The sequence below is a fragment of the Dendropsophus ebraccatus genome, chromosome 8, assembly GCF_027789765.1.
Source record: "Dendropsophus ebraccatus isolate aDenEbr1 chromosome 8, aDenEbr1.pat, whole genome shotgun sequence".
NCBI lineage: Eukaryota > Metazoa > Chordata > Amphibia > Anura > Hylidae > Dendropsophus > Dendropsophus ebraccatus.
This window is the reverse complement of record NC_091461.1, coordinates 123729023-123801111: the sequence shown is the minus strand read 5'-3', so window position 1 is coordinate 123801111 and position 72089 is coordinate 123729023. Positions and strand designations below refer to the sequence as shown.

Sequence of the window (72089 nt, the reverse complement as noted above, 5' to 3'; positions counted from 1 at the left end):
CCCATCCCCAGTGACGCTGCACCATCTCTTCTGAACCTGCCAGACAAACATCTTAAGCTCCATACTTTTATAACAACTTCCTTTCACTTTTTTGTGTCATGTGCATATAGTAATAATGCCCCCGGTGTAGTGCCCCTATAGTAATAATGCCCCATGTGATGTGCCCCCATAGTAATAATGTCTCCCTTTTGTTCTGTCCCTATAGTAATAAGGTCCCCTGTGCTGTGTCCTCCATAGTAATAATGTCCCCCTGTGCTCTGTCCCCATTGTAATAATGTCCCCGGTGCTCTGTCCCCACAGTAATAATGTCCTCCTATACTCTGTCCCCATAGTAATAATGTCCCCCTGTGTAGTGCCCCCATAGTAATAATGCTCCATGTGATGTGCCCCCATAGCAATAATGTCCTCTGTGCTGTGTCCTCCATAGTAATTATGTCCCGTGCTGTGTCCTCCATAGTAATAGTGTCCCCCTGTGCTCTCTCCCAATAGTAATAATGCACTGTGTGCTGTGTCCCCATAGTAATAAAGCCCCCTGTGCTCTGTTCCCTTAGTAATAATGTCCCCCTGTGCTGTGTCCCCATAGTAATAATGCCCCCTGTGTAGAGCCCCCATAGTAATAATGTCCCCTGTGTTCTGTCCCCATAGTAAAAATTTCCCCCTGTGCTCTGTCCCCATAGTAATAATGCCCCCTGTGTAGAGCGCCCATAGTAATAATGCCCCATGTGATGTGCCCCCATAGTAATAAAGTTCTCCATGCTGTGTCCTCCATAGTAATAATGTCCCCCTTTTGCTCTCTCCCCATAGTAATAATGTCCCCATGTTGTGTCCTCCATAGTAATAATGTCCCCCTGTGCTCTGTCCTCATACTAATAATGTCTCCCTGTGCTCTGTCCCCATAGTTATAATGCCCCGTGTGCTGTGTCCCCATAGTAATAATGTCCCCCTGTGCTCTGTCCCCATTGTAATAATGTCTCCTGTCCTCTGTCCCTTTAGTAATAATGCCCCCTGTGCTGTCCCCATAGTAATAATGCCCCCTTCTGTGCTCGGTTCCCTTAGTAATAATGTCCCCCTGTGCTCTGTCCCTTTAGTAATAATGCCTCGTGTGCTCTGTCCCCATAGTAATAATGCCCCCTGTGCTGTGTCCTCATACTAATAATTCCCCCTGTGTTCTGTCCGCATAGTAATAATGTCCCCCTCTGTCCCCTTAGTAATAATGCCCCCTTTGCTCTGTCCCCATAGTAATATCCCCCTGTGCTCTGTCCCCATTGTACTAATGTCCCCCAGTGTCCCCATAGTGATAATGCCCCCTGTGCTCTGTCCCCATAGTAATAATGTCCCCCTGTGCTGTGTCCTCCATAGTTATAATGCCCCTTCTGCTCTGTCCCCATAATAATAATGTCCCCTGTGCTCTGTCTCCATAGTAATATTGTCCCCCTGTGTCCCCATAGTAATAATTTCTATACCCTTGTGCTCTGCTCCCCTAGTAATAATGTCCCCCTGCATTGCCAAACACAAAAAAATACATTATACTCACCTAATCATGGCATGGAGCGGGTACCTCTATCGTCTGATCTTCACTCTTAGTAGCAATGACATTATACCACTGCGCCTGTTGAAGGGAGAAGATGCGTGTGGTGGCCTGGGCAGGGTATAAGTGGGCTCCCAGAGGGCTCCCAGGGGGAGGGGTGATTGGCGGGCAGCGGCCCATCTAATAGGACCCTAACTCTAGTCATTTCTCCAAAATCCTAAATTCTTGATGTGTGAACATGGGCTGATAGCGGATTCTCTATGTGCCGCCACGTGTTGCTGTCACCGCATTATTTGCTCCTGTGAAGCACCGGGGGTTGGCGGAGTCATTTGTACATTAGGGCGTCGTGTTAATGACAGGAGAAATTTGCTTTTATGCAGAAATGTAACAATAAAAATAAATATTTGACTGTGGGATTTAGCGGACACCGGTTTCCCCATAAAATTTTACAAGCTCAATTATCCCGGCTGAAGAATAAATGTTATTTCTTCCTGCGTCGCCTCTGCATATAAAGTCCCTTCATCCTCCCAGAGATCCCGGCTCCTCCGCCGACGTCTCATCACCCAGAACAAATATTCTCGCTTCCTTGTATCACAAACTTTGGATATAAAGTTAAACAATTTCAGTTTTTTTTCTGTGTTTTTACATTTTTTGGAGCATATGATATTTATTCGGCATAATCAGGGTTTGGGCGTAGATGTTACACGGGAAAACTAACGTAAAGAAGGTGACGGCGCCCGGACGGCTACGCATAGGTTTTTTTAGTTTAGGACAATTTGCTAATACTTAAAGGGTTTTCAGATTTTTCAGCAAATAACAGTAAAATATTGATCATAGTGCCGCGTCCCGGAGCCCGTGTGCTGCTGCTCTGTATACATGGATGTAGTGCGGCACTGATATTGTGGCTCAGATATGGCTGGATCCATATTTTCGAAGAGGTCCCCGGGTGGTCTCCACCCTCTGCATGGAGCCGGCAGACTGAGGGAGATGAGCGCAGACCTAATTGAATCTGATTCGCTTATAATTAGTTTTGCTACTTGGTGTCCCAATCTTGCTTGGTCTTTGTGCAAAGGAGGAAAAAGGGTTAACTTGGTTTGTTCCACTGTTTTGTGATAATCAATGACTAGCTCGGGTGCCTCGCACTCTCATCTCCTATCACGCTCTTACACCTCACCCCTTCTAGCACTTTCCCCACCAATAGGAGGTTAGTCCCGATCACCCCTAATTAGGAGAGTGAGTTCCTGGTGGGAGGGTCTTCTTTAGTGGAGAGACACAGCGACGGAGAGTTCCTGCTGAAGCCTATAACTGGGCCTGGCCCAGGGCCAGGACCCTTGTCAGGAGCCGCAGCTTATAGATTTCCTTTATGCAGTGTTAAACCCAAAGGTGGGGTAGGTGTCACTTGGGTTCAGCCTTGTCTACACCAGGGATCAGAAACAAGTCAGGACAAGCCAAAGCCGGGGTTAGCCTGCAGTGGAGCAAAACGCATAAGCTGAAGCACTCCATTGGGTCTTGCTCGGCCTTCTTGCCCAGTTGTTCAAACCTGGGACTCGTACTACCAAACCTGACACTTACTGGACATTGTTTAGCACAGGGCGTACTTCTTCTCCTATCTTCTTATCCTAACTGTGAGTATGAGAGTCTCTTCACTTACATAAAGTGACTACAAGGCATCTGGGCAGAGTACTCTACTACTTAGGCAAGGTCCCCAAAATGCACCCTTAACCTACTTACCTAGCTATGCTTCTTAACCTCCTATCTACACCGCCAGCACCCAAGCTTAACGTTCTGTATTGTCCAGCAAGAGATAGGACATAACAAGTGCCCCAATAAAACACCACAGAGCCCATAGCAGCCCTGGGCACTTGCAGGTTGCTGTAGCACTTTCCTGGTTATGTCTGATGACATGTGAAAAGTTATTTTTGATGACAAGTACTACTTAGGATATTCATGTGTCTGACCGAGGAGAACATCCTTCTTTAGTTGTATGTTCTCTACATGGTTGCTGGGCCAGAACAAGGAGTAGGTGGGTAGAAAGGCAGGAAAAACACAGGATTATCCACTGGGGAGTAAATAACTACTGGGGACATTAGGAGGTAGCAAAATACCTACCTATGGGGGATCACCTGAATACCTTAAGGGGGCAACTACCTACTGGGGGGTAGATACCTAACTACCTACTGGGGGCAGATACCTAACTACCTACTGGGGGCAGATACCTAACTAACTACTGGGGGCAGATACCTAACTACTTACTATTGGTAGTGCCTATCTATGTACTGTGGGCAGATACCTAACTACCTACTGGGGGGCAGATACCTAACTAACTGCTAGGGGGACAGATACCTAACTATCTACTATTGGCAGTGCCTAACTAGTACTGGGTGCAGATACCTAACTATCTACAGGGGGCAGATACCTAACTACCTACTGGGGGCAGATACCTAACTACCTACTGGGGGCAGATACCTAACTACCTACTGGGGGCAGATACCTAACTACCTACTGGGGGCAGATACCTAACTACCTACTGGGGGCAAGTACCTAACTACCTACGTACCTGCTTAAGGATAAGGTGGAGATGATGTTACAGAACCTCAAATGTCTTTTCAGCAGATTCTGCAGAAGAGTCATGGATGGAAAAAGTCGTCATGGTGGTCTGGGCCAGATGGAGAAAAAAAAATGAGACAACGCCCCCTATAGGTGCAAAACTAGTAAAACGACTATTGTTTCTTTTATTTCTTCTACCAAAATATAAAGAAATAAATAAAAGTCAATTAAGACATTTTTTGAATCCCAAAATTAAAAATCACAACTTTCTCTGCTTAAAATAAAAGTTATTGTGCAGGTAAGTGGGTGAGTATAGTAAAAATTAAATCCTGTACCCTAAAAGTCAGAATTATCCATGTCCTTCCAGGGTTGGGTGATGTAGAGGTCAGGACTGTGGGGATGCGTCAGGTCGGAGTCCTTCCATAGGTTTTCCTGCCATTGGGCACAATCCTGATGATTGGCACCGGGCGGCTCTTCAGCATATTCGCTATTGTTTGGCAGAAAGAAGCCGCGGGCCCCGCACAATACGTTTCCCAGGACTCCGGCGCTGTAAATGACATTTTCCCAGAAACTTCCCCTCCGCTCATAGAAAATCCTCATTTCTGCTATAAACAAACAGAAATGGTTTATTAGCGGAAACCAGAAAAGGGAAGAATAACGGCCGATAAAGAGAGGAACGTGACCAGGTTATGGCTGGAGGAGGAGGAGGAGGAGAAGATTACACAGAAAATAACTAATAAAAATAATCATAATAATCATAATAATAACAATAATAATAATAATAATAATATAAATACTACTACTACTAATAATAATAATAATAATAATTATAAAATAAAGGTGAAGATGGAAATGAAAGTAAATAATTCACGGAAGGAATTAATAGGAAAACAAATACATAGGAGGTAAATGAAAAGGCAGCAACGACTATTAGAGACAGCGGGCAGCAATGACTATTAGAGACAGCGGGCAGCAATGACTATTAGAGACAGCGGGCAGCAATGACTATTAGAGACAGCGGGCAGCAATGACTATCAGAGACTGTGGGCAGCAATGACTATTAGAGACTGCGGGCAGCAATGACGGTTAGAGACTGCGGGTAGCAATGACTATTAGAGACTGCGGGCAGCAATGACCATTAGAGACTGTAGGCAGCAATGATTATTAGAGACTGCGGGTAGCAATGACTATTAGAGACTGTAGGCAGCAATGACTATTAGAGACTGTAGGCATCAATGACTATTAGAGACTGCAGGCAGCAATGACTACTAGAGACTGTAGGCAGCAATGATTATTAGAGACTGCAGGCAGCAATGACTACTAGAGACTGCGGGCAGCAATGACTATTAGAGACTGCGGGCAGCAATGACTATTAGAGACTGTAGGCAGCAATGACTATTAGAGACTGCGGGCAGCAATGACTATTAGAGACTGCGGGCAGCAATGACTATTAGAGACTGCGAGCAGCAATGACTATTAGAGACAGCGGGCAGCAATGACTATTAGAGACAGCGGGCAGCAATGACTATCAGAGACTGTGGGCAGCAATGACTATTAGAGACTGCGGGCAGCAATGACTGTTAGAGACTGCGGGTAGCAATGACTATTAGAGACTGCGGACAGCAATGACTATTAGAGACTGCGGGCAGCAATGACCATTAGAGACTGTAGGCAGCAATGATTATTAGAGACTGCGGGTAGCAATGACTATTAGAGACTGTAGGCATCAATGACTATTAGAGACTGCAGGCAGCAATGACTACTAGAGACTGCGGGCAGCAATGACTATTAGAGACTGCGGGCAGCAATGACTATTAGAGACTGTGGGTAGCAATGACTATTAGAGACTGTAGGCAGCAATGACTATTAGAGACTGCGGGCAGCAATGACTATTAGAGACTGCGGGCAGCAATAACTATTAGAGACTGCGAGCAGCAATGACTATTAGAGACTGCGGGCAGCAATGACTATTAGAGACTGTGGGCAGCAATGACTATTAGAGACTGCGGGCAGCAATGACTATTAGAGACTGTAGGCAGCAATGACTATTAGAGACTGCGAGCAGCAATGACTATTAGAGACTGTGGGCAGCAATGACTATTAGAGACTGTAGGCAGCAATGACTATTAGAGACTGCGAGCAGCAATGACTATTAGAGACTGTAGGCAGCAATGACTATTAGAGACTGCGAGCAGCAATGACTATTAGAGACTGTGGGCAGCAATGACTATTAGAGACTGTAGGCAGCAATGACTATTAGAGACTGCGAGCAGCAATGACTACTAGAGACTGCGGGCAGCAATGACTATTAGAGACTGTAGGCAGCAATGACTATTAGAGACTGCGAGCAGCAATGACTATTAGAGACTGTGGGCAGCAATGACTATTAGAGACTGCGGGCAGCAATGACTATTAGAGACTGTGGGTAGCAATGACTATTAGAGACTGTGGGTAGCAATGACTATTAGAGACTGTGGGTAGCAATGACTATTAGAGACTGCGGGCAGCAATGACTATTAGAGACTGCGGGCAGCAATGACTATTAGAGACTGTGGGTAGCAATGACTATTAGAGACTGCGGGCAGCAATGACTATTAGAGACTGCGGGCAGCAATGACTATTAGAGACTGCGGGCAGCAATGACTATTAGAGACTGTGGGTAGCAATGACTACAGCTGATACGTCCCAGATGGGTGGATTTTGCTCGCTTAGCCAATCGGTGACTGCAGTGGTGTCCCACCTCAAACACTGACTGGCTGAGCGGGACACCTGTCCGCCGGGTCATGACGTAGTCGGAGGGCAGCTGAGAGGACAGCCGGCAGAGACCAGGAGTGGGATGGGGCGCTGTGCAGGTACCAGGACAGGTGAATACAACCTCTTTTTATCTTCCCCCACCTCCGGCCTGGAATAAATTTTGCCTCCCCCCCCCCCCCCCAGACTTCTCCTTTAAGTTCATTTTTATGGATTTTTTTTATATTAAAATAAATCCTAAAATATCGGAGATTTCATGCCGGAGACCTGATGGAGCCACCTGTGCCGCTACTATCCGCTCGTCCTGGGGGGCAGCAGATAACCCAGGATGCAGCTCTCTCTATAGACACCTGGACATGGCGACCATATAACTGCTGGCCAGTGAATCTCGGACGGAAATTGTACGATTCCTCCTAGAAATGAGTGAATAAATTGACAACTGGGTGTTACCAATTAGGTGGGTGCTGACCGGCCTGTCTGTGTAGGGACACGCCCATTTGACCTGGACACTGGTAACGCCCCGTTGTATATGTCTTTCTAGTAGCCGGATCCATGTCAGAGCTGTGTAGGATTTTCTTGTCTATTTTTGGTCAGTGCGGAGACGACGGCCGCGTTTCCTTCTCTTAGTCCGAGCGCTGATGCCAATGTTTATACGTGTGGGCAGGGTGAAGGGGGGAAACATCCCGACAGGACTTGGCGTTCAGTACAAGGAGAGTTTATACATCGGAGAGCAGAGAGCAGCGTGGAGGTGAAGCCGCCAGTGACGCGTCCCACAGAACGTCCCGGCTGGGAACGTCCCCGACCACGATGGGAAATGACAGGATTATTTACACTCCGCGTATTCCGTTATCTTCCCAATGTAACCAATCGCTCCTCTAGATGCTTCAGCAGCTTTTTAACCCCTTCCCGTCCCAGGGATTTGAGGCTTCGCTTTTATAGCCGTGTCGTCCGGCAGGAAATCCTTATCGCCCTTTGTGGGACGTGGAAGAGTTTATACTTTTATATCATATAATTTACTGAGACACAAATAAATAAAATTTACAGATCAGAAATCATATTTTTAGCCGTTTGATCGAGATGGCGGAAATTCATCTAAGTGATCGGCCTGGTTCTCTCTGTCCAGTGACGTCTCCTCCTAAAGTCTATCGGATGGGCCCCAGACACCGTATACTTTGTGGAGCGTACCAGCTGCCCACAGGGGGTCCGTCCATCGGTATAAGGTATATGGGGGTCGACAGTGGCAGTCTTTGGCACCAAGCACCCCAAGCGACCGCTTGGGGCCCCCAACATCCAGGGGGGCCCCCACGCCCCGCTCTTGTGCTCAAGACCTCTGGACAGGGCCGCTGCCTCGCTCGCTGCTGCCATCTGAACTGTAACTATGAGCACTCGTAATGAGCGCTCATAGTTACATGCAGCAGCACTGACAGGGCGGGAGACATTGGCTCCCTTCCTGTCAGTCACTCTTGTGGCCGCAGGAAGTGTTTTCCCTGCGGTCACAAGTGGCAGCTTTGTCCTTGTGGTGGCGGCGCTCGAGTGACATCACTGGATGGGCGCCAGGACAAGGGAGTGCGGCCTCTTGTGATCGCAGGGAAAACCCTTCCTGTGGCCACAAGAGTGAAGAGAAGAGAAGAGAAGACGCCCAGACCCAGGTGAGTATAAGTGTTTGTTTTATTGTGTTATATACTATATGGGAGGGGGAGCACACAGGGGTCTGTTTAACTGGGGGAGCGCACATCGGGGGTCTATATAAATGGGGGGAGCACACAGGTGGGCTATATAACAGGGGGAGCACACAGGGGGGCTATAGACTACTGGGGCTTCACAGAGGGGTCTATATACTACTGGGGCAGCACACAGGGGGTCTATATACTACTTGGGGCAGCAGAATGGGGTCTATATACTACTTGGAGAGCACACAGGAGGTCTATATCCAAGTGGGAGAGCACACAGGGGTCTATATACTACCAGTGGGGCACACAGGGGGTCTATATACTACTGGGGGAACATATAGGGGTCTATATACTACTTGTGAGGCACACAGGTGGTCTATATATAGCTGGGGGAGCACACAGGGGTCTGTATACAACTGGGGCAGCAAACAAGGGGTCTATATAATACTGGTGGGGCACACAGGGGGTCTATATACTACTGGGGGAACCACATAGGGGGTTTATATACTACGGGAGGAGCACACAGGGGTCTATATCCAAGTGGGGGAGCACACAGGAGGTCTATATCTAAGTGGGGGAGCACACAGTGGGGCTTAATACCCCTGAGTGAGCACACAGGGGGTCTATATACAGTGGGGGAGCACACAGGGGGTATATACAACTGAGGGCAGCACACAGGGGGTCTATATACAACTGGGGGCAGCACACAGGGGGTCTATATACAACTGGGGCAGCACACAAGAGGTCTATATACTTCTGGGGGAGCACACGGGGGGGCTATATATAACTGGGGGAACACACAGGGGTCTATATACTACTGGGGGAAGCAAACAAGGGGTATATACTACTGAGGGCAGGACACAAGGGGTATATACTATTGGGCAGCACACAAGGAGTATATATTACTGGCGGTAGCGCACAAGGGGTATATACTACTGGGGCAACACACAGCGGTCTATTGTTTTGGAATGTGTGTCGAGGGGGGCCCCAGACATAACTTGGCTTGGGGCCCCAGAAATGCCAAGACCGCCCCTGGGGCCTACTGAATGGCAATCTGGGCGGCCCACCGGGCATTGGTCCACTAGATTGTCAGTCCGGGCCTGTGTGTGGGGATAAGCTACCTAAGTAACTAAAATAACTTCTAAGAGCCAAATAATCGGATGGTGACCCCCGCCCGTAATTATTACACATCTGCTTGACATATACCAGCAGATATATATATGTATACATCATCCATCACTTACATTTCTTCTTCTTCTGATAATCCTCATGTCTGTGATGTGTTGCAGTTCATAAGTATCAGGACGGGAGGGGGGTCCCATATCTCATACATCTCGGCCACTGTCTCGCCGTCATCCTCATGTCTGTGATGTGTCTATGTACAGATATATCGGGGGGGCATACATCTCGGCCGCTGTGCTCCTCGCTGTCATCCTCATGTCTGTGATGTGTCTATGTACAGATATATCGGGGGGGGGGTCCTATATCTCATCCATCTCAGCCACCGTGCTCCTCGCCGTCATCCTCATGTATGTGATGTGTCTATGTACAGATATATCGGGGGGGGGGGGTCCTATATCTCATCCATCTCAGCCACCGTGCTCCTCGCCGTCATCCTCATGTATGTGATGTGTCTATGTACAGATATATCGGGGGGGGGTCCTATATCTCATCCATCTCAGCCACCGTGCTCCTCGCCGTCATCCTCATGTATGTGATGTGTCTATGTACAGATATATCGGGGGGGGGGGGGGGGGGGGGGGGGGTCCTATATCTCATCCATCTCGGCCGCCGTGCTCCTCGCCGTCATCCTCATAGACTTATAATTATCTTCTTACCAATCTCTTCCCTTGACCGCCTACAAATTGGAATAATTGGTCTGTCGGGCGGCATTGATTTCCAGTACGTCTCGGTGATTTCGAGTGGCTCTTACTATTTTTTAGTGTCAGCACTTTGGAGGGTTCAGCGGCCGTTGACGCTTAAGACAATCTTCTCCATTTCCATCAAGTTCTCATTTTTCTTGGGGATTATTTGGATTTCGTTCATTTCTCCTCAGCGCTGATCACGTTGCGGCCGTCGCATCGGGATGAATAATAAGACGTCTATGGGGAGGAGGAGTCACGTTCATCTCCTATAACTTATTCCAGTCCTGCAGATGTAGCAGAGCTGAGCTGGTTGTAGAGCTGTTCATTCTGCACAATGTGAATGTGGTTTATTGTGGTAACGTAATATCGGGTGACAAACTCCCCAGATACTCATCTTACTCTATACTGCCCTGATCTTCTATACACGAGGATTTCATGGCTGTCAGGTTGTATTTCCTCTTCCTGTCCCCATCTCAGCTATGAGTGACAGCTCTGGTCTGCTGATTGGGCTCTACACCTGTCACTCACAGCTGAGAGGAGGAGCTGGGCACCTAACAACAAGACCCCGCCTTCTGGGCACTCTGGCCACCAGCCATGATTGACAGATTTGACATGTTTGACAGCTGCATTTAACTTTCCTAATTAGCGGCACAGCAATCCGACCGTGCCCGCCAACTTCCACCATCCATGGCTAATGATAGCAGCTGGGATTGCGGCGGATTAGGGCCGGGTTGCGGGGAGGCCCCTCACTGACATAAATATAGGTCATGGGTCATTAAGGGGTTAAGCGATAGCACAGCCGCCATCAGGACGACAGCAGCAGCGGGGAATCAGGGCAGAGTGAGTACATTTACACCCATAAAGGCGTCCCTGGACAACCCCATGAGTTTATAAGGGCCGGAGACGGACGTGAATCCTGTGGAATATGTCCGTACTATATAAATAACACGATGGGACGTGTCCGCGATGTATGCAGCTGGGGGCTCATTAACCCCGCGGACTCTTACCGTCTGTCAATTATTCCAGATTAGAATGTTCTACTTTATATATGAAAAACAGAGCAAAAAGTAATGTTCCTGCCTGCAGTAAATGAGGAGTAAATAGGTCTACATAAGCAGGTGAGCAGGTCTGCATAAGACTTATTGGAACAAGCGTGTGGCGTGCCACAACCAATCACATTTAGATGGAGCATTAGCTCAGACGCCGACGCCGCACCTGCTGCTTTCCTTTATTTTAAAACGGGATTTTAACAATTCACAGCACAAACTTCTATTCTGAGAGTTTTCTGAGGAGCGAGCGTGCGGGAATGGGGACATCTTGTGGCAGATTTGTGTATTACAATTCTCTATTTATTACAAAACTGCATTTATTTTATACACTCTAGAGCTGAAGGTTCCCCATCCCGGCTCTGCAGTACCAGACTTTAGATTTCCATCGTTTAAGGTTTTTTTTCATCATTATTTTATACATTGTAGATTTTTAGTGAAGACTATGAAGGGAAACAAGTGGAATTGAAAGGGTTCTCTGGGTTTATAACATTGATGGCCTATCCAGAGAAAAGTCCATCAATGTCTGATGATTTGGCGAGGTGCCAACACCAGGGACCCCTGACTATGAGCTGTTTGGTGGAGTTGTTGCTCCGGCACCCATACACCTCAAACAGTGCCGCAAGCCCTGCGCCATGTAAGACGCATGAGAGGTGAACGTTTTAACTCCTGGCATACTTTGCTCTTGTTTGTATTCTAACCTATAAGCCAAGTGCCACTATTTGTTGGTGTATTATTTCCCATCATTTATACAATACTGATACATAGTACACATATAATACTGAGGTTTATTTCATGTGAAGATTATTACACAAAAAGTTGAAATACCTGTAGAAAACGGCTCCAAGTAGGAAGGGCAAATGGCAGATGTTCATCCACCCCCTTCCCTTCATCCATCCTTTCCCTTGATGGAACTTTATGGGCTTTTCAACCCTTCCAATCATGTAACTAAGTAACTGTATGTGTTTTTGCACCTGGTTGATACAAGATCCAACTCTACTATAAGTCCTGGGGGTATCTGAGCGCTGGGATTTACATCTAGGTTGATCTATAGGGGTGACTAGTCATATGTGTTTTTCAATAGTAGTGAAAGGTTTTACATCCAAATCGTGAAGAATTGTCTTTCTGACAAAACTTTGAGGCCGTTGTGCGGCAGATATGCAGCAAATGTGTTGTCTGGATCATAAATAATGCATCTTGTTCCATCAGAGCGGAGCCTCAGGTAATAATGAGAACATCAGATTATAGACATTTAAATAACCATTAGACGGCGCTGAGCTAATGGGATCCGCAGCCTCCAACGGCCATTAGCAAAGATTAATAAACAAAATTGATAAATGGACGATTTTGCCTCGTTTTACAGATATTTTCACATTCGGGGCTCGTAATGACTTCACTGTGTTAGTTCACTTAATGTAGGTGCGAACGTGTCCGTGTTATAACTGCAGGAGGCCCGAATATCATCACAGCAATTTGTTACAGTGATTACTGGGCGACATGTTTGTCTTTGCCGTCTTGTTTTTATGTTTCTTTATTTAGTTATATGTATTTGTTTCTTTATTTGTTTATTGATCTACATGTGTTTATTTATTTTATTTTATTTTTTTATGTGTATGCATTGATTTAACTACATTTTTTATGTATTTATTTATCTACATTTTATTAATATATTTATTTTTATTGATTTATTTAATTTATTTGTATATGTATTAATTTATTTATTTTTTATGTATTTATTTATTTTTATTTATTTATTTCTTTTTGGTGGGATCGTTCTTTTCCCTTTTTGTCGCCCCGTTTCACAGCTGTGGCCAGAAAAGTCACCATGAGAGTTTCTGCTTTTTGGCCGCGTGACGATCTCGCCCACCCTGTCAGCTCCACGTCTTTTCACCTGACCATACGGGAATATGTCCGTAATACAGATATGAAGCCGTATTATGCGTGAGCTGCCGTTAGTATTCTGTCTGTATGTCTGTCTACTTAGGAAATTGAATGACAGTGTCAAAAAAGGACGCAAAATAGATGAAATACGGATACATTTATGATCAGTGACGGGTTTGGCTGACTCTCTAATGTGTATAGGGACCTCCTGACTCTCTAATGTGTATAGGGACCTCCTGACTCTCTAATGTGTATAGGGACCTCCTGACTCTCTAATGTGTATAGGGACCTCCTGACTCTCTAATGTGTATAGGGACCTCCTTACTCTCTAATGTGTATAGGGACCTCCTGACTCTCTAATGTGTATAGGGACCTCCTGACTCTCTAATGTGTATAGGGACCTCCTGACTCTCTAATGTGTATAGGGACCTCCTGACTCTCTAATGTGTATAGGGACCTCCTTACTCTCTAATGTGTATAGGGACCTCCTGACTCTCTAATGTGTATAGGGACCTCTTTACTCTCTAATGTGTATAGGGACCGCCTTACTCTCTTATGTGTATAGGGACCTCCTGACTCTCTAATGTGTATAGGGACCTCTTGACTCTCTAATGTGTATAGGGACTGCCTTACTCTCTAATGTGTATAGGGACCTCCTGACTCTCTAATGTGTATAGGGACCTCCTGACTCTCTAATGTGTATAGGGACCTCCTTACTCTCTAATGTGTATGGGGAGATCAGGAGAGAAAGCTGTCAGGAACTGAAGGAACTTTCAGCCAACAGCAATTGGAAGTGGTGCCCAGATAATAGAACAAACCCAGCTGCTTCTTGTTCCTTAATCAGATGCATGGCTACAAGGACGTAACTACAGGAGGACTTACCTGGGACCGACCTACAGAGGAAGACTACATAGTGGGACAACGTAACCTATTGGGGACATGATGTAAACCTTTATATATGTTACAGGAGGAAGAAGGGAAAGGAGGACATGGTGGAAACCTTTATATATGTTACAGGAGGAGGAAGGGAAAGGGGGACATGATGGAAACCTTTATATATGTTACAGGAGGAAGAAGGGAAAGGGAGGACATGATGGAAACCTTTCAAGCAAATGTACTATTAAGTACATTTGCTTTAAAGGAGAAGTCCGGTGAAATTTTTTATTGAAGTATTGTGTTGCCCCTCTAAAAATTACAAAAATCCCCAATATACACTTATTACGGGAAGAACACATAAAGTGCTTTTTCCCTGCACTTACTACTGCTTCAAGGCTTCACTTCCTGGATAACATGGTGATGTCACTTCCTGGATAACATGGTGATGTCACTACTCCCAGAGCTGTGTGGGCTGTGGCTGCTGGAGAGGATGATGGCAGGGGGATGCTCAGTGTCCCTCCAGTGCCCAGTGTCCCTCAGTGTCCCCCTGCCATCATCCTCTCCAGCAGCCACAGCCCACACAGCTCTGGGAGTCATGACATAACCATGTTATCCAGGAAGTGACATCACCATTTAATCCAGGAAGTGACATCACCATGTTATCCAGGAATGTGACGTCACCGTGTTCTCCAGGAAGTGACATCACCATGTTATCCAGGAAGTGACGTCACCGTGTTCTCCAGGAAGTGACATCACCGTGTTATCCAGGAAGTAACATCACCATGTTATCCAGGAAGTGACATCACCATGCTATCCAGGAAGTGACGTCACCGTGTTCTCCAGGAAGTAACATCACCATGTTATCCAGGAAGTGACATCACCATGCTATCCAGGAAGTGATGTCACCGTGTTCTCCAGGAAGTAACATCACCATGTTATCCAGGAAGTGACGTCACCGTGTTATCCAGGAAGTGACGTCACCGTGTTCACCAGGAAGTGACATCACCATATTATCCAGGAAGTGACGTCACAGTGTTCTCCAGGAAGTGACATCACCATGTTTATCCAGGAAGTGATGTCACCACGATATCCAGGAAGTGACATCACCATGTTATCCAGGAAGTGACGTCACCGTGTTATCCGGGAAGTAACGTCACCGTGTTCACCAGGAAGTGACATCACCATGTTATCCAGGAAGTGACGTCACCATGTTCTCCAGGAAGTGACATCACCATGTTATCCAGGAAGTGACATCACCACGATATCCAGGAAGTGACATCACCATGTTATCCAGGAAGTGACGTCACCGTGTTCTCCAGGAAGTGACATCACCATGTTATCCAGGAAGTGATGTCACCACGATATCCAGGAAGTGACATCACCATGTTATCCAAGAAGTGACGTCACCATGTTATCCAGGAAGTGACGTCACCGTGTTCTCCAGGAAGTGACATCACCATGTTATCCAGGAAGGGACATCACCACGTTATCCAGGAAGTGACGTCACCGTGTTCTCCAGGAAGTGACATCACCATGTTATCCAGGAAGTGACGTCACCATGTTATCCAGACAGTGAAGCCTTGATGCAGTAGTAAGTGCAAGGAAAAAAGCAGTTTATAAGAATTTCCCGTAATAAGTGTATATTGGGGATTTGTATAACTTTTGGGCTGCAATAAAATAGTTTAATAAAAAAATTTGCCGGAATTTCTCCTTTAAGTGTAGCATATAGTGAATGATGCTGATGCCGCAGACTTTTTTTTTGAACTGCGTCCGGTTTCCCGCACACAGCACTCGTGTATTACTGGGCACTGGCCAGGGCTGAAGCACTGGGGGTGGGCCGCCTGCCCCCAGTGTGAGGAAACCCCTGCCCCTGTGTGACACGACTCCATTGATTCTAATTCCATGCGCCGTTCTATTGATATGCTACACTTAAAGTGAATATTGCGGATGGTACATTCGCCTTAAATGTGTTACAGGAATAAATTAGGCTTAAGTTAAACTCAAGAAGAAGAGGAGACAATGAGAGGTTACAGGGGCGATATAAAAAAAATATAACTCTACTGAAAGAGGAGTAGATGCTTGGAACAAACTTCCAGCAGATGTGGTAGGTAAATGTTTGTCTTAAAAAACAGCTTCACTCCGGTATCCTGTGAACGTCTTTATTTTTCTATCTCAGTACAGCTGTAGTCTGTAGTGCCGTATACAACTATATACATTTGTACGGATGACAGGGAGGAGTTAGCTCGCCAGCAAGAGACATTGTAGAAATAGACTATTTACATATCCTGCCGCTTCTAGGGGGGATCGCTCGGTCCCACCCGCTCTCTGGATTTAGGCACAAAACCAGCAACAATCCTCACTGCGTGGAGTCCTGCGGCATGGCGGCGGCAGCGGCTGCGGCATTAAATAAACATGAAAAACATCCATCAGGTTAAATACTAACAAAGTACAAAGTATAAAAGAAAGGATGGAAGTTTCCGGAGCTGCAGGAGTCGCTGGGAGCGTCTGAGCCCAAGTGACATAAATAGAACAAAAGTCACAACTAAAGAGAAAGGTTCAGCTGCCCGGCCTCCTCGGGGGAGATTCACAAGACGTTAAGGGGTCCCTCAGCCTTAGGATATCGATGGCCGATCCTCAGTGTATAAGAGTGGGGGGCGACTCCTGACATACCCCCCAAAGAGCTTATGAGATCGCTGCAGAGCAGAACATACCAGCAGCACCCGGAGGATCGGGCATCCATTACATAAGTCTGGAGGATCAGGGATCCATTACATAAGGCTGGAGGATCAGGGATCTATTACATAAGTCTGGAGGATCTGGGATCCATTACATAAGTCTGGAGGATCAGGGATCCATTACATAAGGCTGGAGGATCGGGGATTTATTACACAAGGCGGGAGGATCTGGCGTCCATTACATAAAGCTGGAGGATCGGGGATCCATTGCATAAAGCTAGAGGATCGGGGATCCATTACATAAGGCTGGAGGATCAGGGATCCATTACATAAGGCTGGTGGATCAGGGATCCATTACATAAGGCTGAGGATCGGGGATCCTTTACATAAGGCTGGAGGAGCAGGGATCCTTTACATAAGGCTGGAGGATTGGTGATCCATTACATAAGGGTGGAGGATCAGGGATCCATTACATAAGGCTGGAGAATCGGGGATCTATTACATAAGGCTGGAGGATCGGAGATCCATTACATAAGGCTGGAGGATCAGGGATCCATTACATAAGGTGGGAGGATCGGGGATCCATTACATTAGGCTGGAGGATAGAGGATCCATTACAAAAGGCTGGATGATCAGGGATCCATTACATAAGGCTGGAGGATCAGGGATCCATTACATAAGGCTGGAGAATCGTGGATCCATTACATTAGGCTGGAGGATAGGGGATCCATTACATAAGGCTGGGGGATCGGGGATTTATTACACAAGGCGGGAGGATCTGGCGTCCATTACATAAAGCTGGAGGATCGGGGATCCATTGCATAAAGCTAGAGGATCGGGGATCCATTACATAAGGCTGGAGGATCAGGGATCCATTACATAAGGCTGGTGGATCAGGGATCCATTACATAAGGCTGAGGATCGGGGATCCTTTACATAAGGCTGGAGGATCAGGGATCCTTTACATAAGGCTGGAGGATTGGTGATCCATTACATAAGGCTGGAGGATCAGGGATCCATTACATAAGGCTGGAGAATCGGGGATCTATTACATAAGGCTGGAGGATCGGAGATCCATTACATAAGGCTGGAGGATCAGGGATCCATTACATAAGGTGGGAGGATCGGGGATCCATTACATTAGGCTGGAGGATAGAGGATCCATTACAAAAGGCTGGATGATCAGGGATCCATTACATAAGGCTGGAGGATCAGGGATCCATTACATAAGGCTGGAGAATCGTGGATCCATTACATTAGGCTGGAGGATAGGGAATCCATTACATAAGGCTGGGGGACCCCTTTAACGAGGATTTTCAGCTGTTCATCAATCTCAATCACTATATAAAGTTTTACCACATTCTGGATATTTTACCTTTCAGTCCCGATCTTAATCTTCAGAATATTTGCTGTCAGTGAATGGAAATATTTTTTTTTGCTGAAAACTGATCTACAGGTAGTGCTGCAGCCAATACAGCCGGGGCAATGCTCTGTGTGCTAGATCTGAGAGTTGTATACAATGTTACAGGTTCAGGATCCATAGCGCAGAGCATTGTCTGACATGGATACAATGCTTCACTATGTACAATGTATCAGTCTGGAGCTCACAGAGCATTGTCTGGATACAGTTGTATCACTCCACCGTATCCTTCGTTGTGGAGTGTGACCCCGGCCTCCCACACAGCGACCTCTTCTCCATCACTGATAGCAAACATCTGACCAATGACCGGTACTGAATGGTAACGCATATCAGACGTCGTGGAAGTTTTCATTCATTCAGCAATTACACTTTATTTATTAAAAAAAAATGGAAAATCCCTTTAAATGGATTGGATGAGATTAAAGATGGCTGCTGTTACACAGCGCTCCCTTGTCCATGGTGGATGGGATTAAAGCCACAATCTGCTCCGACCCCTTCAGAGATGGGATTTTATATTTATTCCCTTTAATCCTTCATCTTGCCGCTACAAGAGGTCTCATCTTCATCTCTATGAACGGAATGGAGAATTCGTGGCCCTTCCAAGGCTCCCAGTTAACTCCCTGGAAAAGAGAAGAGAATATTTAGGAAACCAGAACATGTACGAAAGGATGAACACTGGGAAATATTCGGTCACTTAAAGGGGAACTCCAGGGGAACAAATATGGATTAAATCAACTGGTGTCAGAAAGTTATACAAATTTGTAAATTACTTCTAGTACTTATCAGCTGCTGTATGCCCTGCAGGAAGTAGTGTATTCTCTCCAGTCTGACACAGTGCTCTCTGCTGCCACCTCTGTCTATGTCAGGAACTGTCCAGAGCAGCAGCAAATCCCCATAGAAAACCTCTCCTGCTTATGACTGAGGGAGGGGGGGGGGGTGACTTCCACTCACAAGGTCTGTGGGACCATCTTTTTTGGCATCTGTGTAGGCTGTTGCATTTCTTACATATGCAGGGTTTTTTTTTGGGGGGGGGGGGGGGGGGTGCCAGATTATTGTGTGTGGCTGCAAAGAGATGGAATGGTCATGTTGTTCTTGAGGAGATAAACCACAATATACAATTGGAAGTGCTGCCCCCTGCTGGTTGGCAGAATAAACTCATTGGATATGAACTGTCTGGGTATCCGTGGGTTAAGGTCCCATGTACACGTCAATGTCAGGTATTATGGTCAGGAAATACTGATCACAAAGTCTCTCAGGCGGCTTCAGGAAACCAAAGATCAAAAAACTATAGATAATAAAAAAGCCATACTCACCTGCAGGAGCACTTCCGCCAGCTTCTTCCCCTCCCTTCCTGCTATGTGAGTGCAGGAGTGACGAATAGGCCGCTTGTGGCTAGAGACAAAATGCTGCCTCTGGCCACAAGCGATTTTGACAGGACAGGGAGCCAATGGCTCCTTGCCCTGTCAGATATAGCATCCTAGCTGGGGGGGGGGGGGGGTCACTGTTCACATGGGTGGGGTTCCATCTATTACAGTACAGGAGGTATCACAGGCCAGTATGATGCAGGACTCGTAGTAACACTTCTGCTTTTGGGGACTACAATATTCTATTATCTCATTCCTCTCCATAAATTGTGGAGCAGACGGCAGCATGGCGGAGAGTGGAAGCTTCCCGATTCCTACGTCTATTCTGTTAATGTGGCTGGCGGAGAGCCATAAATAGCAGCCGAATTATGTAAATGTCTCATTTGCCATCAGTCTTCTCTACAGCCGCCTGGGATCAGCAGCACATCTATTGTCTCCAATGGAGATCAGACCCAACCACGACCGTTCCTGACGCCGTACGAGGTGCGAGAAGTGACAGCAAATCTATTCTCAGCCATTTTCTGGAGTGAAATAGTGTCCCGTAACAAGGAGCCGCGAGTCTTCCCGGGGATGAATATCTTAAACAAAAGAGAATATTTCTAGAGAGGCCGTAAAAATGGAGATAAAGCCGAAATTTATGGGGAAAACCCTGTTGGGCAAATAGTTTATGTAACCTGTAAACTCACCTGAATACATATCCAGCGACTGATACAAGGAAGCCGGATACAGGCCGAGTAATAGCTGAGTGTGCTGGGGGCTTCTACTGAACGCCATACACACAGCTCCTGGGCCCCTGCACTAAATGGGGCTCCACCTACCCTGTAATATCCATTATGTGACAGAGAGACCCGAGTCAGTACAACCCATGCCGCTACAATAGGCAACTCAAAATGCCCCCCGCACCCTCTGTGCCGCTGGTTCTCTCCCTCACACCCTGAATTCTTGTAGGACACAAAGCAGTTCTTAAAGGGGGTTTCCACTTTAAACTTACTTGTCCCCTATCTACAGGATAAGGGAGAAGTATGAGATGGTGGAGGGGGGACCTCCATGCCCCCAGGGATCTTAACATTGGTGCTCTGTCTCTTTTATTTTAAATAGAGCCACAAGTCGGGACGGGATCAGCAGCTCTGTTCATTCTCTATGTATATTAAATGGGCACTTAAAAAACTTTCACTATACTCATAGAGACATAAAGTTCTAATTGGTCCAGGTCCTGGGAGCATAGACCCCCACAAATCAAAATATTGTGCAGGAAGAAGCACTCAGCTAAGCACTTCACTCCCTGGATCTCTGCAGGACATGAGCTTCAGTCTAAGTCTATGACTCCTGCAGTGATCCACAGAGTGAAGAGCTGAGCTAAGCGCTTCGTCTGGCTCTATCCAATGATCAGTGGGGTCTTAAACATCTAGACTCTAGGACACTCCAGCTAATACATAACTCCAATTCCCATCATGCCTGGACAGCTGGAGGTCCGAAGGTTCCCCATCCAATCTCCTGTATATTATTAGAGCTCGTAACGCTCCGTTCTTGCGGGTTCTTTGGATGAAGCAGATTTCCCCTCTGACCGCTCTGTACTACGTTTGTTTCATACCTGACTGTGATTGTTGTCGCCATACTGCCCGTTAGGATTGGCGAGGTGGCAGTTCCTGTACCAGAAGGCTCCGCGATGTGACAGAGCGCAGTTAGTCAGCGCCAAATCATTGTCCTTATCCCACGTAGTGAACTTCAATCCATTGTGATACTTAAGAGCGTCGCCTGAAACGGCAGCACAGGATTATTACATTATTATTATTATACAGGATTATTACATTATTATTATTATTATTATACAGGATTATTACATTGTTATTATTATTATTATTATTATACAGGATAATTACATTATTATTATTATACAGGATTATTACATTGTTATTATTATTATACAGGATTATTACATTATTATTATTATTATTATTATTATTATTATTATTATTATACAGGATTATTACATTGTTATTATTATTATTATTATTATTATTATTATTATTATACAGGATTATTACATTGTTATTATTATACAGGATTATTACATTGTTATTATTATTATACAGGATTATTACATTGTTATTATTATTATACAGGATTATTATAGGACGTTATATCTGAGATGTGCTGAGTGGAGAGGCAGGACTGGACAGGTGCGGCAACGTTCTCCAAATCCCACGCCCGAAATCTGACTCCCAGCAACTGGAGGAGTTGGATGCTGCCCTAGGGGGTCCTGGAAAACATGGATGCCGCCCTAGGGGGTCCTGGAAAACATGGATGCCGCCATAGGTCATAGACCGTGTCCATGTTTTCCTGGCAGCCCTTGGGCGGCATCCAACTTCTCCAGACAATGGGAGTCAAATAGCAAACAATCAGGTTTGGAGAACGTTGCCGCACCTGTACAGTCCTGCATCTCCGCTCAGCACTGGTCCTAAATGAGGAGATTATTATGTAGTGTGAGTGACAGAAAGGGATAACAGTCACTAAAATTTTGTACAAAATTATTGTAAAAATCTAGTTGAATTAGAAAGTTATCGAAAAAAATTTCTTGACTATTGTATTTAAAAAGAACTTGTGTACCCCAATGATCCCGCACCCCCCCCCCCACACACACTCTCCTTGTAACATCTGGAGCACAGAGCTGCAGACTTCGAGGATCACCCAGTGACAGCCTCACCTGCCGTCCCGGAGTAGTCATCTACTGTCAGCTTGTATCTGTCCCTTGAAGAACCCACTTTAAAGGTGCGGTACACGGCATACGCCGACTCGGCTCCGACCCGGAGGTCCACGCGTAGCTCGTAATTGGTCCCTGGAGTATTTGTAAGTTTGTGGATCCATTCCAGACCTGCAGAGATGATGTCAGGGAAGGTCAGGCACCCGTCTCTAATGTTCTCACTCTGATAATCCATTGGATATAACGGGGGTGATATTAGACTCTACTGCCTGATTTACTTTTGGAATTACCACAACAATTGGGAACTGCACAGATCAGTCATTGAAGTAAATGGGGCTGTGGATTTCTGTGCTGGTATATATCAACAGTGTGCTGCCATATCTGTGCCTCAGGGGGCACCATCGTAGTGTGAATGCACCCTGAGGGGGGCGCCACTGGGGTCAGGGGGTCACCGAGAGGGCATTTCCTATGTGCTGATCTCCAGAACAGCAGGTGAGTATAGATTATTTACATTTTTAGCCTTTCTTTCCCAATAATGAACAACCCCTAAAAGTGAACTTGTCAGGTGATTTCCGCTGCCCTATGGGAGAGCAGGATATGATAGAGGGGGAGGAGCTGCGCTCTGTTATATACAGTTATAGGATGAAACAAATGTTGACAGGACTCCTAGGAAAAGCCATAAGAGTCCTCATAACCCCACCCACACCTAATGATTGACAGCTCTTCCAGTATCAGGCTATGTACAAAGTAAGCTGTCAATCATCTTTTAGGGGTGGAGACAGCAGGACTCTCATCGTGTCTTCTAGGAGTCCTGTCAGAAATCCATCTCAGATCACATAAGCCTCCATATAACAGAGCTCAGCTTCTCTCCGTTATCATATCCTGCCCTCCCATAGGGCAGCAGGGATCATGTGACCTACAGGATACAGTCCCATATCTAAGTGATATCCTGCTCTCCCATAGGGCAGCAGGGATCATGTGACCTCCAGCATACAGTCCCATGTCTGAGTAATATCCTGCTCTCCCATAGGGCATCAGGGATCATGTGACCTCCAGGATACAGTCCCATATCTAAGTGATATCCTGCTCTCCCATAGGGCATAAGGGATCATGTGACCTCCAGGATACAGTCCCATATCTACGTCATATCCTGCCCTCCCATAGGGCATAAGGGATCATGTGACCTCCAGGATACAGTCCCATATCTACGTCATATTCTGCCCTCCCATAGGGCAGCAGAGATCATGTGACCTCCAGGATACAGTCCCATATCTACGTTATATCCTGCCCTCCCATAAGGCAGCAGGGATCATGTGACCTCCGGGATACAGTCCCATATCTACGTTATATCCTGCCCTCCCATAGGGCAGCAGGGATCATGTGACCTCCGGGATACAGTCCCATATCTACGTTATATCCTGCCCTCCCATAAGGCAGCAGGGATCATGTGACCTCCGGGATACAGTCCCATGGCTGAGTAATATCCTGCACTCCCATAGGGCAGCCACGATCATGTGACCTCCAGGATACAGTCCCATATCTACGTTATATCCTGTCCTCCCATAGGGCAGCAGGGATCATGTGACCTCCAGGATACAGTCCCATATCTAACCACTCATCCACATTATTATTTCCTCCATACCAAGCCAGAACTCATCGCTGGGATCTCCGAATCCCTCCCCATACGTCCTCCAGCGCTGGTAGAAGTCGAGCTTCCCGCTGGTCCTTCTCTGGAACACCTGAAGGGGGAAGAAACAAACAAGATGGAGAATTCTGTACATGGACGTTACGGTTTACGTGTTCTCGGTGATAAAACCTGAGTGACTTACGGTCCATCCACCTCCGTCAGTGTCCTGGTCACAATACACTCTGATACCCGGGGTGTTGTCTCCTCCAGGGTAGATGGTGTAGACTCCACTCTCTCTGTTACCCGCAAGTCGGACTTGGCTACAATCCACAGGGAATCTGATTACGATCGCCACTGCCGGGGGAATAAGAGATATGAACAATGTACAATAGTAACCATGTAACCTGTCACTGTCCAGATTGGTGACAATACAAACAGCTACTATAGTAATATAACCAGGAAGCATAGAAAGGGAATTATAACACAAAGATTGGACATGCATCCATATACAGTATATACAGTATACAGGCATACCACCCTAGAATAGCTCACAAACACATGTACAGTTTCAGTGGAATCGCTCCCTAGCTCACCAAGTGGTAATAAGAGGTATTACATATATTAAAGAAACATTTCTTGACTCACTGATAATATCCTTAAAGAGAATCTGCCAGTAGGTTTATGGCGTCCTATCTCAGGGTAACATAAACTAGTGACAGAGAAGCTGAACAGAATGATGGATCCAGAGATCTCCTCCTGAATAACATGGACAATAAGAAGTCCTCCCCATTATGTGCATGAGCTCAGTAGTCCTGGATATTCATGAGAAGCAGAAAACTCCACCCACCAGCTGCTGATTGGCAGTTATCTATCCATGCTATGTATAGGCAGTCACCTGTCAATCAGCAGCTGGAGGGCGGGGGGATGGGTGTGCCCAGAATCCTATTCTCCTGCATATTAGGAGAACGACTGAGCAGAATGATGTAAGTAACACACCGATCTGTTCAGCATCTCTGTCACTAGATTATACTGCCCTCATTTAGGCACCATACACCTAGGGAGAGATTCCCTTTAACTTTGATGAGTCCAATGTATAATATTCATCTTTTTACCGGTAATGAACATGGTGGTGGCCTGTCGGCTCTTTCGTTCTCCCTTGTAAGCCTTTAAGAAGACATTGTACTGGGATCCTCTCTTGAGACCTTTCAGTTCGTAGCTCTTACTTGCGGCATCTAATTCGATCTCCTGTAATAGACAGATAAATCCATCATTACTATCGCAAACTCAAACGCTACTACAGAACCAACACACTAATGGATGGACGGGAGACTCGCCATTCATCACTGACTTCATTGTTCTTCCAGTTTTAAATTTGATGTTCTCATATATCCTTTAAAGTGCCTCACATATAGAGCTTTATAGATTATCCCTATAGCCTACTCCTAGAGTTTTTGGGTTAATCCCTTTCTTATAATATCATATATCATATATGTCAGATATCCCTAAATCCCACGTATAGAGGTAAATGATGAAGCTCTGACTACCTTCAGCCACCACTAGGGTGCGCTTAGGAGCATTCTGCATACTGACATTGTTTTTTGACATACATGTTTGCAGTCCTGCTTTGGGAATAACAATAGTACAAAAAGGTTCATTGCAATCCAAGATATATAATTAAAGATGATACAATAAACATCTAACTGAGCCAGGAAAGATGAGGGACGCGGCTGCACGGACATCGGGTGCGTTTGCACAAACTTGCTGATAATTTTCCTTTAAAGATTAAAGGGGTACTCCAGCAAAAATCTTTTTCTTTCAAATAAACTGGTCTCAGAAAGTTATATAGATTTGTAGTTTACCTCTCTTTAAAAATCTCCAGTCTTCCAGTACTTATCAGCTGCTGAATGTCCTGCGGGAAGTGGTGTATTCTCTCCAGTCTGACACAGTGCTCTCTGCTGCCACCTCTGTCCATGTCAGGAACTGTCCAGAGCAGGAGAGGTTTTCTGGTTCAATGTTTTTATTAGTTTTTTTTAAGAACATATTACAAAAGAGAAAATCTATAAGCACTGACTTTAGTGCCAACAGTAAAGTTAACATGTTTGTATGTTATTACTGTTGTTTCTATATTCTTTGTTAACCCATATGTTAGCAGGAGAGGTTTTCTATGGGGATTTGCTGCTGCTCTGGACAGTTCCTGACATGGACAGAGGTGGCAGCAGAGAGCACTGTGTTAGACTGGAGAGAATACACCAATACATGCAGGACATACAGCAGCTGATAAGTACTGGAATATTTTTTTAGAAGTAAATTACAAATCTCTGATTTGAAAGAAAACATTTTTTTTGTGAACTAGCCATTTAAGGTGTAAATAACAAAGTGGTGTTCAGGGGTTACATTCACTTTTTGAATAAACAAAAAACAAGTCCCAAACATTAGACGGGAAACATTTGGCAGCGGGCTGACATGAGGGGACGTTGTATAGAGCGCGCTCCACCTGCCTGTACTTTACAACCAGGCAAACATCTAAATACCACAAAATAAACCATAAAAATCATCTTCAATATGATTCCATCTCAATGATATTTCTTAGTGCTGAAATCCGGCCTCTTCCGACATCATTAAGTAGATATTAAAGCTCCACTAAACAAACCCGGCTCGTATGCCTCCATCTGGCATGGCGGTAATTACCTTTGCGGCAGACATCTTCGCACGCTCCAGCTTGTGTTGGCTCACTCATATACTTTATGTTACTGTACATAAACCGCCTTTACCTCCCCAAATGAAACCATTGCCAGCTAAGTGCAACTCAGAATTATTGGTTTATGTCCGAGGGTTTGTGGGCCGCACCTCTTGGGGCTCTGAGCGGCGCTAATATACAAAGCGTACTCGACCCGAGCGAAAAGAGATGGTTGGTGGGGTGAGAAGGTGCCAAATGGTTCAGGATCAGCAACGGTCTCTGATCCTGAACAGCTCGACATCGGGAGAGGTTGGATACAGCCCTAAGGAGTGCTGGTGGGTACAGTCAATGGCCTAGGACGGCATCCAACTTCTCCAGCTGCCGAGAGCCAAACACTGAGCGTTTGAAATCAGAACTTTTCTGAACCCAAACAGTTCGACAACTTCACTCAACACTAAGGCCCTGTTGGCACTATGGAATCGGCGCAGAGATTCCACTTGGAACCCCCGCCCACGGACTTCACGAATCTCGCCTGCATTCTCTTTCAATGTGCAGCTTCACGCGAGGCCTCCCATTGAAAGAGATAGCGGGTGTTCCAAGCGGAATCTCTACGCCTATTCCATAGTGTGAACAGGACCTAATGGGACATTTACTGCATTAGGCCATATGGGGAATATCTCCCTCTGCTCGGCTCCTCCTGCTCTATATTATATCTCCCTCTGCTCGGCTCCTCCTGCTCTATATTATATCTCCCTCTGCTCGGCTCCTCCTGCTCTATATTATATCTTCCTCTGCTCGGCTCCTTCTGCTCTATATTATATCTCCCTCTGCTCGGCTCCTCCTGCTCTATATTAGATGATCTCCCTCTGCTCGGCTCCTCCTGCTCTATATTATGTCTCCCTCTGCTCGGCTCCTCCTGCTCTATATTAGATGATCTCCCTCTGCTCGGCTCCTCCGGCTCTATATTATGTCTCCCTCTGCTCGGCTCCTCCTGCTCTATATTATATCTCCCTCTGCTCGGCTCCTCCTGCTCTATATTATATTTCCCTCTGCTCGGCTCCTCCTGCTCTATATTATATCTCCCTCTGCTTGGCTCCTCCTGCTCTATATTATATCTCCCTCTGCTCGGCTCCTGCTCTATATTATATCTCCCTCTGCTCGGCTCCTCCTGCTCTATATTATATCTTCCTCTGCTCGGCTCCTCCTGCTCTATATTATATCTCCCTCTGCTCGGCTCCTCCTGCTCTATATTAGATGATCTCCCTCTGCTCGGCTCCTTCTGCTCTATATTATATCTCCCTCTGCTCGGCTCCTCCTGCTCTATATTATATCTCCCTCTGCTCGGCTCCTCCTGCTCTATATTAGATGATCTCCCTCTGCTCCTACTGCTCTACATTAGATGATCTCCCTCTGCTCGGCTCCTCCTGCTCTACATTAGATGATCTCCCTCTGCTCGGCTCCTCCGGCTCTATAACACGAGGGCGGCGGATGTCCATGTGACAGGTTATTTGTAGATGAACATTAGGGGAATCCTTTACCTGACGGTTTCCATCCCCATCCTCATAGGTGAGTATATAGCCATCTATCTCAGCGACAGGAGGAGTCCAGGTCAGGATGGCTTCCGTCTGTGTGATCCCGGAGGCCTGCAGATTCTTGGGGGCATCGATATCTAAATAAGAGTACGGAAACGAATTTTCTATAAGAAGCTGATGAAAGTGTGTGAAGTAAATGAGAGATGAGCGCGAGCATGCTCAGTCATTCAGCATGTGATTACCGGCGGCTGAAGAAGTTGGATGCAGCTGTAGGGAGTCCTGGTGGATACAGCCTATGGCAGTGTCCATGTATTCCCCGACTCCCTTGGGCTCCATCCAACTTCTATAGCCACCGGTAATCAAATAACCCCTAGGCCTCATATTTCCCCTTTGACACCGATTTACCCCCTCAGCCTTATATTTACTTCCCTGAGCCTCATATTTACTCACTGACCCTGATTTACCCCCTCAGCTTTATTTTCACCCCCCTGAGCCTCATATTTACCCACTGACCCTGGCTTACACCCCTCAGCCTTATATTTACCCCCCTAGAACTCATATTTACCCACTGACCCTGATTTACTCCCTCAGCCTTATATTCATCCCACTGAGCCTCATATTAACCTACTGACCCTGGTTTACACCCCTCAGCCTTATATTCACCCCCTGAGCCTAATTCCTCAGCCTTAAATTCATATTCCCCTTTGAATTAAAGTTCACACCCATCTGAGAATACAGGAAAAAGTGTGGATAGTCAATGAGGAGGTAATGTCCCGGGTATGAGTGTGCACAGTAATGAAATACAAACCAGGGCTGGAATCAGGGCTCCCGGCTACTGAAACACATAAAGTCTCCTGTACAGCTTCCACCATGAGGGGCCCGTCCCATCTCACCTGTTATGGCGGTGACTGAGGCTCTCTTACTCCTCTTGGTTCCTTTCTCTGCCCAGATGTTGAATATATACTCCATGCCGGGGGTGAGGCCGGTCAGGAAGGTGCTGGTCTTGTCTTTGGCCACCGCCATCTCCTCGCTCTGTCCGTCCAGCGATGAGTAGGTTAGTATGTAGCGATCTATCTGGGCTCGGGCGGCCTCCCAGGACAGGCTGGCCGTGTCTTCACCCACGTCTGTGGTCACCAGATTCTTGGGACCATCGATTCCTGAGGATATTGGATATTGATATTACACCACATGATGAGAATGGCGGCTCGGGCCTCCCGCTAGGCCAGGACTGAACATTACGGCTTCTTTGTTCTCATCGATGTGTTTCTAAACATTATTTTGTTCACCTTTTCCGTGGCCTGAGCCTTTGTACCCGGATTATCCCCATGAATACAGAATAAAGCTTTCATTCTCCACATCTCTCATACACGTTATGTTTTATGTGCCTCACAAGTCTATTATGAATCAAATGATGAAAAAGAACATAAAAGTCTCCATTATATACAAAGCACATAAAGCCTGCGCTATGAATATGAATAGGCCGCCAACCATAGGATTTACTGGGGATAATACACACAACTAATAGAACTATATCCCGGCAGCACAAACTTCTGATACAACCTGACTGGGTTCTATCATCTTCTTATCCATCATCATACTAATTCCATAGAGAAGACGCAATCTATAGGCGCCAATACACATAAAGGCAGCTGACCTGTAATATAGGTGGTTCCGGTGAACTATTATGTGTGTATGGGATTTATACTGTATATATATGGGGTTTTTATGTGTATGGGGTTTATATGTATATGACTTATATATGTATGGAATTTATATGTGTACGGGATTTATGTGCATATGGGGTTTATATGTATAAGGGGTTAATATGTGAATGGGGTTATTATGTGTATGGGGTTTATATATGTATAAGGGGTTAATATGTGTATGGGGCTTATATGTATAAAGGGTTTATATGTATATGGGGTTTATATGTATATGGGGTTTATATGTATGTGGGGTTTATATGTATGTGGGGTGTATATGTATGTGGGGTTTATCTGTATATGGGATTTATATGTATATGGGGTTTATCTGTATATGGGATTTATATGTATATGGGGTTTATCTGTATATGGGGTTTATCTGTATATGGGATTTATATGTATATGGGATTTATATGTATATGGGATTTATATGTATATGGGATTTATATGTATATGGGGTTTATATGTATGTGGGGTGTATATGTATGTGGGGTTTATCTGTATATGGGATTTATATGTATATGGGGTTTATCTGTATATGGGGTTTATCTGTATATGGGATTTATATGTATATGGGGTTTATCTGTATATGGGGTTTATCTGTATATGGGATTTATATGTATATGGGATTTATATGTATATGGGGTTTATATGTATATGGGATTTATATGTATATGGGGTTTATATGTATATGGGATTTATATGTATATGGGGTTTATATGTATGTGGGGTTTATATGTATATGGGATTTATATGTATATGGGGTTTATCTGTATATGGGATTTGCTGACTCTCCCCCAGTAGATGATGGTGAATCTGATGCCAATCCATTGTTCTGATGGTTCCAGATACTGGACTCTCTAAGTAACAATCTGCTTGGCACTGGAAAATCCACCATGTATAGTCTATGTAATCCTATGGTTCTCGCCATGGTTCTTGCTGTGATGTAATAGGATTCTCAGGTCTCAGCACAGGAGTAGTCACTGACTGGAAGTGTTGGCACAGTAGAGCAAAACATGGTCAGCAATGGAGTCAGTGATGTCACCAGAAAAGCAGCGGATAGGAAGAGGCAGGAGCAGAGTCAGTCATATCCAGTAGTCAGAACCAGGACGAGCACTACAAGTTCCAGGCAGAGGGACCAATGGAGGAGGCAGGAATATGGCCGGGAGTAACCAAACCAGGGTCAGACGGAATCTCTACAGCAAGGAGTCTCCTCAAATAGACTGCAGGATGTGACCGTGTCAACCAAGGCCAAATAAGAGGATGGCTGTGTATAGCCACGAGCAAGAAACAACCAAGAGAGGGTGAAAGAAGCGCAAGACGCCAAGAAGAAGTCAACTGGGACCATGGCCGCCAACATAGAGACAAGACAATATGCTGCCGGAGGTGCCGCTCCGCATGGCACTCCTCTCCTCACCTAGAACACACGCACACTCATAGAGATATAGGGGCTGTGCAGAGGAGCGGGGACATGTTACCTATAGCAACTAATCAGATGGTAAAAGGGCCTCTGTATAATGAAAGCCGGACTCTAATTGGTTGCTCTGGGCTTTTCCTCTACACGAGTTTTGATAAATCTCCTCCATAGAGTGCACACGTATATGGGGCAGAAAGAAAGTATGGAGGCAAGTATTGTGGCCGCCATACATCTCTATAGCTATAGTGAAGTATCAGCTTTGTTGCTTCATTTGCATTGCTCAAGGCTACATACACACACAGAGTATATATATATATATATAGTATATATATATCTGGAGGATCCTGCCAGATACCGGCTGGGTACATCCATATGTGTTTCTCTGAGAGAATTCACATGTGTTTCCCAGTCCTGGTATCCATAATAAATGTGATACGTGAGGAGGACGTTCATCTCTCCGGCCTTCAGGGAACAAAGAGGCCGAGCAGGAGATGAGACGACATCATTACATGGCGGATTCTGAAGACTTGTGAGATATGAAGCCAGATATAATGTATAAGTCATGTTCAGTAATGTCACCCATGGATGCACAGGTTGTATATCGTCTCTAAGGACAAAATGTCCGCAACAAGTGCAAGAAAACTGCGGAATGAGCTGCAACAATAGGACGAGTGCTGGCGCTCCCACATTGCTGGGCACAGGCCTGAACCACTGTAGACTAGTATATAATATAGCATAGTATAAGGGTCTGTAGGTCATTAGGTGGGTTGTTCACCAAAAAAAAATTCTTTTAAATCAACTGGTGTCAGAAAGTAATATAGATTTTAACTTACTTCTATTAAAAAAAAAAAATCACCAGTCTTCCAGTACTTATCAGCTGCTGTATGTCCTGTAGGAAGTGGTGTATTCTCTCCAGTGTGACACAGTGCTCTCTGCTGCCACCTCTGTTGATGTCAGGAACTGTCCAGCTAGCATTAAAAGCAACTATACAACGGTACAAGAGGTAGGGGGGAGGGGAGATTGTGGGTACAGAGTCGCTTTAAAGCCCCTAAGGGTATCCAGAGAGGAAGTCCCCACCCTCTGTCGCTCACACGAGGAAAGACGCTTGTCCATAATGCAGGTTGTATATCACCTGGGGGCAATTAGATTAGGCTAATTATATTCTCAGCTCTGCAGCTCACAGGAGACAATGCTCTGTGTTATGCATAATGTCACTGTGGGGTTACAGAGAATTTGGTGCTGTGTGACAGGGGAGCTGACCGTACAATGCGAGCACCCCCAGGATTCTCTGTTACTGAATCTGGACATGCAGCAGCTGAATACATGCACAGTGAAGGGAGACACCTAGTGGCCATATGAAGAACATTGATTTAAACTTAGAAAACTTTTTTTAAAAACATAACAGGATATATTGCAAAACTACATAAATCACAACCCCTGTTAATTACTTTAATAAAACATTTTTTTAAGACACTGCCTCTTTAAAAATTTTTGTTCCTTGTCCAAAGACAACAATAAGAAGTTGTCGCTGAGGTGACAGTTCCCATGTTTTACTATCAGACGAGCGATGCGGCTTCCTCCTCCTGTTATAACGTCCTCGCTTTATTATACGCCGGATTTCTTAATTACATTAATCATCAGGAGTCTATGTACACGGCTGCCCGGAGTATATAAAAGAAAGTAATGGGGACTGTTTAGCAGCGCAGAGCGGCGGCGGCACGGAGGGGGTTAATAGATACATAATTCAAGGGTTTATGGATCCAGGTTGATGTCAGAGACGGAAAACACAAACAATGAAATGATGCGAGTCTGCAGAATAAGCGATATAATAGAATGAGTGATGTGCACGGCGGCTGATGCTGATCTATACGCCGCGATACCCGCCAGGACGCAGATACTGCAGATCAGGCCTTTTACCGGGTAAATAGTTCTGTTTAATGAAGAATCGCAGAGAAGCCGGAATCATCGCTCTCCCCAGATCCCGTCTACATTTACATGAAGGGAGATAAAAATAAATGTACGTCCGCGAAGTCGCACGGCCGTAATTTGTGTGCGGAGGAATGTAAATGTCATAGTTAACATCTCAGCGTACACTCATGTAATATTCATGGGTGACGCTCGCTCGGAGAGTGGGTGACAGGCCGTAATATATATATCCACCGCATCTACTGATTACATTCAGGGAGGACTGTCAGTGGCGGGAAGGATGGCCAGCGTGATGGAGCCGCAGTGTGATGGAGCCCCCTGCGTAATGAAGCCCCCGTGTGATGGAGCCCCCTGCGTGATGGAGCCCCCCTGTGATGGAGCCAACGCGTGATGGAGCCCGCAGTGTGATGGAGCCCCCTGCGTGATCAATGGAGTGGAGGAACATTTGTGTCATTTACTGATTGTGCAAATAAATCATTGATAAAGTCAGAAAATAATCGTGTGTGGAGTCCTACTAGGGGTGTTACTATTATTCACACCCATGGTAAAAGTCTGTACTTTTTGTGGTCTTATTGCAGCTTAAGTATTACTAAAGATGACCACTAGATGTCACTGTATTGTATAACTAAAGTATGGAAGCTGCACGACTGAAGTGTCTCAAAGGGTTATTGTTAGAGATGAGCGAACCGGGTTCGGGTTCGAGTCGATCCGAACCCGAACTTTCGGCATTTGATTAGCTGGGGCTGCTGAATTTGGATAAAGCTCTAAGGTTGTCTGGAAAACATCGATACAGCCAATGACTATATCCATGATTTCCACATAGCCTTAGGGCTTTATCCAAGTTCAGCAGCCACCGCTAATCAAATGCCGAACGCTCGGGTTCGGATGGACTCCAGCATGCTTGAGGTTCGCTCATCTCTAGTTATTGTGTTTGTGTGTACCAGATTCTGTGAACCAGTAGGATCTTTACTTTCTTCAGTCCTATCACCTCTTCCCTTTCTGCTCTTCTGTTACACTCTTTCCACCCAACCACAGCGCACCTTACACACTGGTTAGGAAGTTAGTCCCTTGGGTGAAGGAGGAGTCTTAGTTGAGATTCTGTGGAGAAAGGATGCAGCTCAGATAGCTCTCCACAGTGATTCTACCTGGGCCCTGGCTCTCTGCCAGGTCACCGCTAAAGTCGCAGTCTTAATCAGTACCCCGTATGGGTAGGACACAGGACAGTGCCCTCTTACAAACTTCTTTCTTGAAGTACCCGCACGCTGTGTGAACTAGCTAACAGATCATCTCAACCCACGCCGAGGATGAGGAGTAACCACAGTGCAGAACAGTATCCAATAAAGAGCCAAAGAGCTAAGAACTGATCCAGGTGGAGCAAAGTTACTAGAAAGTCTATGGACTCCTTCTCCCAGCACAAGTGTCAGCAGGAAACCCTCAGCACTCTGCTCATCCCTGGTAACAAGGTCTGGGGCCTGTGTCACCCATTAGTACGGTTCAGCCAAAGCTAGTGGGCATAAGGCAGTGTTAAGACTATAGGAAAGTTAATACGCAGGCACAGGTTGTCTTCTTCTTCTACAAGTATTCTTCTCTATACACTCCAACATCCCGGCAGCACATTACTACTTGGGTTGAGACTCTCACGGCACCCTCCTCTCTATTACGCTACCTTAGTACAACCTTATCAACACTACTACATCCTACTCCGCACTTATGCCACAGATCTGGTGGTTCTATGTTTGTGTTTTTATTGGAACTTTGTCAAGTGTATATCCGAGCTCATCTGTATTACCTGTTGCATATTTACCAATAGTAAACCAAGTCAACGTTATCGAGTCTGTGATTATTCATCACCACCTGCACAGCATATACACCGCAACCTTGGGACATCTCCCCTTTCTGCGGGTGGCGGGTCCTACTACCCGGGAGGGTCATTACACCACTGTGGCCACCTGTGACTATATCATCTGTGACTACACTATCCCAAGGGACCCGGCAGAAACCCAACAGGACACCGACCACAGGGGAGAAGGGTACAACCGGCCTTACACTCTAAAAGTAGGCGTGTCATTACACCTAGGTGCCCACCTGGCACTGGTGTCATGTGACTAACCCATAAGGTCCGGCTGTATCTCGGCCATCCACCACCGTAGTGGCGTCCATCTAGCAAGTGACCGGCCGTCCCACCGCTAAAACATCATCCGGGGGCTCACCACACGTATAATCCACAGACGGGGTCATGTCCTAAACGTCTTATACCCCACATTCACATACAATGGCACTGCACATGAGTGATTCTTAAAGGGAAAAAAAAAATCAAATCAACTGGTGTCAGAAAGTGCCAGAGATTTGTAATTTACTTCTATATAAAAATCTCCAGTCTTCCAGTACTAATCAGCTGCTGTATGTCCTGCATGCCACCTCTGTCCATGTCAGGTACTGTCCAGAGCAGGAGAGGTTTTGTATGGGGATTTGCTGCTGCTCTGGACAGTTCCTGACATGGACAGAGGTGGCAGCAGAGAGCACTGTGTCAGACAGGAGAGAATACACCACTTCCTGCAGGGCATACAGCAGCTGATAAGTGCTGGAAGACTGATTTTTATATATATATGTACAAATTACAAATCTATATAACTTTTTTACACCAGTTGATTAGAAAACTTTTTGTTTTCCACCAGAGTCCTTTAAAAGAAACCTATCACCATTGTGGGAAAAATAAGTGCACTTATATCTCTGCTCGCCCTGAGCTTAGGAGTCCAGTGGGCGGTCCCACTCAGAGGCTGACAGCTATATACCATGAAAGTGAGAGGAGATTTTCACAAAGGGTTAACTGTTGTATGAGGTGATTCCCCTGACCAATCCCTGAGCTGGGTACCTCATGTGATCTCACCAATCACTGGCCAGCCTTAAAGCCTCCCAGTCTGTGTCTGGCCAATCAGGGAGTAGTTTATTCCCTGAGGGAGAACTGGTGAGTTGTTCTAGTTGGTTTCTGCAGTCAGGATCCTGTGAGGATTTGTGTGAGGATCCTGTGAGGATTTGTGTGAGGATCCTGTGAGGATTTGTGTGAGGATTTGTGTGAGGATCCTGTGAGGATTTGTGTGAGGATCCTGTGAGGATTTGTGTAAGGATCCTGTGAGGATTTGTGTGAGGATCCTGTGAGGATTTGTGTGAGGATTTGTGTGAGGATTTGTGTGAGGATCCTGTGAGGATTTGTGTGAGGATCCTGTGAGGATTTGTGTAAGGATCCTGTGAGGATTTGTGTGAGGGAGCTGCTGCTGCTGCTGTCTCCCCTGTCATGATTTCTTCTTTATTTCTTTTCAAGCAGCCCCATCTTGGCCATGTCTGACTAAAAGCACATAGAGGAGACTGAGGTGACTGGGACTAAAGGGGACCCCTCTACCTGCGCTGGGCGGCTGCTCCCTATTCATCCTGATAACCAGGACAGGATCTGGAGTCAGTGACTAGGTAAGTGGATAAAGCAGCAAAGACTTCACTGCACCATTCCAAGGTTTCCTTAGGGGCCCCCACAGCTAGCTTCACCCACAACGTTGGGGCCTATTTTCCTGCCGGCCATCACTCGGGCGGCCGCCTCAGGTTTGCCTCAGGCGGCAGAGACCCCAGAATCGGCCCTGTCCCTGAAGTAACCCTCAGTCCACTCCTCTCCTACAGCCAGTCTATACAACTAAGGTCATCAGAGACTGTGATTTCTTCCCACTGTACCTGTACTAAAAAGTGTGTGTTGGTATATTCAGGGGTGAGTGGGCACATACCACTCCTGGCCACCATGACAAGAGCCTCAGGGGTACACCACCATCTTGCCCAGCTATATAACAACACCTGGTAACCCCTGGTCACCTCACAGAGTGACATCATATAGTGACATCACAGCACAGTGACATCATATAGTGACATCACAGCAGTCACATCATACAGTGACATCACAGCATGGAGCACTCTTCAGGCCTTCTGATTAGTCATGTGACCTTATTACTATCCCATCAGACCTCTGTTTGTCCCCTGTGCCGTGTAGCAATGTGACAAGTGATGATGGGAGGACAATGTGATGTGTGATGGGAGGACAATGTGATGTGTGATGGGAGGACAATGTGATGTGTGATGGGGGGACAATGTGATGTGTGATGGGAGGACAATGTGATGTGTGATGGGAGGACAATGTGATGTGTGATGGGAGGACAGTGTGATATGTGTGATGGGAGGACAATGTGATGTGTGATGGGAGGACAATGTGATGTGTGATGGGGGACAAGGTGATGTGTGATGGGGGGACAATGTGATGTGTGATGGGAGGACAGTGTGATATGTGATGGGAGGACTGTGAGATGTGTGATGGGAGGACTGTGAGATGTGTGATGGGAGGACTGTGTGATGTGTGATGGGAGGACTGTGTGATGTGTGATGGGAGGACTGTGTGATGGGAGGACTGTGTGATGTGTGATGGGAGGACAATGTGATGTGTGATGGGAGGACAGTGTGATGTGTGATGGGAGGACTGTGTGATGGGAGGACTGTGTGATGTGTGATGGGAGGACAATGTGATGTGTGATGGGAGGACAATGTGATGTGTGATGGGGGGACAATGTGATGTGTGATGGGAGGACAGTGTGATATGTGATGGGAGGACTGTGAGATGTGTGATGGGAGGACTGTGTGATGTGTGATGGGAGGACTGTGTGATGGGAGGACTGTGTGATGTGTGATGGGAGAACAATGTGATGTGTGATGGGAGGACAGTGTGATATGTGATGGGAGGACTGTGTGATGGGAGGACTGTGAGATGTGTGATGGGAGGACTGTGTGATGGGAGGACTGTGAGATGTGTGATGGGAGGACTGTGTGATGGGAGGACTGTGTGATGTGTGATGGGAGGACAATGTGATGTGTGATGGGAGGACAATGTGATGTGTGATGGGAGGACAATGTGATGTGTGATGGGAGGACAATGTGATGTGTGATGGGAGGACAATGTGATGTGTGATGGGAGGACTGTGAGATGTGTGATAGGAGGACAATGTGATGTGTGATGGGGGACAAGGTGATGTGTGATGGGGGGACAATGTGATGTGTGATGGGAGGACAGTGTGATATGTGATGGGAGGACTGTGAGATGTGTGATAGGAGGACAATGTGATGTGTGATGGGGGACAATGTGATGTGTGATGGGGGGACAATGTGATGTGTGATGGGAGGACAGTGTGATATGTGATGGGAGGACAGTGTGATATGTGATGGGAGGACTGTGTGATGGGAGGACTGTGAGATGTGTGATGGGAGGACTGTGTGATGGGAGGACTGTGTGATGTGTGATGGGAGGACTGTGTGATGTGTGATGGGAGGACAATGTGATGTGTGATGGGAGGACAGTGTGATATGTGATGGGAGGACTGTGAGATGGGAGGACTGTGAGATGTGTGATGGGAGGACTGTGAGATGTGTGATGGGAGGACAATGTGATGTGTGATGGGAGGACAATGTGATGTGTGATGGGAGGACAATGTGATGTGTGATGGGAGGACTGTGAGATGTGTGATAGGAGGACAATGTGATGTGTGATGGGGGACAAGGTGATGTGTGATGGGGGGACAATGTGATGTGTGATGGGAGGACAGTGTGATATGTGATGGGAGGACTGAGATGTGTGATAGGAGGACAATGTGATGTGTGATGGGGGACAAGGTGATGTGTGATGGGGGGACAATGTGATGTGTGATGGGAGGACAGTGTGATATGTGATGGGAGGACTGTGTGATGGGAGGACTGTGAGATGTGTGATGGGAGGACTGTGTGATGTGTGATGGGAGGACTGTGTGATGTGTGATGGGAGGACTGTGTGATGGGAGGACAATGTGATGTGTGATGGGAGGACAGTGTGATATGTGATGGGAGGACTGTGAGATGGGAGGACTGTGAGATGTGTGATGGGAGGACTGTGAGATGTGTGATGGGAGGACTGTGTGATGGGAGGACTGTGTGATGTGTGATGGGAGGACAATGTGATTGTGTGATGGGAGGACAATGTGATGTGTGATGGGAGGACAATGTGATGTGTGATGGGAGGACTGTGAGATGTGTGATGGGGGACAAGGTGATGTGTGATGGGGGGACAATGTGATGTGTGATGGGGGACAATGTGATGTGTGATGGGGGACAATGTGATGTGTGATGGGGGACAAGGTGATGTGTGATGGGGGGACAAGGTGATGTGTGATGGGGGGACAAGGTGATGTGTGATGGGGGACAATGTGATGTGTGATGGGAGGGCAATGTGATGTGTGATGGGGGGACAATGTGATGTGTGATGGGGGGACAATGTGATGTGTGATGGGGGACAATGTGATGTGTGATGGGGGACAATGTGATGTGTGATGGGGGACAATGTGATGTGTGATGGGGGACAATGTGATGTTTTTTCCAGTTTCGGGCTGAGCGGTGGTGGACGTGACACGGTTACAGTATATAGACGCCGTATATATTTAAATATAAAATGTGGTTTTCCTTTCATTAGCGGATACTGAATAATTCTCTGGATTTTCCCGCTTTCGCCTCTCGGCAGTTTTCAGTTTCCGGAGGTAACTGGAGGTTTTATAACAATTACAGGAGGACGTCGCTTTGTCTCATTATATCGAGACTGGAAGAGTTTGGTGAAATCGTTTCCTATTATAATTTTTATTCAGGAAACCGATTTCTCTGAATACCCGATGGTGTAATGTGGACTCCTCCATTATCTGGGGGGGGGGGGGTCCTGTCCTATTTTCTGGTGCAACTTAGGCCACACCCCTTTTTGGGGAAACAGGAGAAGGGTGGTCAGGACCCCATCTTTAGGGGCTGGGATTCCCCTTTACCTCCAGGCTGTTAGGTGCAGATGTGATATTAGTACAGCTGTAACAGATACATTTCCCCGGGTCCGGTCACCTCTCATCCATACACGTTTGGCGCTGTACCTGTGATTCCCACGACTGATGAGGTTTTCCCTTCCCGTCCTCCTCGCACAGACTGGACGCTGATGTCATACGTCGTACTGGGCAGCAAACCTGAAGAATAAAAGACAAATAACACAATAAACTTCTCATAAAGCTCCAGTCTATGAATATATTGTATCCGGCCGTGCAGCACTGAGCCCAGAGACATCGCTGCCTGCCAAACATGGCGCCTGTGGCCTGTGATGGCGCCTGTGATGGCACCTGTGATAGAGCCTGTGATGGCACCTGTGATAGAGCCTGTGATGGTGCCTATGATGGCGCCTGTGATGGCACCTGTGATAGAGCCTGTGATGGAGCCTGTGATGGCGCCTGTGATGGAGCCTGTGATGGCACCTGTGATAGAGCCTGTGATGGTGCCTATGATGGCGCCTGTGATGGCACCTGTGATAGAGCCTGTGATGGCGCCTGTGATGGAGCCTGTGATGGAGCCTGTGATGGCACCTGTGATAGAGCCTGTGATGGCGCTTGTGATGGCGCCTGTGATGGCACCTGTGATGGAGCCTGTGATGGAGCCTGTGATGGCACCTGTGATAGAGCCTGTGATGGTGCCTATGATGGCGTCTGTGATGGCACCTGTGATGGAGCCTGTGATGGCGCCTGTGATGGAGCCTGTGATGGCACCTCTGATGGCGTCTGTGATGGCGCCTGTGATGGCGCCTGTGATGGAGCCTGTGATGGCACCTCTGATGGCGTCTGTGATGGCGCCGACATTGTCATATGAAATCACTGGAGCCGTAAACTTACAGTCCGGTTCTTGATGATTAAGTCACTTTGTCATAAATGCATTATAAGAAGTCTTCCCTGTGCGGGACGTACAGAGAAGGACGAGGGGGGGGGGGGGTCTCTTTTTGAACATCGTCACATTCATGTTTGTGGTAAACTTAATGGTACCTAGGATTAACCTCTTAAGGACCCATGACGTACCGGCACGTCATGGATCACTGTCACTTAAGGACCCATGACGTACCGGTACGTCAGCCCTTTAAACGGGCGCCGCGGCCGGCCGGGTCCCGATCGGGGGAGATAGCCTGCTATAATACATAGCAGGCCATCTCTCCCTGTCGGCATGAAGGGTTGTTAACCCCCCCCATGCCGACGATCGCCGCTATTGGCTGATAAGCCTATAGCGGCGATCGGAACCTTTCCGGGCCATCGGTGGCCCGATGACCCGGAAAAAAATGGCGGTCGGTGCTGTCCGAGGACGGCACCGACCGCCATTACTGTAAAAAGTAATGGTGGTCACGGTACCACAGTCCCGATCGCCGTGAACGGCCGGCCAGCCGGCCGGCCGTTCACGGCGATCAAAGTCCCCACAAGTAATAAATACCTGCTCCGGACCCCTCAGCTAGGTAGCTGAGGGGTCCGGAGCAGGTATTTGTACATTACTCACCTGTCCCGGGGTCCTGATCGGCGTCTTCCGGGTTCCCGGCGTCCTCTTCATCTTGTCGGGACTTCGGCTTCTTCCGTGAGTCCCGATCGTCTGTTTCCGGCTGCAGCGTCGTCTTTTTTCGTATTTTTCCGGCTCCAGCGTCGTCTATTTTCGGATCTTGCGCTCTGCTGCCCCCTAGCGGCTGATAAGTGTAATACACGTATCAGCCACTACAGGGATGTTCAGAATGTAGTAAAAAAAAAATTTTTTTTCCCAATTTTTTTTTTTCCTATTTTCCGCACCCTATCGCCGCTGAGTGTTGATCAGCATCGCACGAAAGTGCGCTGCTAATCAGCAACTCCTCCTTTTTGGCGTAGGGTGGTTTTTTTTTATATCCTACTGCCACGGTCTGCTGATAAGTGCCGAACATAAGTGCGGCATTCATCAGCAACACCATTTTTGGCGTAGGTTTTTTTTGTATACTTACTGTAAAAAACACGTAAAAAAACACTACATTACACCACACTACATTGAATAAAGTTTTACACTACACCACTACATACCCCATATACCAATCCCCATATAAAGATGACCCCCAGGGTGTTTTCGGTATCGGACGCATACGTTATTATTGCCTCCGACACCGAAACAGCCAGTGAGGATGAATGGGGGGTCCTTCGTTCCTCCATTCATCCTCATCCTCCTCATCATCCAGTGACGTGTCTGGGAGTAGCGTAGCGTACGCTGCCCCACAGACACGTCTTTTCCGCCAGTACCGTCCCAATAAGAGATCACGGTATGGTGTGAAATTCTACAAACTCTGTGAGAGTACCTCAGGGTGCTCTTACAGATTTAGGGTACGTGCACACTGCGGAATGGCGAAGGATAACCCTTCGTGCATTCCGCAGCTGGCACCCGCCGGCGGACTGATGCAGGGGCGCGTCTCCGCCCGTGTCATAGACTCTATCCTATGCACGGGCGGATTCCATCATCCGTCATTCCATCAACACGTTGGACGCAGAGCGGAATCCGCCCGTGCATAGAATGGAGTCTACGACACGGACGGAGACGTGCGCCTGCATCAGTCCGCCGGCGGGTGCCAACTGCGGAATGCACAAAGGGTTATCCTTCGCGATTCCGCAGTGTGCACGTACCCTTAGAGTGTATGAAGGAAGGGACACCCGAATCCAGCCCCCAGATGCCCCCTCCCCCCCACCCTCGGAGTTAGTGGGGACATCGTCCGGGAACTGATCTTCCCACTGCTGGATAAAGGTTACCACCTGTACGGGGATAACTTTTATACCAGCACCCCCTCTTCCGGTCCCTCGCTGCCCGAGCTACTGTAGCTTGCGGCACGATCCGAACATATCAGAAGTAGTAATAGCGCCCTAATATTTAGCAGCCATGGAGCTGACCCAGCGCTTCTGGATATGAAGAACCCCGTATCGCACCAGGACAACATTTTCCAGGTGACGTCCCCCACACTGGAGAACAGGAGACCCCAGAAGAAGTGCAGAGTGTGGTGTAACAGGGGGATCAGGAAGGACAACATTTTCCAGTGTGCCACCTGTCCTGATCCCCCCGGCCTCTGTATACTGGATCGCTCCAAGGCGCACCACACGTCACTGGGGTTCTACATTATCTAAATTCTGTCCCTTATTCCTATTTCAGGGGTCACGTTGATCCAGGGATTATTCTGATCGCCATTATGGAGTCGGGAAGGAATTTTTCCCAGTGATGCTACTGTCGTCTGCCTCACGAGGGGTTTTTGCCTTCCTCTGGATCAACACAGGTTGAGTTTGATGGACACCTGTCATTTCCAACCTTATAAACCAATAATTGGCCTAATACCCCCAAATAAATTAGAATTGTCCCTTTTCCCCAGCTAAGTAGGTATGGCCGCCATTCCCATTAGAGGATGCCATGATGCAATTACAAAGCTCCTGTGCGGCCAGGACAGTAGAAACCCCCCACAAGTGACCCCATTCTGGAAACTACACCCCATAAGGAATCTAACAAGGGGGGCAGCGGGTATATGGCCCCCTGGTGACGGCCACATTTGGGACGTGAAAATGAAAAAAATGGTATTTTTTATTTTCACGGCACATGTTCTACACATGTGCCCATCACTAGCGGGGTCCATATGCTCACTGCACCCCTTGTTAGATTCCTTATGGGGTGTAGTTTCCAGAATTGGGTCACTTGTGGGGGGTTTCTACTGTTCTGGCAGCACAGGAGCTTTGTAATTGCGACATGGCCTCCATCCCCCATTCCAGCCTCTAAATGGCGCTCTGTCCCTTTGGTGACTTGCCCTGTGCCCATATGGCAAATTATGTCCACATGTGGGGTATTTTCGTACTCAGGGGAAACTACCCTACACGTTTTGTGTTCATTTTCTTTTTTAACCCCTTGTGGAAATGGAAAAAAATCAAGGCTAGACCAACATTTAGTGTAATTTTTTTTTAATTTTTACTCTAAATCATTGATCTTGTCTTGATTTTTTCATTTTCACAAGGGGTTAAAAGATAAAAAAAAACACAATGTGTAGAGCAATTTCCCCTGAGTACGGAAATACCCCACATGTGGACATAAAGCGCCATGCGGGTGCAGGGTAAGCCTCCAAAGGGAAGGTGCGCCATTTGGTTTTTGAAGGCTGGATTTGGATGGAATGGATTTCGAGGGGCCATGTTGCATTCAAAAGGCCCCTGTGTTGCCAAGACAGTTAAACCCCCCACAAGTGACCCTATTATGGAAACTACACCCCTCAAGGAATGTAACAAGGGGTGTAGTGAGCATATGGACCCCACTGGTGACGGGCACAAATGTGGAACAATGTGGCGTGAAAATGAAATATTAAATTTTTTACACTATAATGTTGGTCTAGCCTTGAATTTATCATTTTCACAAGGGGTTAAAAGAGAAAAAAAAACACAAAATGTGTAGAGCAATTTCCCCCGAGTCCGTAAATACCCCACATGTGGACATAAAGCGCCATGTGGGCGCAGGGCAAGCCTCCGAAGGGAAGGAGCGCCATTTGGATTTTAGAGGTTGGATTTGGCTAGAATGGATGATGAACGCCATGTCGCATTTACAGAGCCCTTGTGCTGCCAAAACACTGTAAACCCCCCACAAGTGACCCCATTCTGGAAACTACACCCCTCAAGGAATCTAACAAGGGGTGCAGTGAGGATATGGACCCCTGGATGACGGGCACATTTGTGCCATGAAAGTGAAAAAATGAAAATTTTCACTTTCACGTCACATTTTTCCACATTTGTGCCTGTCACCAGTGGGGTCCATATCCTCACTGCACCCCTTGTTAGATTCCTTGAGGGGTGTAGTTTCCAGAATGGGGTCACTTGTGGGGGGTTTCCAGTGTTTTGGCAGCACGAGGGCTCTGTAAATGCGACATGGCCCTTGAAATCCATTCCAGTGAAATCCAGCTTCCAAAAGCCAATTGGCGCTCCTTCCCTTTGGAGGCTCGTCCTGCGCCCGCTTGGCACTTTATGTCCACATGTGGGGTATTTCCGTACTCGGGAGAAACTGCGCTACATGTTTTGTGTTTTTTTTTTCCTTTTATCCCTTTGTGAAAATGAAAAATTGAAGGCTAGAACAACATTTTAGTGTAAAAAATACTTTAGTCTTTTTTCAAGCCATATTGTTTGGAAAATCTGTGAAGCACCTGTGGGGTCCAGATGCTCACCGCACCCCTTGTTACATTCCTTGAGGGGTGTAGTTTTCTAAATGGTGTCCCTTTAGGGGTGTTTTTTAGGTTTTGGCACCCCAGAGCCTCTGCCAACCTGAAGTGGTACAGTCAAAAATGACCAAAAATAACGGAGCCATTGAAATTCACTAGGCGCTCCCTTATATCTGAGGCTTGTGGTTGCGTCAAATAGCGCAATAGGGCCACATATGGGGTATTTCTATAAACTGCAGAAACGGGGCAATCAATATTGGGGTGCATTTCTCTGGTAATAGGTTTATAATTATGAAAAATATTGGATTACAATAAAATCTCTGCACAGAAAATTAAAATTTTCAAATTTCTTACACACTTAGCTTTTATTTCTGTGACTCCCCTAAAGGGTTAAAAAACTTTCTGGATGTGCTTTTGCAGAGTTTAGGGGGTGCAGTTTCTGAAATGGGGTGCTTCGTGAGGCTTTCTAACACACAGTCCCCTCAAATACACTTTAAACCTGAACAGTTCCCTAAAAATATCTGATTTTGAAATTTTACTGAAAATTTGGAAATTTGCTGCTAATGTTTTAAGCTTCCTATTGTCTAAAAATAATGAAATATAGTTTAATAAATGCCGCCAACATAAAGTAGACATGTTGCTAATGCTATTTAATATATAATTTATGTGGTATAACCACTTTCTGTATAAGCAAAAAAGTTTTAAAGTTGGAAACATGCATTTTTTCACAATTTTTCACGCTATTTTGGGTTTTTTCATAAAGATTCGTTATAAGTATCGACTCCAATTTACAAGAAATGTGAAGTACAATATGTCACGAGAAAACAATCTCAGAATCAGCCGGATAGGTAAAAGCATCCCGAAGTTATTAATGAATAAAGTGACACTGGTCAAATTCATAAAATTTGCTCCGGTCCTTAAGGCCATTTCAGGCCCGGTCCTTAAGGGGTTAAAGGGGTACTCCAGCGAAAATCTTTTTTTACAAATCAACTGGTTTCAGAAAGTTATATAGATTTGTAATTTACTTCTTTTTAAAAATCTCCAGTCTTCCAGTACTTATCAGCTGCTGTATGTCCTGCAGGAAGTGGTGTATTCTCCTCAGTCTGACACAGCGCTCTCTGCTGCCACCTCTGTCCAAAAAATGCAGTGTGAGCCCAGCCTTCTGCAGGATACTAAGTGCATTGTCTCCTATAGCTGCATCACTCGCCTCTTATCTCCTCTGTTACCTTGGGGGCCAACAATACATCAGCCGCCTCTACAAGATGTTCTGTGCAGCCCGGAAACATATGGAGACACTTACACTAAACTGCTACTGACGGACCCAACCGTATGTGCGTGTCAGTAGTCACGGAATATACCGTGTTATGCAACATGTCACATGAGAGCGCTGCAGATCTGATACGTGGATTACGTGGACACTCGAGAGACAAAACCTTAAAGGGGTTGTTCACCCAAATTTTTTTCTTTCAAATAATCTTGTCCCAGCAAGTGCCAGAGATTTCTAATTTACTTCTATATAAAACTCTTCAGTCTTCCAGTACTTATCAGCCGCTGTATGTCCTGCAGGAAGTGGTGTATTCTTTCCAGCAAGACACAGTGCTCTCTGCTGCCACCTCTGTCCATGTCAGGAACTGTCCAGAGCAGCAGCAAATCCCCATAGAAAACCTCTCCTGCTCTGGACAGTTACTGACATGGACAGAGGTGGCAGCAGAGAGCACTGTGTCAGACTGGAGAGAATACACCAACTCCTGCAGGACATACAGCAGCTGATAAGTACTGGAAGACTGGAGATTTTTATATAGAAGTCTCTGGCACAGTTTGTCTTAAGGTGGACGAGCTCATAAAATCGAAAATGAAGAGACTGCGAGGACGTGACCATCTCATCCACTTCAATCTTCCAATCGGGAACATTCTCAGATACATGGGGTCAATCTCAGGCGGCTTTTCTGATCTCTAGTTGCAGATCTTCCGTTCAGTAGCCGAGACGCCTGCGTTGCCTACTGATCACTGCACGGTCCAGCTTTCCTTGTTTTGCTGCTTCATTGCTGGATCCGTCAGATGGGGGACACAATGGCGCCCAGTCAGCCCCTTCTCCACCATCATGGGCTCTGCGGCTTCTCTTGTGGTTTGCTGTCTATCGTTCTGATGTCCTCCCAATCATATATGGAGAATCTGATGGTAGAGCAGTGTGAGCACAGTCTCTTATCTATCCGTCTCCTGTATGTGTCACCTTCTCCTATCTGAACATGAGCCAAACTCAAGAACACTTGGGGTGTCTGAATCCGAACGTTCTGCGTTTCATTACCGGAAAACATGGATATGGCCTATGTCTGTATCCACCAGGACTCCTTAGGGCGGCACCCAGCTTCTTCAGCCATCGATCAGAATGCTTGTGTCTGGATCATCTCTAGAGCTTCCACATCACATGATTCTCCCTGACTCCCTGATTCTTTGCCTGTCTCTAGGGGGATGGTGTTTCTCATGCTGGGCAGCAGGTAATGTGGAGTCGATGAGGAATCGGATGTCAGGACGTGTTAGCTGTGGATGTTCTATAGGACTGTGTGTAAATGTGGTTATCTTGAAGGTGATGAGGATGGAGCTCACCTCTAATGATGTATCTGGTCTTCACGTCATTGCTTTGGGACACTTGGACCTCGGACTCTGCTCCTCCGGGTTGGGCAGCGTACTTCAGCTTAAAGTAATCCGCTCTGATATTCGGATTCTCCCATTCCACCTCCAAGGAATCCTCCGTCTCCTCCGTCACCCAGAGAGTTCCTAGAGCAGCAGCGTCTGGAAATGGAAAAAAGGAAGATAACTCTGTATACACCACTCTGTATACACCACTGTCTATACACCACTCTGTATACACCACTGTCTATACACCACTCTGTATACACCACTGTCTATACACCATTCTCTATATATCACTCTCTATACACCATTCTCTGTACACCACTCTCTATACACCACTGTCTATACACCACTCTCTGTACACCACCCTCTATACACCATTCTCTATATATCACTCTCTATACACCACTCTCTATACATTACTCTCTATACACCATATACATTACTATCTGTACACCATTCTCTATATACCACTCTCTATACACCATTCTCTATATACCACTCTCTATACACCACTCTCTATATACCACTCTCTATATACCACTCTCTATATACCACTCTCTATATACCACTCTCTATATACCGCTCTCTATACACCATTCTCTATATATTGCTCTCTATACACCACTCTCTATACACCACCCTCTGTACACCATTCTCTATACACCATTCTCTATACACCATTCTCTATACACCATTCTCTATATACCACTCTCTATATACCACTCTCTATATACCACTCTCTATACACCATTCTCTATATACTACTCTCTATACACCACCCTCTGCGCACCACTCTCTATACACCACTCTCTATACACCACTCTCTGTACACCACTCTCTATATACCACTCTCTATATACCACCCTCTGTACACCACTCTCTATACACCACTCTCTGTATACCACTCTCTGTATACCACTCTCTGTATACCATTCTCTATACACCACTCTCTATATACCGCTCTCTATATACCACTCTCTGTACACCACTCTAGGAGTGTTCTCACCAGTTCGGCCTTGTAGCTCGGCGGGATCGCTGGTCACCCCGTTCTTCACCTGATACATCATTATCTGGTACAGGGTGCTGGGGCTCAGGCCGCCAATCTGGTAAAAGTCTTGGTTTGCGGAGACTTTAATTGTCCGTTTCTGACTTTCATCTCCGAAGGGATAATAACTGATATAATAATAATCCACCTCCACCAGCAGATCCCAGGCGATGTTCAGGGAGTCCTCTGTGGTGCTGATGAGACGTAAGTTCTGCACGGCCATCACTGTCGGACAGAGAACAGGTGGATGACATATAATATCCACTCATGAATGACGGGGGACGTCTACCGTTATTATCAGACAGGGAAATGTTTACACCGACTTCATGTGAATCCCAGATGTGAAGATCCCATTGTTTAACCCCATCCGGCAGCAGAGAATTTTAATTACAAGCTTTTTGTCTAAGAGCTTCAAAGAGAACCTGTCATTACAAACAACTGCATCACTGACAGGGGCCTCAGTATCCAGCATAATTTTCCAAAGTTATAGTGTTGGCCACTAGGTGTCACTATTTTCAGCTTTACTGCTTGTTTTCAGTGAATGCTCATCAATAATTATAGCAATTTTGACATGGCCAGGAAGTGAGAATGGGAGATTCAAAGCTCTGAGATTCAAAATGTCCCATAACTGCGGTAAAAATTTTACAGCGAATGCCGCTAATCTTTGAAAAATTTTGGCATTTTTTGCTGCAAATTCGTTGTTTAAAAAATTATTACATTTTCCCATGTTTCGTGCAATTCTTTTTTTAATTGTGCAATTTTTAACCCCAAATTCATGGTAGAAAAATTACAATTTTTTTCACCACAAGTTATGAAATTTTTGCAAAAGTTGCAGCATTTTAACCACGGTAATAAAATGACTACATTTTACCCCAATTCTAGGTAAAATATTGCAATTATGACTGCTAATTGAACTAAAATAGCGACAGGAAGCAATTATATAAATCAATCACTGTAAAAATATCAATTTTTGACTGCAAATTTGTGGTAAAAAGTGGTAAGAATTGCGTCAATTGTGTAATTTTCTACCTTAATTGTGTATTTAAAAAAGGAGCAATTTTTAATGGGAGCAGAGCTTTGAAGCTCCCACCCTCACTTTGCGGTCACCGTCAAATTGCTATAATTATTGACGTGCATTCATTGAGAACGGGCAATGGAGCTAAAAATAGTGACAACTAGTGGCCAATGTAATAACTTTGAATTTCACACAGAAAAAGCTTTCTTTTTTTTTTTTTTTTTTTAAAGATAAAGTGAATTACCAATAGGTTGGATTTTTAGGCCCCTGTCAGAATATGTAAAGTGTTTTTAATGACAGCGCCCATCTACCTATTGTACTTTTTAATGGCGCCCATTATTTTACTATATCATGTGACACCCAAAAAATTATTGTGGAATGGAAAAGGGAACCAAGTGCACTTCTGCTTTATACTGCAGTAAAATGTTGGTTCTGCATTAGGAATAATATTATATTTTAATAAACGGCGACTCTGAATGTATTTAAAGGGGTTCTCCAGTGTTAGAAAACATGGCCACTTTCTTCCAGAGACAGCACCGCACCGTCTCCAGTTTGGGTGCAGAATTTGCAACTTTAGTTTGGACCAAACTTGTGAACTAATATAAATCTTAATGAGAATTAAACAGTAAAATTAAGGGGTTCTTCCCCATTAGAAAAACATGGCCGCTTTATTCAGAAACAGCAACAGGTCAGGTGTGGTCTGCAATTAAGATCCATTCACTTTAATGGAACTAAGGCTGGAGAACCCCTTTAATTTTACGGTTTAATTTTCATTAGGACTCAAATAAGTTCACTAGTTTGGTCGGAGCTCCTGATGGAAAGTTAAGGGGGAGCCACACTGGACTCATTTGCTGTGGAAAAAGCTGAAGCAGATTTTAGTCTGGATTTTGGTACAGATTTTACAGCACCCTTAATTTTAATGGGGAAATTCTGGACAAGGAAAGTTTCCACTGTGTGTACTGGAGATTCCACGAATCACATCTACTTTTGTTACAGCAAATCAGTGCAGTATGCATTAACCCTATCAGTGACGGCGGCCGGCTCGTCTAGGTAAGTATATACTGCTGCAGTGGCATGGCCCTCTACTCTGCTCTAAGGAGGGGGTCATGAATGGGGTTTCTCTCTCTCCATCATGTCCATTTGCCTAAATATTGAATACTGAGGGAGTTGTCTCCACCTTAATCGGTTTCTTACCTTCTGAGCACGTTTCACCAAAGAATCCCTCCTCGCAGAAGCACTGGCCACCATCACAACGGCCATTTTCCCCACAACTGACAATACAATCCACAATCTTGCAGGTTGTTCCTGTCCATCCCGGTTTACACTGGCAGACGCCATTGACACAGACGCCGTTGTCCCCACAGTCCGGGATGCAGGCCTTCTCGCTGCAGTCCAGGCCTGTGAAACCACTCGGACACTGGCACATGCCATTGACGCAGACCCCTCTGTTGGCGCAGTTGTTGGGGCAGCTTTTCTCAGAACAGTCGGGTCCTTCCCAGCCGTCATTGCACACACACGTACCAGTCGCAACGTCGTATCGGCCGTTATAACTGCACAGACTGGCGATGTCTGGAAAAAAAATCAAATTAAAGCAGATTTGGTACCAGATTAAGAGGTTACATGTAATTCATGGCCTGATCTATCACTCCGCAGCCATACACATTACATATTGGCCATGATAGATGATCAGTGTGGCCATACATAATCAATGACAATGGACCAAGAACACAAGGAGCACAAGGCCCCTATATGTATCTCATGACTTAAGACACCAAGGGGGGAAGTTATCAAGGCTTTTACCAGATGTTCTCTGTGTCCAGCACAAAAATATGTGCAGACTTTTACGACATCACATTTTCAGTAATTTGCTCAAAACTTTGTGACAATTCTTAAGTATCTTCTAGACTTGTATCTTGTAGACCAGGAACCCTGTATCTTGTAGAATGGGGAGTCCTGTAACTTGTAGAGCAGGGAGCCCTGTATCTTGTAGACCTGGGAGCCCTGTATCTTGTAGAGCGGGGAGCCCTGTATCTTGTAGAGCAGGGAGCCCTGTATCTTGTAGAGTGGGGAGTCCTGTATCTTGTAGACCAGGAACCCTGTATCTTGTAGAATGGGGAGTCCTGTAACTTGTAGAGCAGGGAGCCCTGTATCTTGTAGACCTGGGAGCCCTGTATCTTGTAGACCTGGGAGCCCTGTATCTTGTAGAGCAGGGAGCCCTGTATCTTGTAGAGTGGGGAGTCCTGTATCTTGTAGAGTGGGGAGTCCTGTATCTTGTAGAGTGGGGAGTCCTGTATCTTGTAGACTGGGGAGCCCTGTATCTTGTAGACCCGGGAGCTCTGTATGTTGTAGACTGGGGAGCCCTGTATCTTGTAGACCTGATAGCCCTGTATCCTGTACAACTGGGAGCCCTGTATTTTGTACACCTGGGAGCCCTGTATCTTGTAGAGCGGGGAGCCCTGTATCTGGTAAAGCGGGGAGTCCTGTATCTTGTAGACCTGGGAGCCCCGTATCTTGTAGACCTGGGAGCACCGTATCTTGTAGAACAGGGAGTCCTGTATCTTGTAGACTGGGGAGCCTTGTATCTTGTAGACCTGGGAGCCCTGTATCTTGTAGAGTGGGCAGTCCTGTATCTTGTAGACCGGGGAGCCCTGTATCTTGTAGACCGGAAGCCCTGTATCTTGTAGAGCAGGGAGCCCTGTATCTTGAAAACTGGGGAGCCCTGTATCTTGTAGACTGGGGAGCCCTGTATCTTGTAGACCTGGGAGCCCTGTATCTTGTAGACTGGGGAGTCCTGTATCTTGTAGACTGGGGAGCCCTGTATCTTGTAGACTGGGGAGCCCTGTATCTTGTAGACCGAGGAGCCCTGTATCTTGTAGACTGGGGAGCCCTCTATCTTGTAGACCTGGGAGCCCTGTATCTGGTAAAGCGGGGAGCCCTGTATCTTGTAGACCTGGGCGCCCCGTATCTTGTAGAGCGGGGAGCCCTGTATCTTGTAGACCTGGGAGCCCCCTATCTTGTAGAGCGGGGAGCCCTGTATCTTGTAGACCTGGGAGCCCCGTATCTTGTAGAGCAGTGAGCCCTGTATCTTGCAGACCTGGGAGCCCTGTATCTTGTAGACCTGGGAGCCCCGTATCTTGTAGACCTGGGAGCCCCGTATCTTGTAGACATGGGAGCCCTGTATCTTGTAGAGCAGGGAGCCCTGTATCTTGTAGAATGGAGAGTCCTGTATCTTGTAGAGCAGGGAGTCCCGTATCTTGTAGAGCGGGGAGCCCTGTATCTTGTAGACCTGGGAGCCCCGTATCTTGTAGAGCAGTGAGCCCTGTATCTTGTAGACCTGGGAGCCCCGTATCTTGTAGAGCAGTGAGCCCTGTATCTTGTAGACCTGGGAGCCCTGTATCTTGTAGAGTGGGGAGTCCTGTATCTTGTAGACCTGGGAGCCCCGTATCTTGTAGACCTGGGAGCACCGTATCTTGTAGAGCAGGGAGTCCTGTATCTTGTAGACTGGGGAGCCTTGTATCTTGTAGACCTGGGAGCCCTGTATCTTGTAGAGTGGGGAGTCCTGTATCTTGTAGACTGGGGAGCCCTGTATCTTGTAGACCGGGGAGCCCTGTATCTTGTAGACCGGAAGCCCTGTATCTTGAAAACTGGGGAGCCCTGTATCTTGTAGACTGGGGAGCCCTCTGTCTTGTAGACCTGGGAGCCCTGTATCTTGTAGAGCAGGGAGTCCTGTATCTTGTAGACTGGGGAGCCTTGTATCTTGTAGACCTGGGAGCCCTGTATCTTGTAGAGTGGGGAGTCCTGTAGCTTGTAGACTGGGGAGCCCTGTATCTTGTAGAGCGGGGAGCCCTGTATCTTGTAGAGTGGGGAGTCCTGTAGCTTGTAGACTGGGGAGCCCTGTATCTTGTAGAGCGGGGAGCCCTGTATCTTGTAGAGCGGGGAGCCCTGTATCTTGTAGAGCGGGGAGCCCTGTATCTTGTAGACCGGGGAGCCCTGTATCTTGTAGACCTGGGAGCCCTGTATCTTGTAGAGCGGGGAGCCCTGTATCTTGTAGACCGAGGAGCCCTGTATCTTGTAGACTGGGGAGCCCTGTATCTTGTAGACCTGGGAGCCCTGTATCTGGTAAAGCGGGGAGCCCTGTATCTTGTAGACCTGGGAGCCCTGTATCTGGTAAAGCGGGGAGCCCTGTATCTTGTAGACCTGGGAGCCCTGTATCTTGTAGACCTGGGAGCCCTGTATCTTGTAGACCGGGGAGCCCTGTATCTTGTAGACCGAGGAGCCCTGTATCTTGTAGACCGAGGAGCCCTGTATCTTGAAAACTGGGGAGTCCTGTATCTTGTAGACTGGGGAGCCCTGTATCTTGTAGACCTGGGAGCCCTGTATCTTGTAGAGCGGGGAGCCCTGTATCTTGTAGACTGGGGAGCCCTGTATCTTGTAGACCGGGGAGCCCTGTATCTGGTAAAGCGGGGAGCCCTGTATCTTGTAGACCGGGGAGCCCCGTATCTTGTAGAGCAGGGAGTCCTGTATCTTGTAGACCTGGGAGCCCTGTATCTTGTAGAATGGGGAGTCCTGTATCTTGTAGACCGGGGAGCCCTGTATCTTGTAGAATGGGGAGTCCTGTATCTTGTAGACCGGGGAGCCCTGTATTTTGTAGACCGGGGAGTCCTGTATCTTGTAGAGCAGGGAGTCCTGTATCTTGTAGACCTGGGAGCCCTGTATCTTGTAGACCGGGGAGCCCTGTATCTTGTAGAGCGGGGAGCCCTGTATCTTGTAGAGCGGGGAGCCCTGTATCTTGTAGAGCGGGGAGCCCTGTATCTTGTAGACCGGGGAGCCCTGTATCTTGTAGACCTGGGAGCCCTGTATCTTGTAGAGCAGGGAGCCCTGTATCTTGTAGAGCAGGGAGCCCTGTATCTTGTAGAGCAGGGAGCCCTGTATCTTGTAGAGCGGGGAGCCCTGTATCTTGTAGACCTGGGAGCCCTGTATCTTGTAGAGCAGGGAGCCCTGTATCTTGTAGAGCGGGGAATCCTGTATCTTGTAGAGCGGGGAGCCCTGTATCTTGTAGAGCGGGGAGCCCTGTATCTTGTAGATCGGGGAGCCCTGTATCTTGTAGACCGCGGAGCCCTGTATCTTGTAGACTCTCTAGTGATCTCCCGATATTACAGCTCTATTGTTCAGGATTTGGCTGTAGACATGTCTGGTTGCTGGGGAAGGATTTTTTTTTTTATTTGCGCTCGTTTGTTTCCATAAATCATTTTGTTGCTGACATTTAAGACAATATTGCTTCAAATGTCAAAATTAAAAGGAAGTTTTTTTCTGCCGGGCTGCGGAAAGTGTGAGAGTAAGCAGAAGAAATTGCATGGTAAGTCTTGTGTTTACCTACATGTCAATCCGCAGCAAAGTACATGGAGTGGCAGGAGAAGAGCGTGACATTAATGCAGATGGCATCATCACAATGGAAACTAAAGCTGATCACCCCAAGCTGAAGAAGAAAAATCCGCTTCAGCAAAGATGTGAACGCTCTGTAATAAGCAGAAGAGGAGGAGGAGGAGGATTGTAACATTACTGAGGATAATGAGGCGGCTATGGGTACACACAGTCAAAGAAAAGAAAAATACAGCTGTAAAATAAGGAGAAATACAGCTGTTTCCAACCTGATAACATGCTACATCACAGTCTATAGAAAATGTGTATATAATGCGTACATTGTGTGTATATAGTGTGTGTGTGTACAGTGTATATAATGTGTATATGTGTGTGTACTATGTTTATATAATATGTGTACAGACACAGACATTTCTCCATAGACAGTAGCACAATATTAGACAAGAAAGCTGATTCTGTCCCGATTTTACGGACGTATTTTACTATGTGTGACCAGAGCCGGAGGGCAGGGTCACATGGGATGGAACCAGTGGTAGGGAATGTTCACATAATATTTTATCATAGGCGTAAAAACAGCCATATTTGATAATTATAGACATAAACAATGGTCGTGATCATTTTTACGGTTGTGACTGATAAAAATGGGGGGTTTGACTGAGTTCCCGAGACCTTGAGAATGGGGAATACCAAACTCTGGTGGTGGACCTGCAGGTGACGCTCTACTCCATTCTCTACAGAGCTGCCCCCTGCATCCGTCTATCTCCAGCAGCTCCATAGAGAATAATGGAGGGTCAGCCTGCGACCACATCCAACGGCTCCATAGAGAATAATGGAGGGTCAGCCTGCGACTACATCCAGTGGCTCCATAGAGAATGATGGAGGGTCAGCCTGCGACTACATCCAGTGGCTCCATAGAGAATGATGGAGGGTCAGCCTGCGACCACATCCAGCGGCTCCATAGAGAATAATGGAGGGTCAGCCTGTGACTACATCCAGTGGCTCCATAGAGAATAATGGAGGGTCAGCCTGCCACCACATCCAGCAGCTCCATAGACAATGATGGAGGGTCAGCCTGCGACCACATCCAACGGCTCCATAGAGAATAATGGAGGGTCAGCCTGCGACCACATCCAGTGGTTCCATAGAGAATAATAGAGGGTCAGCCTGCCACCACATCCAACGGCTCCATAAAGAATAATAGTGGGTCAGCCTGCGACCACATCCAGCAGCTCCATAGAGAAAAATGGAGGGTCAGCCTGCGACCACATCCAACGGCTCCATAGAGAATAATGGAGGGTCAGCCAGCGACCACATCCAGCAGCTCCATAGAGAATAATGGAGGGTCAGCCTGAGACCACATCCAGCAGCTCCATAGAGAATAATGGAGGGTCAGCCTGAGACCACATCCAGCAGCTCCATAGAGAATAATGGAGGGTCAGCCTGAGACCACATCCAGCAGCTCCATAGAGAATAAAGGAGGCCCTCCATCTGTCTGTTTTATGTTAAACATATTTAAAGGGGTATCCACAGAATTCCCAGCAGACAAAAACAACACATGCTAGTGCACCTCTTATTAAATGTCTATGTAAGTAACTACTATAGAGGAGGTGGGGCCTGCTGTGACCCTGTAGAGAAGGTGGGGCCTGCTGTGACCCTGTAGAGGAGGTGGGGCCTGCTGTGACCCTGTAGAGGAGATGGGGCCTGCTGTGACCCTGTAGAGGAGGTGGGGCCTGCTGTGACCCTGTAGAGGAGGTGGGGCCTGCTGTGACCCTGTAGAGGAGGTGGGGCCTGCTGTGACCTTGTAGAGGAGGTGGGGCCTGCTGTGACCCTGTAGAGGAGGTGGGGCCTGCTGTGACCCTATAGAGGAGGTGGGGCCTGCTGTGACCATGTAGAGGAGGTGGGGCCTGCTGTGACCCTGTAGAGGAGGTGGGGCCTGCTGTGACCCTGTAGAGGAGGTATATCAGGGCTGTATCCAGGGCAATAGCTTCTCTTCCCCTGCACCGTCCTGTCTTCACTACACAGCTTTTTATAGCCATTGATTGACTAGGCTGTGAAGTGTAGGGAGCATTGTGCAGGAGAAGAGAGGATAGCCCACTCAGCACAGCGGCCCTTATGGCATTTGCCCGAATTGCCAGATGGACAGTGCGGCCCTGATATAAACTTGTATGTGTGTGTGTGTGTGTGTATATATATATATATATATAAGAAGACATGCAGTCAGTCAACATAATAAGTCCTCTCACCTATGGAGCAGTCAACCCCCATGAAGCCTTCATTGCAGAAACACTGCCCGTTCACACAGCGGCCATTGGGGCGACAGTCCACAGCGCATTTCTTCTCCTTGCAGTCCAGGCCGGTGTATCCCTCAGCACATACACAGGCGCCATCTACGCATTTCCCAAACTCCCCGCAGTCCACCGGGCACTTCTTCTTCCGACATGCCGGTCCCGCGTATCCCTCCGCACACTGACAAACGCCATTGACGCAGGTGCCAAACTTGCCGCAGTCATAGGCGCACTTCTTTATGGAGCAGTCGGGTCCCTCCCATCCTTCATCGCACTGGCAGTGACCCAACGATGGCGAATACTTTCCATTTCCATTGCAGTTACCGTAAAGAGCTGGAAAAGAAATGACATGGAATAGGAATGGACGTTCATCCTGAGATCAGGAATAAGAATGGGCGTTCATCCTGAGATACAGAACATCTAGAGGTACTCCAGATTAACTGGTGAGAGAAAGTTATACAGATTTGTAAATTACTTCTATTAAAAAAAAATCTCCAGACTGGAGAGAATACACCACTTCCTGCAGGGCATACAGCAGCTGATAAGTACTGGAACACTGGAGATTTTTAGATGAAATTAAATTACAAGTCTTCATAACGTTTTGACACCAATTCATTTGAAAACTTTTTTTATTTTCAGCTGCATACCCCTTTAAATGGGTTATCCCCAGATTTAAAGTTATCATCTGGATAGGATATAACTAGTTGATCAGAATCAGAGGGGGTCTGAATGAAAGCTTTCCCCCACCACTTAAGGCCCTAATACACAAAGCCATTATCAGCCGTTATGGAATATAATCGTCTTGTGTGGAGATGAGCGAACCTCGAGCATGCTGGAGCTGAACCCGATTGTTCGGTATTTGGCTGCTGAACTTGGATAAAGCTCTAAGGTTGTCTGGAAAACATGGATACAGCCAATGACTATATCTATGTTTTCCACATAGCCTTAGGGCTTTATCCAACTTCAGCAGCCACCACTAATCAAATGCCGAACGCTCGGGTTCGGATGGACTCCAGCATGCTCCAGGTTCGCTCATCACTAGTCTTGTGTAATAGAAGACAACCATCAGCCGATATGCACAAGCTGAACAATTCCGATAGCAGCGATCTGTTGCCGTCGCTCCATGTAATAGGAGCAGTGGGAGCAGACCGCCTCTATCCTCTATGGGCTGCCCGGACAATCTAGCGATCACCCGGGCAGCACACAAGTGGGAGATGTAGTATTAAGTTTTCCCCACTAGGTGTCACCACTGTTTCTGCTTAACCTATTGCACAGCTGAAGGAGTGAAAGGGTTCAATTTTTTGTACCATGTGTTATGCCTTGACCAATCTCAGGTGCTAGTTCTCCTCTATCCTATCTCTCCTCTCTCTCACACACATTCAGCTCCACCACTCACAGGAGGGTTTAGTTTAGCCCCTGGAGGAGGAGTTAGGTCTAGGTGGAAGGAAGTGAGGAGTTAGTGGTTGGAGGTTGAAGCGGACAGATGTGTAAGACTCTACACAGTTACAAAGTTCTCCCACTAAGTACTAAGATCACTATGCAGTGCTAAGCTCTACTTAGAGGAGAGAAGCCACATAGAAAACACCTTGCCCAGGCGAGGAGCCTCTCTAAAACATGCAGGGTGGTCTCCTGAAGTTAAAAAAAACCTGACCCCAGTAGGACAAAGCTACAATGAAAAGGTCTACGTATCCTACTGCGAATGGGAAACCTCGGAAGTCTGCTACACCCAGATAACCGGCAACTGGGGCTCATATTACCCACTTAGGATGGGTACCTCGAAACTAAGGGGCATAAGGCGGTTCAGAGCCACTACTGGCACCCGTGAGTACAGGTATCTTCTTCTACTTATAAACCTGTTCCGGCAGAGCATATTCGCTACATTGGGCAGGGCTCCTCTTGCAGCACGTGCACCTACACACCACCGTACACTTGGGTTATTTCTCCTTTCTAATTGGTGGTACCAACAACTGATTGGGTCTGCTACCACTCCAGGCTATGGTGACAAGTGCCCAAGTGACCCTACACTCCCCCAGAGGTTACCGAAAATTTTGGGCAGCCAGGGGCATATATACACCCATCTCACTGGGAACATGTGTCAGCAGTGATTTATTGTCTCCTCCCCGGCCTCCGCTCCCTGCTCTATGGTATATATATATATCCTCCTCCCCGGCCTCCTCCGCTCATTGCTCTATGGTATATATATATATATATATCCTCCTCCCTGGCCTCCTCTGCTCATTGCTCTATGGTATATATATATATATATATCCTCCTCCCTGGCCTCCTCCGCTCATTGCTCTATGGTATATATATATATATATATATATATATATATATATATATATATATATATATATATATATATCCTCCTCCCTGGCCTCCTCTGCTCATTGCCCTATGATATATATATATATATATATATATATATATATATATATATATATCCTCCTCCCAGACTCCCCGTTGTGTGTTCATGTTTGGCCGTTATATACGGGATTATCATACAGCGACTTTACCGCCCATTATTATTAGAACTTAATTCAGATTTTAGCCTCATTTTTTACATTTTATGGTTATTTCTCGGCTGTAACTTAAACAAAACCTTTCACTTTATTCTTTTCTTTTAACAAACTTTCCATCTGACAATAAGTGAGTGCGGCTTCCTCCGGCCCACCAGGGACATAAATCTCCCAGCGTCACAAGCAGCCGCAGGTTAGACCCCAGAAAGAGCGAGATAATCACCCGAATGGCAGGTAATAAATAGAGATCATTAAAAGCACGGCCAACACCTGTGATTTAGGGAGATCCCAGAATCCTCGGCGGCCGCAGAATAACACCGCAGGAAGCGCAATTAAAACGGTATTAAATTGCATCAATTTACGGCCTTAGAAGTAGAAGGAGCCGCGTCTGAACACTTATCTTTCATCAACTATTTTACTTGGCAATTTAGTAAGTAAATTCAAAGGATCTTGTGTTTTTTTTACTTTATTCTCCGGATTGAAGTTTGCCAGGAGATTATTACACAGAGTTATTTATAGAACACTGATTTTTGCTAAATTTAAAGGGGAACTCCAGCAAAAGAAATTCTTCTGGTGTCAGAAAGTTTTATCAGCACTTATCAGTACTTATCAGCTGCTGTATGTCCTGTAAAAAGTGGTGTATTCTTTCCTTTCTTCCATTACTTATCAGCTGCTGTATGTCCTGTAGGAAGTGGTGTATTTTTTCCTTCCTTCCATTACTTATCAGCTGCTGTATGTCCTGCAGGAAGTAGTGTGTTCTCTCCAGTATGACACAGTGCTCTCTGCTGCCACCTCTGTCCATGTCAGGAACTGTCCAGAGCAGCAGCAAATCCCCATAGAAAACCTCTCCTGCTCAGGACAGTTCCTGACATGGACAGAGGTGGCAGCAGAGAGCACTGTGTCAGACTGGAGAGAATACACCACTTCCTGCAGAACATACAGCATCTGATAAGTACTGGAAGACTAGAGATTTTTAAATAGAAGTAATTTACAGATTTGTATGACTTTCTGAAACCAGTTGATTCAGAAAGGACAAATCTTTGCCGGCATACCCCTTTAAGGAATTATTTTTGTGCAGACTCTTTCTTAGAGATTCGTCTCCTTTCGGCATCGAAGGTTTTCTCATAAGGAATCGGCCCATTGCCTGTTGCATCTGTAATACATCGGCCTTTGGCTTTATATTGTCTATAGTTCATTTTATTATGGTGCAAGGCGCCACCTACTGGGGGGATTGAGAACTGCGGACAGCGCTCTGCGGACTCCACCGCCTGTAATCCACTGTAGTCACTCCGCGCAGCATCTGATATTAATTAGGCAGAAAAAGTCAACTAACCCCGGGTCAGCGGCGAGATAATGATCAGGTCCCGACTCTTCGCTGATGTTTCTTACCAACTCCACAGTAATAGAGGGAATTAATAAAGATCTCAACTAAACTGATATCCTGCCCTCTCGGTGTGACACGTCTGGCCGCAGACGAATCTGATATAGAGCGACAGTAGCGGCCGGATCACAGGAGAAACCAATCACCCCGAGACATCTGTTTTTGTTTTTGTTTTTTTTGTTCTGATGTCAAAAGTTTATAATTAGATTTTTTTTAAAAAAACATTAATAAATCGAATTTCAACAAAATAATTAAAGGGGAACTCCAGCAAAAAAAAAATCTATCAAATCAACTGGTGCCAGAAAGTACCAGAGATTTGTAATTTACTTCTATTTAAAAACCAGTACTTATCAGCTGCTGTATGTCCTGCAGGAAGTGGTGTATTCTCTCCAGTCTGACACAGTGCTCTCTGCTGCCACCTCTGTCCATGTCAGAAACTGTCCAGAGCAGCAGCAAATCCCCATAGAAAACCTCTCCTGCTCTGGACAGATCTTGACATGGACATAGGTGGCAGCAGAGAGCACTGTCTCAGACTGGAGAGAATATATCACTTCCTGCAGGACATACAGCAGCTGATAAGTACTGGGAGACTGGAGATTTTTAAATAGAATTCAATTAAAAAGTAATATTTTTAATAGACATATGCAATTTATATAACTTTTTGATCATTTGAAACAAAAATCCCCTTTGGATAACCCCCTTTTAAGTAAGACCACCTCCTGGACTCCTAATCCTAGAATGAGCCCTGGTTTCCATCCGATCGATAAGATCCAGGTGATACTGCACATGGGTGTATGGGTCTCCCTTACCTGCCGCTCCGCAGCACCCATCATACTGCGCCTTCATCTCCACCATCCCCAGCTCCAGCGCCTGCAGCCGGGCCAGCAGATCATCCATCAGGGCGTTCCTCTCGCAGTCGGCCGCCGGGCTCTGGAGCCGCAGTTGGTGCCTGAACACCAGTTTATTATCATCCGATTCCACAGTCTGAATCTTCTCGTCGTCGCCGTCAGCGCTGTAGATGTGGGTGATGGTGAGCGCCTTCTCGCTGCTGCAGGTGTTGGCTCCTCCCACTTTGATGGACGCCGCAGTAGTCAGAAGGTCATAGGAGCAGCAGAGGAGGAGGCCGGACAGAACGCGCCATACGGTTAGATGGTCCATCATGGGTCCTCACCAGGAGACTACAGAGAGAGAAAACACAGGTAAACAGAGGACGTCAGGGTTTTCCTAATTTTTTTACCTTTATTTTCACTTTTTATAAAGATAAATTTTGGTGATTTTTTTTCTTCTAATTTTCCATTTTATTCTCTGTATCTTAAAGGCGAACTCCGGCTAAAATATTTTGCTTTCAAATAACTGGTGTCAGAAAGTTATATAGATTTGTAATTTACTTTAATTAAACATCTCCAGTCTTACAGTACTCATCAGCTGCAGTATGTCCTGCAGGAAGTGGTGCATTCTCTCCAGTCTGACACAGTGCTCTCTGCTGCCACCTCTGTCCATGTCAGGAACTGTCCAGAGCAGCAGCAAATCCCCATAGGAAACCTCTCCTGCTCTGGACAGTTCCTGACATGGACAGAGGTGGCAGCAGAGAGCCCTGTGTCAGATTGGAGAGAATACACCACTTCCTGCAGGACACACAGCAGCTGATAAGTACTGGAGATTTTTTAATGGAAGTGAATTACTAATTTTTTGCACCAGTTTGAAAGAGTTTTTTTTTATTGTGAACCATCCCTTTAAAAATCCCTTTAAGCATCTATCTGTTGGAAAGTGTCCTGACTTCTTATCGGATTCCCCCTATAATTCCCTGTAGGATTCGGCTTCATCCGTCTTGTTAATCTGCTCGCTGCTTAGGGTCAGATCATCCTGTTTCTTAAAGGTCAGAGGTTAACAAACCTCCTTGACTTTTGTGATTAACAAGATGTACAAATCTATTGCTGGTGGGAAGCGTCTGTATGTGGCAGCCGCAGCCTAAAGTCGCACACATCTCTGCTGAGCCTGACACTATGTCGTATCATGTCCTCAGCTCCCAGATGTCATTACACCACATCCAGCTACCGGCAGCTTATCCCAGGCCAAGCACTGATGAGTGATGACGGCCAGGCCGAGCAAGAGACAGATTAACAGCCGCCAGATGTTTCCAGATCAGGAGAAGTAACGGATGTTCCAGGGAGACTTATACTCAGACTCGTCAGCTGGTGTCAGAAAGTTATATAGATTTGTAATGTATTTCTATTTGATAATCTCCAGTCTTCCGGTACTTATCAGCTGCTGTATGTCCTGCAGGACATACGGATCTCAGCACTGTGTTATTTTGTATCTCAGTATTAGATTTGGGTTCCTCTGAATGCTTCACTCATTATTAAGCTGTTTAGGAGTGACACAAACCCCAGCGAGTTCCCAGTAAGACCCCGAGGTTACCAGGCAGAGACATGTGAGGAGAGGAACGGATCCGTCAACAGCAGCTTGGTGACATTTTCTGGAAACCAACCAATATCCTCTGTCTAGATGGCACAAAGCAAATCTGATCCTTATAATCAGTGACAGCAGTCAGATAGGTCAGAGAGGTAGTAGCTAGCCAGTATATCAGTATATAGCCTTTATATATAGCCAGTATATCAGTACATATAACCAGTATATCAGTATATATAGCCAGTATATCAGTATATATAGCCTTTATATATAGCCAGTATATCAGTACATATAGCCAGTATATATAGAAGTATATCAGTATGTATATAGCCAGTATATCAGTATATATAGCCAGTTTATATATCAGTATATCAGTTTATATAGCCAGTATATATAGCAGTATATCAGTATATATAGCCAGTATATCAGTATATATAGCCAGTATATCAGTACATATAGCCAGTATATAGCCTTTATATATAGCCAGTATATCAGTACATATAGCCAGTATATCAGTATATATAGCCAGTATATCAGTACATATAGCCAGTATATCAGTATATATAGCCAGTATATCAGTATATATAGCCAGTATATCAGTACATATAGCCAGTATATAGCCTTTATATATAGCCTGTATATCAGTACATATAGCCAGTATATCAGTACATATAGCCAGTATATCAGTACATATAGCCAGTATATCAGTATATATAGCCAGTATATCAGTATATATAGCCAGTATATCAGTACATATAGCCAGTATATCAGTATATATAGCCTGTATATCAGTACATATAGCCAGTATATCAGTATATATAGCCAGTATATCAGTACATATAGCCAGTATATCAGTATATATAGCCAGTATATCAGTATATATAGCCAGTATATCAGTACATATAGCCAGTATATAGCCTTTATATATAGCCTGTATATCAGTACATATAGCCAGTATATCAGTATATATAGCCAGTATATCAGTACATATAGCCAGTATATCAGTATATATAGCCAGTATATCAGTATATAGCCTTTATATATAGCCAGTATATCAGTACATATAGCCAGTATATCAGTACATATAGCCAGTATATCAGTATATATAGCCAGTATATCAGTACATATAGCCAGTATATATAGCAGTATATCAGTATGTATATAGCCAGTATATCAGTACATATAGCCAGTATATCAGTATATAGCCAGTATATCAGTACATATAGCAGTATATCAGTACATATAGCCAGTATATCAGTATATATAGCCAGTATATCAGTATATATAGCAGTATATCAGTATGTATATAGCCAGTATATCAGTACATATAGCCAGTATATATAGCCAGTATATCAGTATATAGCCAGTATATCAGTATATATAGCAGTATATCAGTATATCAGTACATATAGCAGTATATATAGCAGTATATCAGTATATATAGCCAGTATATCAGTACATATAGCCAGTGTATATAGCAGTATATCAGTATATAGCCAGTATATCAATACATACAGCCAGTATGTCAGTATATATAGCCAGTATACCAGTATATATAGGGACAATACTCTATTCTGCTATGTATTTGCAAATAAAAAGTAAAATGTGTTGGTTCCACATACAGGCTAATATCTGGTGGTTTGGTGCATATATATAGGAGGTAATGGGAAGAAGAAAAGCTGCAGTGTAAAGTGGGAAGTGCAGTAGGTGGTGTATTCTCTCCAGTCTGGGAGGTTTTCTATGGGGATTTGCTGCTCCTCTGGAAGTTCCTGACATGGACAGAGGTGGCAGCAGAGAGCACTGTGTCAGACTGGAGAGAATACACCACTTCCCGCAGGACATACAGCAGCTGATAAGTACTGGAAGACTGGAGATTTTTTAATAGAAGTAAATTACAAATCTCTGGCACTTTCTTGCACCAGTTAATTTGAAAGAAAAAAAACAATTTTGATGAACAACCCCTTTAAACACTAAGACAAGCTCCATAAACTATAAAACAATTTATTAGCAACACGTGCTACATCTATCTAATAAAACCTTTAAGGGATTTTCCATCTCCAGCTCCAGCCATCACCCCTTGTTTGGACAATGCATGATGGAAGGATGGTCGGCGGCAGCTATTAGGCGACATCTCATCATATGGCATCATCATTGTCCATCACATCCTTACAAACATGGACAAAACAAAGGGCGACAGCGCTCCATAGCGAGGATCAGAAGGACAAGATGTAAAGGGGTTAGGGGTGCATGGCAACCCTCATCTGGTATGGTTGTGCAAGTAGGGAGGCACGACACTCTTAAGCATGTAGATCAAGGACCGCAGCCACTCCCGATATCCACACGGAAACAACGAAACAGAAACCTCCAACTCCAAAATACATGGATTGTGGGGCGCAGGTCCAACTTCAGATCGAGGCACAGTAAGGAATAAAAATGTTTTATTGTGGAGACTCAACGCGTTTCGGAACCGCTCCGTCATGACTCTTGAGAAAGGAACCGGTGCGGTTCCGAAATGCGTTGAGTCTCCACAATAAAACATTTTTATTCCTTACTGTGCCTCGATCTCAAGTTGGACCTGCGCCCCACAATCCGTGTATTTTGGAGTTGGAGGTTTCTGTTTCGTTACAAACATGGAGACCCTGATATGTAAACCCAAACTAATTATAACCATCACCATCACTCAAACATGGAGACCCTGATATAACAGTCACATAAATAACCACATATTATTACCATTACTCAAACATGGAGACCCTGATATAACAGTCACATAAATAACCACATATTATTACCATTACTCAAACATGGAGACCCTGATATAACAGTCACATAAATAACCACATATTATTACCATTACTCAAACATGGAGACCCTGATATAACAGTCACATAAATAACCACATATTATTACCATCACTCAAACATGGAGACCCTGATATAACAGTCACATAAATTAGCACAAATTATAACCATCACATAAACTAGTAAATAAATCCAGACACAGCATAAAATAATCAATCATTCCTATCTCTGCAAGCAATGTTCTACTCATCAGCTCCAGATTACCGATCACATTCACGTAACCCGTCAGATCAATGACACCAAATGGTCTCAGGATCCGGTAAACTCCACATTTGAAAATCTTCTACTAATTGTTTTTGTATCTTTTTGCGGGGAGCGCTCCCATCACTGACAGGTAATGGAGTTATTAATCAAGAGTTTGCAGCAAATAAAAGCAGCAAACTCTCTTCTGCATCATGTAATAATATCTAATGTAATGCACAATAAATGGATCCCAGTGCCCAGACCAGTGCCATGCTGGGGCACATAGTGCAGGGAGATGGCCAGCCTGAGTGCACTGGGTACCACAGCTCACACCTACCCCTCTCGGATGTCCCGGACTCTGCTCACTTCTTGCTCTCTCAGCAAGTTTAATAGCTGCTCATACCCAGCAGCAGGACCAATCGCCAGTGCAGGGGAGTAGCTCTGGTGCCGCAGTTCCTTCCTAAGTGTCTGGGACCCCTGGATTCCCTTCATCCCACCCCCTTCTCTATTAAATTCTTGCCTAGAGTTCCCTCCATCTGTCTGTCTGACCACCTCCCCCCACCCCATTCCTTTTCACAAAACCCCTTGTAAAAATCACAAATGTTTGCAGGTATTGTACATGGTGGACGCTGGTAATCCTGGGGACGTAATAGAAAGGGGTGATCTTATAATGATCGGGTTATTACAGGACGGGGAGGCAGTATAGTCATGAGCGCTCAGTACTGAACAGCCCGAAGCCCCTAAATTATCTGAACACATAAGATCCAGCAATGTCACCCATAAGACCATCATTGCTGGAGGACAAATTATAGGGTCTAACAGTGGGACCCCACTAATCCCGAGAGGAGAAAAGCTGGAGTTTTCACCCCCATATGCACAACTCTCCACCATTCACCATCACCCAACTTTACTTGTCTAATTTTAGGCCGCACCAATACTGAGTGGGGTGCCAACAATTGGGGACACCACCAGGCACTAATATAGGATGGGGGCACTAATAGAGTGTGGGGGCACTAATATAGCGTGGGGGCATCAGCAGGCACTAATATAGTGTGAAAGCACTTGCGGCACTAAAATAACGTGGGGGGCACCACCAATATAGTATGGGGCACGGGCCCCTAAATTCTGTTGCACCTGAGTAAGGTAACTGGGATGAGATGTCTGCTGTACTTAGCGTGTTTCCCACTAGGTGTCACTACTGTGTTTCTCTGTAACCTGTCTTTTGCACAGCTGAAGTCTTCCAGGGGTTAACTGTTATGTGTGTTGCCTTTCTGACCACTCATGAGTGCAGGTGCTTTCCCTCCTTTCTCTGACCTATCTCTCTTTTTCCTGCACACACACAGCCCACAAACCACAGCCAGGGTTAGATAGATCCCTGAGGTTAGGACTTAGTTCCTGGAGGGAGGAGCAGTTCTGTTCCACTCTAGATTCTGTGTGAGAAAGAGCGCAGCAAACAAGTCTCTGGAGAAGTTAAGCCAGGGCCTGGCTTTGACCAGGTCCTCTAACAGGGACACAGCTAGCAAGCTACAAGTTTTCTAACTTATGAGCACTAGAACCGCTATGCAGTGCTAAGCTTTCATAAGGGGAGAGAAGCCTCATAGGGATCACCTCTCTAAACCATGCAGGGCAGTTACCTTTAGAAATAATAGGAACTGACCCCAGTGGAACAAAGGTACTAGGAAAAGTCTACGTATTCCACTGTGCAGCACAGGCAGCTCGGAAGACTCGGGAGTCTTCTCAACCCAGATAACATAGCCTGGGGCTCGTATTACCCACCTAGGGTAGCTTGCAACTAGGGGGCATAAGGCGGTTAGACTATAGGTCATCCATGAGTATCAGTATTCTCTATTCTCTTCTTTTACACACCTCTACTGTTCCGGCAGAGTACACTTCTACCTTGGGCAGGGCCCTTTTGGCAACTCCTCTCCTCTACACTTTACTGCAAAGCACCTTCTTACTTCAAGCACCTGGTCTCTACCTCAACTACAAGCACCTAAGTTATCACCAGATTGTATTATATGGCACTGGACTGTATTGTTGCCACTGGTATTCTTTGTATTGCAGTGCGATTACTCCCAGTGAACTGTTCCATGTTACAGAAGCACCGGACTCTGGCTTGTCTCTTCCCCACACACATCACTATTCTTGGGTTAAGTCTTTTACGAGTGCTGGTGAGGTGCCAAGACTGTCCAGGGTGGGTCCTATACCACTCCAGGCTACCGTGATAAGTGCCCAAGTGACCCTAGAACCACTCAGCTACCACACCACCGTACCAGCTGACTTGGTAGGAGTTCACCCAAAAAACACTCCCCGCACCTCACCGCACTAATATAGCGTGGGGGGACTAAAGAGCACCAGTATGGTGTGGGGGCACTAATATAGCACAGGGGGGCTAAGGAGCACCAGTATGGTGTGGGGGCACTAATATAGCACGGGGGCACCAACAGGCACTAATATAGTGTGGAAGCACTTAGGGGCAGTGATATAACGTGGCGGCACTAATAAAGTGTAGGGGCACTAATATAGCATGGGGGGACTAAGGGGCATGTCGGCTGATTGTTGTCTTCTATAGGCCAAATAAAGGCGATAATCACTTTGTGCAATAGCCTGAAACTGCTCTTGCATTGTCCTGGCTGTGCGCTTAGGATCATTGCTGGAAGATGAACCCCCCCCCCCCACACACACACACACACACATATACACACAGATGCCCTAAAAAGGCCTCCTTTTATAGATAGTATGAGGCAGGTGATGGGCAGTGCCCAGTCTCCTCCTCACTGTAGGGATGGTATGGGGCAGGTGATGGGCAGTGCCCGGTCTCCTCCTCACTGTAGGGATGGTATGGGGCAGGTGATGGGCAGTGCCCGGTCTCCTCCTCACTGTAGGGATGGTATGGGGCAGGTGATGGGCAGTGGTCTCCTCCTCACTGTAGGGATGGTATGGGGGCAGGTGATGGGTAGTGCCCGGTCTCCTCACTGTAGGGATGGTATGAGGCAGGTGATGGGCAGTGCCCGGTCTCCTCCTCACTGTAGGGATGGTATGGGGCAGGTGATGGGCAGTGCCCGGTCTCCTTCTCACTGTAGGGATGGTATGGGGGCAGGTGATGGGCAGTGCCTGGTCTCCTCACTGTAGGGATGGTATGGGGCAGGTGATGGGCAGTGGTCTCCTCCTCACTGTAGGGATGGTATGGGGGCAGGTGATGGGCAGTGCCCGGTCTCCTCCTCACTGTAGGGATGGTATGGGGCAGGTGATGGGCAGTGGCCGGTCTCCTCACTGTAGGGATGGTATGGGGCAGGGGATGGGCAGTGCCTGGTCTCCTCCTCACTGTAGGGATGGTATGGGGGCAGGTGATGGGCAGTGCCCGGTCTCCTCCTCACTGTAGGGATGGTATGGGACAGGTGATGGGCAGTGCCTGGTCTCCTCCTCACTGTAGAGATGGTATGGGGGCAGGTGATGGGCAGTGCCCGGTCTCCTCCTCACTGTAGGGATGGTATGGGGCAGGTGATGGGCAGTGCCCGGTCTCCTCACTGTAGGGATGGTATGGGGCAGGTGATGGGCAGTGCCCGGTCTCCTCACTGTAGGGATGGTATGGGGCAGGTGATGGGCAGTGCCTGGTCTCCTCCTCACTGTAGGGATGGTATGGGGCAGGTAATGGGCAGTGCCCGGTCCCCTCACTGTAGGGATGGTATGGGGCAGGTGATGGGCAGTGCCCGGTCTCCTCCTCCTCGCTGTAGGGATGGTATGGGGAAGGTGATGGGCAGTGCCCGGTCTCCTCCTCACTGTAGGGATGGTATGGGGCAGGTGATGGGCAGTGCCTGGTCTCCTCCTCCCTGTAGGGATGGTATGGGGGCAGGTGATGGGCAGTGCCCGGTCTCCTCCTCACTGTAGGGATGGTATGGGGCAGGTGATGGGCAGTGCCCGGTCTCCTCCTCACTGTAGGGATAGTATGGGGCAGGTGATGGGCAGTGCCCGGTCTCCTCCTCACTGTAGGGATGGTATGGGGGCAGGTGATGGGCAGTGCCTGGTCTCCTCCTCCCTGTAGGGATGGTATGGGGGCAGGTGATGGGCAGTGCCCGGTCTCCTCCTCACTGTAGGGATGGTATGGGGCAGGTGATGGGCAGTGCTTGGTCTCCTCCTCACTGTAGGGATGGTATGGGGGCAGGTGATGGGCAGTGCCCGGTCTCCTCACTGTAGGGATGGTATGGGGGCAGGTGATGGGCAGTGCCCGGTCTCCTCCTCACTGTAGGGATAGTATGGGGCAGGTGATGGTCAGTGCCCGGTCTCCTCCTCACTGTAGGGATGGTATGGGGCAGGTGATGGGCAGTGGTCTCCTCCTCACTGTAGGGATGGTATGGGGCAGGTGATGGGCAGTGCCCGGTCTCTTCCTCCTCACTGTAGGGATGGTATGGGGGCAGGTGATGGGCAGTGCCTGGTCTCCTCCTCACTGTAGGGATGGTATGGGGGCAGGTGATGGGCAGTGCCTGGTCTCCTCCTCACTGTAGGGATGGTATGGGGGCAGGTGATGGGCAGTGCCTGGTCTCCTCCTCACTGTAGGGATGGTATGGGGCAGGTGATGGGCAGTGCCTGGTCTCCTCCTCACTGTAGGGATGGTATGGGGGCAGGTGATGGGCAGTGCCCGGTCTCCTCCTCACTGTAGGGATGGTATGGGGGCAGGTGATGGGCAGTGGTCTCCTCCTCACTGTAGGGATGGTATGGGGGCAGGTGATGGGCAGTGCCCGGTCTCCTCACTGTAGGGATGGTATGGGGCAGGTGATGGGCAGTGCCTGGTCTCCTCCTCACTGTAGGGATGGTATGGGGCAGGGGATGGGCAGTGCCCGGTCTCCTCCTCACTGTAGGGATGGTATGGGGCAGGTGATGGGCAGTGCCCGGTCTTCTCCTCACTGTAGGGATGGTATGGGGCAGGTGATGGGCAGTGCTCTCCTCCTCACTGTAGGGATGGTATGGGGACAGGTGATGGGCAGTGCCCGGTCTCCTCCTCACTGTAGGGATGGTATGGGGGCAGGTGATGGGCAGTGCCCGGTCTCCTCACTGTAGGGATGGTATGGGGGCAGGTGATGGGCAGTGCCCGGTCTCCTCACTGTAGGGATGGT

General features: G+C 46.6%; 1 protein-coding gene across 1 annotated transcript; it reads right to left on the bottom strand.

Moving 5' to 3' along the window:
- Positions 1-16365: 16365 nt before the first annotated feature.
- LOC138800118 (tenascin-N-like) lies at positions 16366-62683 on the bottom strand. The gene is made up of 14 exons (XM_069981927.1): positions 62335-62683; positions 57584-57958; positions 51156-51530; positions 48908-49171; positions 47872-48057; positions 40163-40252; positions 29054-29317; positions 28167-28297; positions 25064-25196; positions 24154-24305; positions 23967-24063; positions 22328-22495; positions 21215-21378; positions 16366-18879 (listed from the first exon to the last, which is right to left on the bottom strand). The coding sequence occupies exons 1-14, from the start codon at positions 62681-62683 to the stop codon at positions 18793-18795; spliced, it is 2835 nt and encodes a 944-aa protein (XP_069838028.1). The 3' UTR covers positions 16366-18792.
- Positions 62684-72089: the final 9406 nt, after the last annotated feature.

Excerpts from the sequence above, each read along its gene's own strand:
- LOC138800118 (XM_069981927.1), bottom strand. The coding sequence starts at position 62,683 with ATGGACCATCTAACCGTATGGCGCGTTCTGTCCGGCCTCCTCCTCTGC. Across the intron at positions 24,306-25,063 it reads CACCACCATGTTCATTACCG|TGGCGATCGTAATCAGATTC; the intron begins GTAAAAAGATGA and ends TTCCCCCGGCAG. Across the intron at positions 22,496-23,966 it reads CAGCGATGAGTTCTGGCTTG|GTCTGGAATGGATCCACAAA; the intron begins GTATGGAGGAAA and ends TCATCTCTGCAG.